The sequence below is a fragment of the Dendropsophus ebraccatus genome, chromosome 6 (assembly GCF_027789765.1).
Source record: "Dendropsophus ebraccatus isolate aDenEbr1 chromosome 6, aDenEbr1.pat, whole genome shotgun sequence".
In the NCBI taxonomy this organism is placed as follows: domain Eukaryota; kingdom Metazoa; phylum Chordata; class Amphibia; order Anura; family Hylidae; genus Dendropsophus; species Dendropsophus ebraccatus.
This window is the reverse complement of record NC_091459.1, coordinates 54,710,116-54,782,204: the sequence shown is the minus strand read 5'-3', so window position 1 is coordinate 54,782,204 and position 72,089 is coordinate 54,710,116. Positions and strand designations below refer to the sequence as shown.

Genomic DNA, 72,089 nt, shown 5'->3' with positions numbered 1-72,089 from the left:
GGGGGAGTAGTAGACTAGTATTGGGGGGGAGTAGTAGACTAGTATTGGGGGGAGTAGTAGAGCAGTATTGGGGGGAGTAGTAGACTAGTATTGGGGGGGGAGTAGTAGACTAGTATTGGGGGGAGTAGTAGACTAGTATTGGGGGGGAGTAGTAGACTAGTATTGGGGGGAGTAGTAGAGCAGTATTGGGGGGAGTAGTAGAGCAGTATTGGGGGGAGTAGTAGACTAGTATTGGGGGGGAGTAGTAGACTAGTATTGGGGGGAGTAGTAGAGCAGTATTGGGGGGAGTAGTAGAGCAGTATTGGGGGGAGGAGTAGAGCAGTATTGGGAGGAGTAGTAGAGCAGTATTGGGAGGAGTAGTAGACTAGTATTGGGAGGAGTAGTAGACTAGTATTGGGAGGAGTAGTAGACTAGTATTGGGAGGAGTAGTAGACTAGTATTGGGAGGAGTAGTAGAGCAGTATTGGGAGGAGTAGTAGAGCAGTATTGGGAGGAGTAGTAGCCTAGTATTGGGAGGAGTAGTAGAGCAGTATTGGGAGGAGTAGTAGACTTGTATTGGGAGGAGTAGTAGACTAGTATTGGGAGGAGTAGTAGCCTAGTATTGGGAGGAGTAGTAGAGCAGTATTGGGAGGAGTAGTAGACTAGTATTGGGAGGAGTAATAGACTAGTATTGGGAGGAGTAGTAGAGCAGTATTGGGAGGAGTAGTAGAGCAGTATTGGGAGGAGTAGTAGACTAGTATTGGGAGGAGTAGTAGAGCAGTATTGGGAGGAGTAGTAGAGCAGTATTGGGGGAGTAGTAGACTAGTATTGGGAGGAGTAGTAGACTAGTATTGGGAGGAGTAGTAGAGCAGTATTGGGAGGAGTAGTAGACTAGTATTGGGAGGAGTAGTAGACTAGTATTGGGAGGAGTAGTAGAGCAGTATTGGGAGGAGTAGTAGAGCAGTATTGGGAGGAGTAGTAGCCTAGTATTGGGAGGAGTAGTAGAGCAGTATTGGGAGGAGTAGTAGACTTGTATTGGGAGGAGTAGTAGACTAGTATTGGGAGGAGTAGTAGCCTAGTATTGGGAGGAGTAGTAGAGCAGTATTGGGAGGAGTAGTAGACTAGTATTGGGGGAGCAGTAGACTAGTATTGGGAGGAGCAGTAGACTAGTATTGGGAGGAGTAGTAGACTAGTATTGGGAGGAGTAGTAGAGCAGTATTGGGAGGAGTAGTAGAGCAGTATTGGGAGGAGTAGTAGCCTAGTATTGGGAGGAGTAGTAGAGCAGTATTGGGAGGAGTAGTAGACTTGTATTGGGAGGAGTAGTAGACTAGTATTGGGAGGAGTAGTAGCCTAGTATTGGGAGGAGTAGTAGAGCAGTATTGGGAGGAGTAGTAGACTAGTATTGGGGGAGCAGTAGACTAGTATTGGGAGGAGTAATAGACTAGTATTGGGAGGAGTAGTAGAGCAGTATTGGGAGGAGTAGTAGAGCAGTATTGGGAGGAGTAGTAGACTAGTATTGGGAGGAGTAGTAGAGCAGTATTGGGAGGAGTAGTAGAGCAGTATTGGGGGAGTAGTAGACTAGTATTGGGAGGAGTAGTAGACTAGTATTGGGAGGAGTAGTAGAGCAGTATTGGGAGGAGTAGTAGACTAGTATTGGGAGGAGTAGTAGCCTAGTATTGGGAGGAGTAGTAGAGCAGTATTGGGAGGAGTAGTAGAGCAGTATTGGGGGAGTAGTAGAGCAGTATTGGGAGGAGTAGTAGAGCAGTATTGGGGGAGTAGTAGACTAGTATTGGGAGGAGTAGTAGACTAGTATTGGGAGGAGTAGTAGAGCAGTATTGGGAGGAGTAGTAGAGCAGTATTGGGAGGAGTAGTAGACTAGTATTGGGAGGAGTAGTAGAGCAGTATTGGGAGGAGTAGTAGAGCAGTATTGGGGGAGTAGTAGACTAGTATTGGGAGGAGTAGTAGACTAGTATTGGGAGGAGTAGTAGACTAGTATTGGGGGGAGTAGTAGACTAGTATTGGGAGGAGTAGTAGACTAGTATTGGGAGGAGTAGTAGAGCAGTGTTGGGAGGAGTAGTAGACTAGTATTGGGGGGAGTAGTAGACTAGTATTGGGAGGAGTAGTAGACTAGTATTGGGAGGAGTAGTAGAGCAGTGTTGGGAGGAGTAGTAGAGTACTGTGGGGAGTAGTAGAGCAGTATTGGGGGAGTAGTAGACTAGTATCTTTCTCTCCTTTTTGTTTTTTCAGATCTCTTTATCCAGAGCATTCCGTATTACATGGACTAGATCGATGTTTTGGTTTAATAAAATGCTCATCGTGTTTTTATTTGCATAAAACATATTTTTAACTTGTGTCTTGTCTTTTTGTGTTTACTTTACAGTAGGGCTGGGCGATAAATCAAATTAATTCACCCAAAATTTGATAATTGATTTGATTTTTAATTTTTTTTTAAACTGATCTTCAAAAAAAAAAAAAAATCATTGGACAGAGGAGCGTTGTTGGCGGGTTCAGCTGCTGAAGCAGAGCCTGGGGAGGGAGAGCGCCCAGCAGTGTCCTCTGTCCCTCCTGTTGACCTGCCCCCATAGTGGGATGAGTATACGCACTCCCAGCCGCACACGCCCCCAGTCTCTGGAAGATGCGGCCTCAGGTACTGCAGGATAGGGTGACTGGGGCAGAGATGGTAGCGTCGCTGTGATTACTGGAGCTGTACAGGATCGGGGGTATGCACTGCGCCCCCGCTCCTGCTGTACACTTCCAGTAACCGCAGTGACCCTATCCTGTGGCCTGCTCCAGAGCCTGGGGCCTCCATATTTGCCTGGGAGGGGAACGTGCGTGCCCGGAGTGAGAGGAGGAGTAAACCAGGTGTGTGCTCTCCTCCCCCAGTCTGCCCCTTTTCAAGGTTTCATGGGGCCCCATGAAGTTGTTTGCTATGGGATATCATGACTCCTAGTTACGCACCAGCCCCTCATCTATACCTGTACTACTATTACACCCTTCATCTGTTCCTGTATTATTACTACTACTACTACACCCCCCATCTGTTCCTGTACTATTGCTACAACACCCCTCATCTGTTCCTGTATTACTACTACTGCACCCCTCATCTGTTCCTGTACTACTATTACACCCCTTACCACTATACCTCCACCCTACCTTGATGGAGGCACAAACAAGATCTCCTATACGATATAAGGCACAAAGGAGGCTTGTCTACTACATGGGGACACGGGGAGCACTGTTAACTTTCTCACGTCATTAAAATAGTATCTGACGCTGCAAGGAGAAAAAGCGAGAATCTTCCCCCAAAAAATTTAAAAATAGAGATTTTATTTTTTTGGTCCTACGTTTACAGGCTTAGTAGTGGAAACCATCGCCAGTACCTGGTTCTGTGAAGAATCGGGTGCCACTAGTCCCACAGAATAAGATAAGGTGTTCCTGGACTGGATGGTGGCAGGCTGGTGTTATTAGGGTGGGAAGGGCCAAAATAGATGCACATTCCCACCCTGGTACAACTAGGCTGCTGCTTTTTCTTTTTTTAACCTGGCTGGTCATGGAAATGGGAGGGGCCCCTACACTTTTCATTTTAATTTAAAAAAAAAAAGGTGTTTAGGGTCCCTCCATTTCCATAAACAGCAGCCACCTAACTACAGCATAGTAGTAGCTGAAAGAACATAGAATGGATGAATTATGGTAAATGCAAGGAACATTAGAAGACATGGATCAGATAACATCCAAAATAAAATCTATACCAATCCTTACACACGGGCCTAGTCATTACACCCGCTATAGGGTCCTGTACAGGCCCAGTCATTACACCCGCTATAGGGTCCTGTCAGGGGCGGTCTTGGCATTTCTGGGGCCCCAAGCGAAGTTATGTCTGGGGCCCCCCCCTCAACACGCGTTCCAAAACAATAGACCGCTGTGTGTTGCCCCAGTAGTATATACCCCTTGTGCGCTACCGTCAGTAATATATACTCCTTGTGTGCTGCCCCCAATAGTATATACCCCATGTTTGCTTCCCCCAGTAGTATATAGACCCCTGTGTGTTCCCCAGTTATATATAGCCCCCCCGTGTGCTCCCCCAGAAGTATATAGACCTCCTGTGTGCTGTCCCAGTTGTACATAGACCCCCTGTGTGCTGCCCCCAGTTGTATATACCCCCTGTGTGCTCCCCCACTGTATATAGGCCCCCTGTGTGCTCCCTCAGGGGTATTTAGCCCCCCTGTGTGCTCCCCCACTTGGATATAGACCTCCTGTGTGCTCCCCCACTTGGATATAGACCCCTGTGTGCTCCATCAGTAGTATATAAACCCCCTGTGTGGTTCCCCCAGTAGTATATAGACCCCCTGTGTGCCCTACCAGTAGTATATAGACCCCTGTGTGCTCCCCCAGTAGTATATAGCCCCCCCTGTGTGCTCTCCCACTTGGATATAAACCTCCTATGTGCTCTCCAAGTTGTATATAGACCCCATTCTGCTGCCCCAAGTAGTATATAGACCCCCAGTAGTATATAGACCCCTCTGTGAAACCCCAGTAGTCATAGCCCCCCTGTGTGCTCCCCCCATTTATATAGACCCCCGATGTGCGCTCCCCCAGTTAAACAGACCCCTGTGTGCTCCCCCTCCCATATAGTATATAAAACAAACACTCACCTGGGTCTGGGCGTCTCCTCTTCTCTTCACTTTTGTGGCCGCAGGAAGGGTTTTCCCTGCGATCACAAGAGGCCGCACTCCCCTTGTCCTGGCGCCGATGCTCTAGTGATGTCACTGGAGCGCCGACACCACAAGGACAAAGCTGCCACAAGAGTGACTGACAAGAAGGGAGCCAATGTCTCCCGCCCTGTCAGTGCTGCTGCAAGTAACTATGAGCGCTCATTACGAGTGATCATAGTTACAGTTCAGATGGCAGCAGCGAGCGGGGAAGCAACCGTGTCCAGCGGTCTTGAGCTCAAGAGCGGGGAGTGGGGGGCCCCCCTGGAAGTTGGGGGCCCCAAGCGATCGCTTGGGGTGCTTGGTGCCAAAGACCGCCACTGGGTCCTGTACAGGCTCAGTCATTACACCCGCTATAAGGTGCTGTACAGGCCCAGTCATTACACCCACTATAGGGTCCTGTACAGGCCCAGTCATTACACCCGCTATAAGGTGCTGTACAGGCTCAGTCATTACACCCGCTATAAGGTGCTGTACAGGCTCAGTCAGTACACCTGCTATAAGGTGCTGTACAGGCTCAGTCATTACACCCGCTATAAGGTGCCGTAAAGGCCCAGTCATTACACCTACTATAAGGTGCTATACAGGCCCAGTCATTACACCCGCTATAAGGTGCTGTACAGGCCCAGTCATTACACCTGCTATAAGGTGCTGTACAGGCCCAGTCATTACACCCGCTATAAGGTGCTGTACAGGCTCAGTCATTACACCCGCTATAAGGTGCTGTACAGGCTCAGTCATTACACCCGCTATAAGGTGCTGTACAGGCTCAGTCATTACACCTGCTATAGGATGCTGTACAGGCCCAGTCATTACACCCGCTATAAGGTGCTGTACAGGCTCAGTCATTACACCTGCTATAGGATGCTGTACAGGCCCAGTCATTACACCCGCTATAAGGTGTTGTACAGGCCCAGTCATTACACCTGTTATAAGGTGCTGTACAGGCCCAGTCATTACACCCGCTATAAGGTCCTGTACAGGCCCAGTCCTTACACCCGCTATAAGGTGCTGTACAGGCCCAGTCATTACACCCGCTATAGGGTCCTGTACAGGCCCAGTCATTACACACACTATAAGGTGTTGTACAGGCCTAGTCATTACACCCGCTATAGGGTCCTGTACAGGCCCAGTCATTACACCCGCTATAGGGTGCTGTACAGGCCCAGTCATTACACCCGCTATAAGGTGTTGTACAGGCCCAGTCATTACACCTGCTATAAGGTGCTGTACAGGCCCAGTCATTACACCCGCTATAGGGTGCTGTACAGGCCCAGTCATTACACCCGCTATAAGGTGTTGTACAGGCCCAGTCATTACACCTGTTATAAGGTGCTGTACAGGCCCAGTCATTACACCCGCTATAGGGTGCTGTACAGGCCCAGTCATTACACCCACTATAAGGTGCTGTACAGGCCCAGTCATTACACCCACTATAGGGTGCTGTACAGGCCCAGTCATTACACCCACTATAAGGTGCTGTACAGGCCCAGTCATTACACCCGCTATAGGGTGCTGTACAGGCCCAGTCATTACACCCACTATAAGGTGCTGTACAGGCCCAGTCATTACACCTGTTATAAGGTGCTGTACCAGGTACATAGATCCACGTTATAAGAGAGCAGAAGTACTGGGTACATAGATATAAGAGAGCAGATGTACCAGGTAAATAGATATAAGAGAGCAGATGTACCAGGTACATAGATTCACTTGGATTTAGCATCCTCACACTGGGTAAGCTATTTCCAAGTGAGGGAATGGACAGGGTACACAGATCCACTTTCCAAGAGAGCAGATGTACTGGGTACATAGATCCACTTGGAAATAGCTTACCCAGTGTGAGGATGCTAAATCCAAGGGAATCTACGTACTTGGAACATCTGCTGTGTTGGAAAGTGGATCTACTGTATGTACCAGGTACATTTAATCACTTGGATTTAGCATCCTCACACTGAATAAGCTATTTGCAAGTAAGGGATGGACAAGGTATATAGATCCGCTTCCCAAGAAATCAGATGTACCAGGTACGTAGATCCACTTGGAAATAGCTTATTCAGTGTGAGTATGCTAAATCCAAGTGGATCTATGTACATGATACATCTGCTCTCTTGGAAAGTGTATCTACTGGGTACATAGATCCACTTATATTTAGCATTCTCACACTGAATAAGCTATTTACAAGTGAATCTATGTACCTGGTACATAGATCCACTTTACAAGAGAGCAGAAGTACCTGATACATAGATCCACTTTACAAGAGAGCAGAAGTACCAGGTACATAGATCCACTTGGATTTAGCATTCTCACACTAAGTAAGCTATTTCCAAGTGAGGGGATGGACAGGGTACGTAGATTCACTTGGAAATAGCTTATTCAGTGTGAGAATGCTAAATCCAAGTGGATCTACGTACCAGGTACATCTGCTCTCTTGGAAAGTGGATCTATGTACCCTGTCCATCCCCCTCACTTGGAAATGGCTTGGCTTGGAAATCCAAGTGGGCTAAAGGACCTGGTCCCTCTACCCACTACAAAGTAGTTTATACTATGTGGGTATGCTAAGGTCTCACTACCCACTTGGAAATAGCTTATACTATGTGAGAATGCTAAATCCAAGTGGGCTAAAGGACCTTGTCCCTCTACCCACTTGGAAATAGCTTATACTATGTGGGTATGCAAAGGTCCCTCTACCCACTTGGAAATAGCTTATACTATGCGGGTATGCTAAGGTCCCTCTACCCACTTGGAAATAGCTTATGCTATGTGGGTATGCTAAGGTCCCTCTACCCACTTGGAAATAGCTTATACTATGTGAGAATGCTAAATCCAAGTGGGCTAAAGGACCTTGTCCCTCTACCCACTTGGAAATAGCTTATACTATGTGGTAATGCTAAGGTCCCTCTACCCACTTGGAAATAGCTTATACTATGCGGGTATGCTAAATCCAAGTGGGCTAAAGGACCTGGTCCCTCTACCCACTACAAAGTAGCTTATATTATGCGGGTATGCTAAGGTCCCTCTACCCACTTGGAAATAGCTTATACTATGCGGGTATGCAAAGGTCCCTCTACCCACTTGGAAATAGCTTATACTATGTGAGAATGCTAAATCCAAGTGGGCTAAAGGACCTTGTCCCTCTACCCACTTGGAAATAGCTTATACTATGCGGGTATGCTAAGGGCCCTTTACCCACTTGGAAATAGCTTATACTATGTGGGTATGCTAAATCCAAGTGGGCTAAAGGACCTGGTCCCTCTACCCACTACAAAGTAGCTTATATTATGTGGGTATGCTAAGGTCCCTCTACCCACTTGGAAATAGCTTATACTATGCGGGTGTGCTAAATCCAAGTGGGCTAAAGGACCTGGTCCCTCTACCCACTACAAAGTAGCTTATATTATGTGGGTATGCTAAGGTCCCTCTACCCACTTGGAAATAGCTTATACTATGCGGGTATGCTAAGGTCCCTCTACCCACTTGGAAATAGCTTATACTATGCGGGTATGCAAAGGTCCCTCTACCCACTTGGAAATAGCTTATACTATGCGGGTATGCAAAGGTCCCTCTACCCACTTGGAAATAGCTTATACTATGTGGTAATGCTAAGGTCCCTCTACCCACTTGGAAATAGCTTATACTATGCGGGTATGCAAAGGTCCCTCTACCCACTTTGAAATAGCTTGTACTATGTGAGAATACTAAATCCAAGTGGGCTAAAGGACCTTGTCCCTCTACCCACTACAAAGTAGCTTATATTATGTGGGTATGCAAAGGTCCCTCTACCCACTTAGAAATAACTTATCCTATGTGAGAATGCTAAATCCAAGTGGGCTAAAGGACCTGGTCCCTCTACCCACTTGGAAATAGCTTATACTATGTGGGTATGCTAAGGTCCCTCTACCCACTTGGAAATAGCCTATACTATGTGGGTGTGCTAAATCCAAGTGGGCTAAAGGACCTGGTCCCTCTACCCACTTGGAAATAGCTGACTCTGTGTGAAAATGCTAAATCCAAGTGGGCTAAAGGACCTGGTCCCTCTGCCCACTTGGATTTAGCATTTTCACATTAGAGTCAGCTATTTCCAAGTGGGCAGAGGGACCAGGTCCTTTAGCCCACTTGGATTTAGACTCAACCCAGCAGGAATAGAGTGTCCAGGAGGTGTAAAGGACCTTTGATGACATCATGCCCATGTGACCAGTGTGGGAGGAGCTATCTTCCTTTGCTAGGCTCTATGAGGCAGCTAGTTTCCTAGGCTGTTCATGAGGCAGTGAGGGCAGTGTATAAGATCAGCAGGAGGTAAGCCACACTGAGGGCACTGGTCAGCAGGGGGAGGGGGAGGGGAGGGGAGGGGGAGGGGGAGGGGGAGGGGGAGGGGGAGGGGGGGGGGGGGGGTGTGCATAGATATGAGATGTTCTGCAGGGGTGTGTGTGTGTGTGTGCATAGATATGAGATGTTCTGCAGGGGGGGGTGCATAGATATGAGAGAGGTTCTGCAGGGGTGTGTGGGTGCATAAATATGAGATGTTCTGCAGGGGGGGGTGCATAGATATGAGATGTTCTGCAGGATCAGGGGTGTGTGGGTGCATAGATGTGAGATGTTCTGCAGGGGGGGGGGTGTGCATAGATGTGAGATGTTCTGCAGGTCAGGGGTGTGTGGGTGCATAGATATGAGATGTTCTGCAGGTCAGGGGTGTGTGGGTGCATAGATGTGAGATGTTCTGCAGGTCAGGGGTGTGTGGGTGCATAGATATGAGATGTTCTGCAGGTCAGGGGTGTGTGGGTGCATATATGTGAGATGTTCTGCAGGTCAGGGGTGTGTGGGTGCATAGATCTGAGATGTTCTGCAGGTCAGGGGTGTGTGGGTGCATAGATGTGAGATGTTCTGCAGGTCAGGGGTGTGTGGGTGCATAGATATGAGATGTTCTGCAGGTCAGGGGTGTGTGGGTGCATAGATATGAGATGTTCTGCAGGTCAGGGGTGTGTGGGTGCATAGATGTGAGATGTTCTGCAGGTCAGGGGTGTGTGGGTGCATAGATATGAGATGTTCTGCAGGGGTGTGTGTGTGCATAGATATGAGATGTTCTGCAGGTGTGTGTGTGTGTGTGCATAGATATGAGATGTTCTGCAGGGGGGGGGGTGTGCATAGATATGAGATGTTCTGCAGGTCAGGGGTGTGTGGGTGCATAGATGTGAGATGTTCTGCAGGTCAGGGGTGTGTGGGTGCATAGATGTGAGATGTTCTGCAGGTCAGGGGTGTGTGGGTGCATAGATATGAGATGTTCTGCAGGTCAGGGGTGTGTGGGTGCATAGATATGAGATGTTCTGCAGGTCAGGGGTGTGTGGGTGCATAGATATGAGATGTTCTGCAGGTCAGGGGTGTGTGGGTGCATAGATGTGAGATGTTCTGCAGGTCAGGGGTGTGTGGGTGCATAGATATGAGATGTTCTGCAGGTCAGGGGTGTGTGGGTGCATAGATGTGAGATGTTCTGCAGGTCAGGGGTGTGTAGGTGCATAGATATGAGATGTTCTGCAGGTCAGGGGTGTGTGGGTGCATAGATATGAGATGTTCTGCAGGGTCAGGGGTGTGTGGGTGCACTGTTATGTGATGCTCTGCAGGGTCAGGGGTGTGTTGGTGCACTGTTATGCGATGGGGAGAGCGGCCTCTTGTGACCGCAGGTAACTCTGCCACAAGAGTGCAGTGAAGAGAAGATGCATGGCCCAGGTGAGTATAAGTGGGTTTTTTTTGTCTGTTTTGGAGAATTACTGTTATATGGGAAGGGTTAGGGAGCACACAGGGGTCTATATATAACTGGAAGAGCACACAGGGGTCTATATATAACTGGAAGAGCACACAGGGGTCTATATATAACTGGAGGAGCACACAGGGGTCTATATATAACTGGAGGAGCACACAGGGGTCTATATATAACTGGAGGAGCACACAGGGGTCTATATATAACTGGAGGAGCACACAGGAGGTCTATGTATAACTGGGGGCAGCACACAGGGGGTCTATGTGTAACTGGGGGCAGCACACAGGGGATTTATATATATAACTGGGGGAGCACACGGGGTCTATATACTTCTGGGAGAGCACACAGGGGTTCTGTATACTTCTGGAGAGCACACAGGGGGTCTATATACTTCTGGGGGAGCACACAGGAGATCTATATATTTATGGGGGAGCACTCAGGGGGTCTATATATTTCTGGGGGCAGCACACAGCAGTCTATACTATATTGGGGCTGCACAGAGGGGCTTTACTACAATACTGGGGCACAGGGACACCTTAAAACTATGGGGGCACAGAGGAGTGTAACTACTATATAGGGGTACAGAGGGGGCTAACTACTGTATGTGTTGGAGCCTAAAATGTTTCTCTGACAGATTCTGGAGAGAAGATTCACAGCCAGAAGACGACTTCTAGGTGGCCCAGGCTGGATGGAGGGAAAAAGAAAATGTGACAGATCGGAGAAGACGGCCCATGTGAGTCACTGGATGTAACTGCTCAGTTATAGGGTTGTAGTGATAGGGGTCATGGTGTGGCGGTATTATGGAATGGTATCATTGCGGATATCTTTCTGTTCTGTTCAGTGCAATTTTTTATGTAATATGTAATCACTGTATGGTGGAAATAGTGTTATAAGGTAACTACTGTATGTATTGGGGCTCTTAATACAGTGTGGGGGTACATTCAGGGCATTATACTGTGCGGGGAGCACCAATTCTAATGTGGGGGGGGGGGGCGCCATTTGCCTTCTCTGCCTAGGGCACCAAAACTCCTTGTCCCGGCCCTGATCACTTCTATAGTGTGCAGAGCCTGTGTACCATTGGGGTCTAAATGGGTCAGTTTATTGTTTGTGGTAGTGTACTGACACAGCCCCGTGGTCACTACAGTACACTAGCGCAAACTTTTAAACTAGAACTCAACTACAACAGCTGCAGGCACTACAACTCCCAGCATATCCTGAGGGAAGCAGACTGTCAGTCTGCAGACTGCTGGGAGTTGTAGTTGGGTCCTAGGTGCATTATACACTGGAGGCGTTGTGGGAGATCAGAATACATAGATCTGTGGGGCTCAGTGCAGGTAAGTGACCCCAGAACAGCACTGATAGGGGATAGAACAAAAACATCTACCCCTATCCCCTATTAGTGATGTTCTGGGGTCACTTCCCTGCACTGAGCCCCCCAGATCTATGCATCCAGTGTATGATGCACCTAGGACCCAACTACAACAGCTGCAGGTACTACTACTTCCAGCATTTACTGAGGGCTGCAGACTGTCAGTACATGCTGGGAGTTGTAGTTCCTACAGCTGTTGTAGTTGGCTTCTAGGTGCATCATACATTGGATGCTTTGTTGCATATAAGAATACATAGATCTGTGGGGGCTCAGTGTAGGGAAGTGACCCCAGAACAGCACTAATAAGGGATAGAAAAAAACCATCTACTCCTATCCCCTATTAGTGCTGTTCTGGGGTCACTTCCCTACACTGAGCCCCCACAGATCTATGTATTCTGATCTCCAATACCCACACTTCTGTCTTCATGCAATATTTTTAAGTGTCTAGTATAGGACATGTGCCTTATTAAATATCCTGCACTTAGTCTATATTGCTACTACAGCTCACTAATACAATACCTCCAAAGAAAAAAATGCTGAAATTCCATAGCCCAAAAATTAATCTTTATTGAAAAGAAATATTAAAAACAATACATATAAAAAAGAGACAAAAAACCAACATTAAAGAACAGTGGCTATCCCGGAGGAGATGATAGGTTTATGAACAAATAATATTACACATGCCCGGTCCCTGACCAATTACACTTGCACAATGCAAATAAATAGGTAATAGTGCAAATAACAATTCATTAAAAAGGTGATAGTAAATATTCAATACATATAATTCATGATCATATTGCACTTAACCCATAACTATTATTAACCCCAAAGGTCCTAGAGACGTAGCACAGATACCTATAGGTGAAACGTATTATGTATCCTCCGGGACGCCACCACCCCGACGCGCGTTTCGTAGTCTTCGTCCGGGGGTGATGACGTCCCTTCTGATCGACGTATATAAAGGCTGTACCCACCAATCGCTCCTGAGATGTAATAAATATCACCTGTGGTCAATCGGCGCATGATCCGTTCCACTCGCCTCCTCCACAGACGCTCCACGGTCCAGCCGGAATTGACGACATGGCGCCGGTCACATGACCAGACGTATCTGATCACGTCATACACTAAACAAACAGAGATGGTGGGAGCTACTACAAATATATGAAGGGGATGCTGCCAATGTCCTTAAACCAGAACATATACTAAGCAAGACAGAAAGACAGAAAAAGGCGCACCCACAAAATAATAATATATAAATCTTAATATCTTTATTATGTATACAAAACACAACAAATGGACATACACTTAAAAACACTTAAAAACCCAATCCGGGAAAACCATCACAGGGAATCTACGTAGTAATATACGTGTCCCTCTAGCCGCAGCCCCAAAAGCCAATAACTGTCAGGCCCTATATCCTATTATACACGGATAAGTTGAAACGTTCTGACCTATCACAATACAAATAACCTAAAGTGCACGTGCTCACAAAAATATAAACAACTGATCAATGAAACATACAACAATGATGAAGACAATATAGATTAAGAAGAATTCGTGTAGGGTTACAGACCGGAGCCCCATTTCAGAGCCCTTGGTGATACATTACCAGCTTTTATGATGTTGATTCTGACTTTTCGCTAATATATTATATTATGAGGTTATGCACTTGGTCACTTTCTTTAGGGGGGAGATATACACGAATTCTTCTTAATCTATATTGTCTTCATCATTGTTGTATGTTTCATTGATCAGTTGTTTATATTTTTGTGAGCACGTGCACTTTAGGTTATTTGTATTGTGATAGGTCAGAACGTTTCAACTTATCCGTGTATAATAGGATATAGGGCCTGACAGTTATTGGCTTTTGGGGCTGCGGCTAGAGGGACACGTATATTACTACGTAGATTCCCTGTGATGGTTTTCCCGGATTGGGTTTTTAAGTGTTTTTAAGTGTATGTCCATTTGTTGTGTTTTGTATACATAATAAAGATATTAAGATTTATATATTATTATTTTGTGGGTGCACCTTTTTCTGTCTTTCTGTCTTGCTTAGTATAGTATCTGATCACGTGACTCGGGATCTAGTTGGCTTCTAGGTGCATCATACATTGGATGCTTTGTTGCATATAAGAATACATAGATCTGTGGGGGCTCAGTGTAGGGAAGTGACCCCAGAACAGCACTAATAAGGGATAGAAAAAAACCATCTACTCCTATCCCCTATTAGTGCTGTTCTGGGGTCACTTCCCTACACTGAGCCCCCACAGATCTATGTATTCTGATCTCCACAAAGCATCCAGTGTATGATGCACCTAGGACCCAACTACAACAGCTGCAGGCACTACAACTCCCAGCATTTACTGACAGTCTGCAGTCCTCATGATATGCTGGGAGTTGTAGTACAGTAGTACAATCCTCTGATAACTGCAGCTGTAGACAGATGTATTGCTGGACCTTCAGGGCTGATGGTTGTCACCCACAGATTGCTGCCACCAGGAGACTCTGCACTAGGGATGTCACGATACCAGAATTTTGAGTTCGATACCAATACCAACTTTTTTATTTCGATACTCAATACCATTTCGATACTTGATTCAATATAATGCTGTTTTCTGATACCCATAACTTTTAAAATCTTTCAGCCGGTAGGGCTGTCTGAGAGTCTTTTTTTAGTGCGCAGTGATTTGCAGCTTTGATTGGTACCGTGTTTGCATATATGACTTTTTTGGTGCAAACACTGTATACTGTGTGAGATTGGGAAGGTAGTATGGCTGACACACAGTATAGTATGTTGGGGGTAGTAGTTGTATGGCTGACACACAGTATAGTATGTTGGGGGTAGTAGTTGTATGGCTGACACACAGTATAGTATGTTGGGGGTAGTAGTTGTATGGCTGACACACAGTATAGTATGTTGGGGGTAGTAGTTGTATGGCTGACACACAGTATAGTATGTTGGGGGTAGTAGTTGTATGGCTGACACACAGTATAGTAGGTTGGGGGTAGTAGTAGTATGGCAGATGCACAGTATAGTATGTTGGGGGTAGTAGTAGTATGGCAGATGCACAGTATAGTATGTTGGGGGTAGTAGTATGGCAGGTGCACAGTATAGTATGATGGGGGTAGTAGTAGTATGGCAGTTGCACAGTATAGTAGGTTGGGGGTAGTAGTAGTATGGCAGATGCACAGTATAGTAGGTTGGGGGTAGTAGTAGTATGGCAGATGCACAGTATAGTAGGTTGGAGGTAGTAGTAGTATGGCAAATGCACAGTATAGTATGATGGGGGTAGTAGTAGTATGGCAGATGCACAGTATAGTAGGTTGGGGGTAGTAGTATGGCTGACACATAAAACAAGTAAAGTATATTGGGGGTAGTAGTAGTATGGCTGACACATAACATTAGTATAGTATATTGGGGATAGTAGTTGTATGGTTGACACATAGCTATACAACTACTATCCCCAACATACTATACTAGTGCTGACCTAGCACTAGTATAGTACATTGGGGATAGTAATAGTTGTAGTGGAGCAGAACCCTCACCTCCTGCTCCATGCTGCCCGGTCCCGGCATCACTCCCCCCTCCCTCCTCGTTGTGACTCCCAGCCCCCACACCACACAGGCCGCAGCCTCCTCACTACGGGACAATCTCTAAAGCAATCGGCTGAGGCGCACGGAGCGGCTCGGATGCTGCTGACACAGCGGCATCTACACAGTTAAATAGCCGGTGTAACTGTGTAGATGCCGCTGTGAAGTGTCAGCACTCCGTACGCCGCAACCGATGGCTTTGGAGATTGTCCCGTAGTGAGGAGGCTGCGGCCTGTGTGCGGGGGCTGGGAGTCACAACGGAGCACAGCCCAGTATAAATACCGCTCCATTAGTGACAGCGGCATGCCGTACCCGGACGGCCCGCGCAGGTTGCAGACCAGGGGTCGGCCAGTGGGAAGTGTGGGGTTAACCCCGGCCGTGACACATGTGCTGTGGCACGCTGACTCACTAACCTGCTTGACCGGGCAGCATGGAGATGGAGCAGAAGTTGGTGAGCCGCGTGGGGGAGAGAGATGACACCGGGACCAGGCAGCATGGAGAAGGAGTTGGTGAGCCGCGCGGGGGGTGGGGAGCACACAGAGAACACGGCCGGCGCTCAGATAGCCGCCGGCCGTGTTCTCTGCACTATACTCTATGTTAAGCTGCGCTATTGCACATCTTAACATAAAGTATCGATACCAGGAAATCCTGGTACCGAACCGTTTTTTTTGCCCCGAATATCGATATTAGTATCGATATTTCGGTGCATCGTGCATCACTACTCTGCACACAGTGGTTTATTAAACCCACTCAGAGACTACAGCTTCCAGCATAACCTGAGAGCTTTATAAATGGAGTTTTAGTTCAACTGAAAATGTTGTTCACAAGGGATTTCTCACAGATACAGATGAATCCAGGAAAGAAGCGGGGTCAGCATGTCGTGTCTCACTGGTTCTATATTGGTGGGCCGCAAGGATCATTTCCTCTGGTGGGCCCCAGGTACCCCAGTCCAAAACTGGACAGAAGCAGTGCCCAAACTAAGACGTGTATATACTGTATGTATATCATGAGAAGAAGTTCACACTCTGGAGGTCCAGTTGTGCAGGCGATCCGTGAGGCTTAGGATCTGATTAGCTGATTCAGGATTCTCACATCAAAGATGATAGGAGTTGTAGTAGATATAATAGTAAGACTTTAATCAATGGATGACGCGTTTTATCAGGTAAGATCATCAGATCTATTGAGGATTCCTTTAGAAACGCCTCATCCATTGATTTAAGTCTTACTCCTACGTCTACTACAACTCCCATAATCTTTGATGAGTCAGATGAGGGGTATATAAGCCTACCTTTCACTTATACTGCTGCTGCTCCGGAGGGGGTGCAGTCTGGTGAGGGAGGCATTATCCCACTTGTGTCTGTGTCTGCTGCTTATATCTTTATTTTTTGAGTCGGTACAATAGTTGAGAAGAAGTTTGCACTATGGAGGTGCAGTTGTGCTGGAGATCCGTGAGGCTTAGTCGCTGATCAGCTGATTCAGGATTCTCACATCAAAGATGATGGGAGTTGTAGTAGGCGTAGGAGTAAGACTTAAATCAATGGATGAGGCGTTTCTAAAGGAATCCTCAATAGATCTGATGATCTTACCTGATAAAACGCGTCATCCATTGATTAAAGTCTTACTATTATATCTACTACAACTCCTATCATCTTTGATGTGAGAATCCTGAATCAGCTGATCAGCGACTAAGCCTCACGGATCTCCAGCACAACTGCACCTCCATAGTGCAAACTTCTTCTCAACTATTGTACCGACTCAAAAAATAAAGATATAAGCAGCAGACACAGACACAAGTGGGATAATGCCTCCCTCACCAGACTGCAACCCCTCCGGAGCAGCAGCAGTATAAGTGAAAGGTAGGCTTATATACCCCTCATCTGACTGCACCCCCTCCAGAGCAGCAGTAGTATCAGTGATAGGTAGGCTTATATACCCCTCATCTGATTGCACCCCCTCCGGAGCAGCAGTATCAGTGAAAGGTAGGCTTATATACCCCTCATCTGACTGCACCCCCTCCGGAGCAGCAGCAGTATCAGTGAAAGGTAGGCTTATATACCCCTCATCTGACTGCACCCTCTCCGGAGCAGCAGCAGTATCAGTGAAAGGTAGGCTTATATACCCCCATCTGACTGCACCCCCTCCAGAGAAGCAGCAATATCAGTGAAAGGTAGGCTTATATACCCCTCATCTGACTGCACCCCCTCCAGAGCAGCAGCAGTATCAGTGAAAGGTAGGCTTATATACCCCTCATCTGACTGCACCCCCTCCGGAGCAGCAGCAGTATCAGTGAAAGGTAGGCTTATATACCCCTCATCTGACTGCACCCCCTCCGGAGCAGCAGCAGTATCAGTGAAAGGTAGGCTTATATACCCCTCATCTGACTGCACCCCCTCCGGAGCAGCAGCAGTATCAGTGAAAGGTAGGCTTATATACCCCTCATCTGATTGCACCCCCTCCGGAGCAGCAGTATCAGTGAAAGGTAGGCTTATATACCCCTCATCTGACTGCACCCCCTCCGGAGCAGCAGCAGTATCAGTGAAAGGTAGGCTTATATACCCCTCATCTGACTGCACCCTCTCCGGAGGGTGATGGGTCTTGGGTCATGGGTCTCCTCTGCTGGAGATTCTAATAGAAGAGCAGACTAGATGGTCATTTTTTTCCTTCATTTTCTGAGGCTGTGTTCACACATGACATTTTTTATGTGTTTTTACAGCAATATTGTTAGAATTTCATTGAAGTTTCTACATAAATAGTGCAGTTTTACCACAACTGCATAAATCAGTAACAACTGGCAGTGCACTAGCATTGCTGGTCACATACACAGCTCTATGCAAAGTCGCTGTACTAACGTGAAAGGTTTGGCGCTGATTATGTCTTTGTATGTTGGGTGGGCCCCAAGAATCAATTTCCCTGGTGGGCCAAGGTACCCCAGTCCGACACTGCCTACAACTATTGAGGGCCCCTGGCGCTCTTTAGCCTGCTCTGGCTGTTTTATGCAGTCTGCATACCTCCCATTGCTGTTAATAGGTGTGGTGCAAACAGTGTAGCACCAGGAGCTATGATGTTTCCATAACTCCTAAGCTAGCAGTGTTAATGCAACTTTCACCATCTAAATATTTGCAGATCAAGTAAATCCCTTCATGGGAACAGTATGACCTAAGGGGGTAGTAGCCTCAGGGAAATTTTTAAGAATAGTATGAGGGGCACGACAAAGAGTCAAAGAATTCAAGTTGTTGAATTTGCTTCCAAATTTTCTAGATCTCAATCTGATAGAGAATCTGTAAAATGTGCTAGAAAAAGAAGTCCTATTCATTAAGGGCCCTTCTCACAACTTACACGATTTAAAAGATCTCTTGCTAACATCTTGGATTCAGATATCACAGGACATCCTAGGAGACCTTGTGCAATGTATGTCTTCTATTTCCGGGAATGGGGTTCAGGGTGGTACTTGCTTTACTGTAAGAGCAGTGAGACTATGGAACTCTCTGCCACATGATGTTGTCATGGCTGATTCACTAAATAAGTCCAAGGGAGGCCTGGATGCTTTTCTTTAAAAATATAATATTACACATTATGGGCATTAGATTACATGTGATAGGAGGCTAATCCAGGGATTATTCTGATTGCCATATCGGAAGGAATTTTTCTCCCTGTGATGGGCAATTGGCATCTGCTTAGGTTGAATTTGATGGACTCTTGTCTTTTTTCAACCTTATTAACTATGTAACTATGTAGTGCTGGGCAGGTACCTCAGGTGCCAGCAGCACAGTGGAAAATGAACCCACTATGGGCACTAATATCTAATGTCGCTCTGCATAATCCAATGCGTTGTGCAAAACAACAGCAGCTATCTGGCAAAAACTCAAATGCAAAGTGCAAATAGTTGAGGTAGACCAGGTGCTTTTAGTAAAAAGGTGCTTTGCAGTAGAGAGACTGTAGAGGAAAGGAATTGCCAGAGGGGCCTTGTCCAAGGTAGAAGTATACTCTGCCAGAACAGTAGAGGTGTGTAGAAGAAGAGATAGAGAATACTTGTACTCACGGATGACTTCTAGTCTTGACCGCCTTATGCCTCCTTGTTGCAAGCTACCCATCCTAGGTCGGTAATACAAGCCCCAGGCCTTGTTATCTGGGTTGAGCAGGCTCCCGAGACTTCCCAGTTGTCCTGCACTGCACAGTGGAATACGCAGACATACCGTACCTTTCTTCCACTGGGGGCAGTTCCTATGACTCCTGAGGTAACTGCCCTGCACTTTTAGAAAGGTTCCTGGCATGGACAAGATGTTCCCTGTTTGGCTTCTCTCCCCTTGTATGGGTCTAGCACTGCATAGCTCATAAGGAAAGAAACTGTGGCTTACTTGCTTGTGTCCCTGTCAGAGGACCTGGCCAAAGCCAGGCCCTGGCTTAACTCCTGCAGAGACTTGTCTCTGTGTTCTCTGTCACACTGAAACTAAACTAGAACTGACTGACTCCTCCTACCGGGAACTAAGTCCTAATTACAGGGGGCCATCTAACCCTGCCTGTGATTGGTGGGGCTGTGGGAAAGTGAGAATCAAGAAGAAAAGAGGTAAGATACAAAGGAATAGGTCAGCACTCTCGTGAACTTATGGGTGTGTCCCTCTGGCAGTATGCCACTCTCGGACCTCATGAGAACTTCCCTCGGACTCGGGGGATTTTAATGTCAGGAAAAAGGAACAGACTCAATTCTCCAGATCACTTTAAAAACATAAATGCTTTATTTGTTGTGCTTGTTAAAGAACACATAACAAACCATTGTAACATCCCATATAAGATTAGTGACACAAAATTATATGACATACATCAATAAAAAACATACATGTAAAATACACATACTGGGTAAGTTATTAGTGTATTTACCAAGATAGACCAACAGGAGGGAAAATGCTTAATAAGCTTAGATTATCTAAACATACAGTAGGTATAGTATTTCTCCAATGTATAAACTATCTCCTTTAAATCAAAACATAAATGCTGAGGCCTATGTAAGGGCTCTGAGATTTCAATATTACTTTTTTAAATGTCTATCAGCACAATGTTGCCCCTCATGTCAGAAGGTTCTACTATTATGGTGCAATCCTATATTTTCCTTATATTTTGTTTTGTCCTGTTAGTGGCCAATACTCATACTGTTTACTCCAAAATTGTATTACTTTTCAAACCAGTAAAAAATAATATGTGGATAGCCTCACACACATCATGCTCCTTGATAGGCCATTTGAGCGTCCTGGGTCCTGATGTGCCTTTTCCTTCATTGGAGGAGAAAGGGGCTATATCCATTCAAGTGAACCATTTTTACGTCAAGGTATTCTATATAGAAATTCCTATTTGTACGTGTTTTCATTATCAATAAGCACATGTCAATATGACACCTCTGCATAGTTTGTAACAATATTATAAAGATGTAGAAAACAAAAAAGAGCCTACACTTACCTGTTTATGCTCATGCTCCTCTGATGTCCTTCTGCAGGTCTTCGGTGTCTCCTGCTGATCACAGCCGCCTCCAGCCTGCTCAACCAATCACTGACTGATTGAGATGGGACAGCGCCATAGCCAGTGATTTGCTGAGCAGGCCGCCATTCTTGTCTCTGTCAGGAGGTGGAGGCAGCTGCGACCAGTGGTGGACACCGGGGAAGCGCAGACAGGTGTTGATGAACAAACTTGCTAAATTGCACTAAAACAGCTAAACGCCTACAATTGTTTAGCTGTTTTGATGTGGTTTAAGGTTCGGACAAACCCAATCTTTTCTTCAAAGTTCAACAAACCTGCCACACCGAACTTTTTGCTCATCTCTGAATATAACTGATAATATCAAATAAATGAAAGTTCTGAAAAATGTTAAAGATACTTTAGTTGTAGTTTTGTGGGCTAACCACATAACCTGTGCTTATAACATACAGAGATATTTCCTGTGCTTCTAGAGGAAACACGTGTTACATGAAGCTATGCCTATTCTGAAAACATCAATGGTTTGGTATGAAAAACAGGAAAGTGTAATGTGGCAGATGTGTGGTATATGAAGATGGCCCTATTTCATTTTGGACATTTTCCACTCTTTGCTTAGGACGAATGTATGGTGAAATTATATGTCAATGAGAAGTGATGTACTTGTTATTTATTTAAAAAATAACAGCTTCAGTGAATGGAAGTTAATGGGAACCAATCAGCCCAATTGGGCTGATATGGTTCCCTGGAGAGCTGTATTGTATAGGGATGGTCCGAACTTGCCGAGGTTCAGGTTCGTATGATTCGTCTGCCCGCATCAGATTCCCACTGTCTGCCCGCTCCGTGCAGCGGGTGGATACAGCGGGAGGACCGCCTGGAAAACTGGGATACAGCCTATGGCTATGGCTGTATCCCAGTTTTCCAGGCGGTCCTCCCGCTGTATCCACCCTCTCCACGGAGCGTGCAGACAGCGGGAATCATGCAGAGAGTTCGGGTTCGTACAATCCCTACTCCTGTGCTGCCCTTGGCATGCACCGGCTGCTGGAGCTTTATACCAGAGAAAATGAATTTTTAATCCCTGGGCGCGTGGCAGGCAGATGCGGGCCGGTAGTCATCTAGGCAGCTCCCCGTCTGTGTGTAGTCACCGCTCTCTACCTGTCAATGTTGAATATCGTTGTGTGAACATGCCAAGAGCTCTTCACCTTAAAGCAGCCCTCACAGAGTTATAGAATTTCTACACTGTCCAATTCCTTGAGTATCAACCAAAGAAAAAAATTGCAGAACTAATAAGTGAATAAAAACATCGCTTTATTTAAATCAATAATAAATTACATAATTATCACCATGAGATACACAGAAGTACAAAACTGGAGAGGGGAATAGATGTCAGTGGGGTATATGTGACTAAGGACAAATAATAAGTAACAATATAAAGGGGAACACCCCGTGTAAGGCACAGCTATATATATAGATTAGATGACCTCCTGTATGTGCAGGGTCAACACACAGGGCGGAAGCAAAAAGTGTATATAGTGGAACAAAGTAAACCCACTAGTTTGCCCAGCAAATGATAATGAGCCCAAATTTAAACAGAGGGAATGAGAAATAAAATAGCCTAACACAGAAAGAAAGGGGGTGAGCACCAGCTACCACACTGACATCTTACCACTCTCCAGCACAGACAGCCCGACGTACGTTTCGCTCACTTCCTCAACAGCTCCTGAGGTCATCTAATCTATATATATAGCTGTGCCTTACACGGGGTGTTCCCCTTTATATTGTTACTTATTGTTTGTCCTTAGTCACATATACCCCACTGACATCTATTCCCCTCTCCAGTTTTGTACTTCTGTGTATCTCATGGTGATAATTATGTAATTTATTATTGATTTAAAGAAAGAGATGTTTTTATTCACTTATTAGTTCTGCAATTTTTTTCTTTGGTTGATATTTAATCTTTATTACAATCAGTCGTCGTCAGGCATACATAAACTGTGACGCAGCACAGTTCAATAAATAAGACACTACATACTCAGCACCATGGTACAACATACAGCACAGGCTCCCTACGCTATACATCATACCACCCGCTACACTAGCATTCCCGCATACCTTAACAATCCTAAAATAACAAACAATAAAGCAATACAGACAAGTGATGGGGTAAGGGGGGTGGGAAAGAGGGGGGTAGGGAGGGGAAATCACAGGCCCGAGGCTTTATTGAAAGACAACACAACACAAGGGGAGAGGGGGGAAGGAGAGGGGTATCAATCCTCTTCTTCCTGGTCCGATCTGTCCATGATGGAATAGTCTCTGAGCAGGCTGTGGACCAGCCTGCGGCAGTCCAGAAAGGACATCCTCTCCTTCTTCAGAATGAGGCGGTTCCTGGCAAGCCATATTAATATTTGAATTGCAAACATTATTTTGTGGCAGTTTTTTTTTTTGGTTTCTGCCCAATTCCTTGAGTAGCCTCCAATAACAATATTGTTCAGCTTGTGGAGATTTCCAAAGAAAGGTGCAAGAATCTGCAAACAGAAGACTAATCATACAGATCTGAGATCAGAACGACTGCAGATAATGTTCAGGGCAGGCACTGATCCCACAGAAGAAAACAGTCAAGTCCAAAATAGCAACAACAAACAGGCGCCTACACACTGTATAAACACCTTGTTGCTCAGGCAAGGTGTGGCAGCTCTAAGCAGCCACAATGCTGATCACTGATCAGCTGACATACTTGTTCCAAATGCTTGCAGGTCTTGGCAGTGATGAGAGGGACTTCAGCTAGGGTAGCAGCAAATGTTCTCTTTGAAGTGTTTTCACAAGAGATTTAAGTGTGCTTCAGGGACAACAAACACATTCTGATATTATTTGCTTTAAAATCATCACATATAAAAAAAAAGACATAAAAAAGCATTCATAAAAAATATAATTGAAACAATATGTCACTCTAGTGATGCATTCGTTTTGACCCTTAGAGATAAAATATCAATTTATTGTGAGCGAGTGCTAGTTCTCCTGGGTTTTCCACAGTCTGCATGTAGTATCTCAGTACGTTATATTATGTGTGGTGTGTGGAAGTTGTTAGATTGTACTTTTCTACTGTTGTCAGATAATGGGAATCAGTAAAAATGGAGTGAAACCTTGTCACTAGAACCTCCAGAACACCTTGGTTTGTCCAAACCCAAAAACGTGGCATTTGATTGCTAGTGGCTGAAGAAGTTGGATGCAGCCCTAGGGAGTCCTGGAAAACATGGATACAGCCTATGGCCTATGACTCTATACTTTCTAGGACTCCTTAGGGCTGCATCCAACTTCTTCAGCCACCAGTAATGAAATGACGAACAATCAAGTTTGGAGCGACCCAAAATCACTCAAGGTTCGCTCATCTCTACTAGTCACTCATCTGCACTAACAGATTTATCAAACTGGTGTAAAGTAGAATTGTCTTAGTTGCCCCTAGCAGCCAATCAGATTCCACCTTTCATTTTTCAAAGAATCTGTGAGGAATGAAAAGTGGAATCTGATTGGTTGCTAGGGGCAACAATGACAATTCTACTTTACACCAGTTTGATAAATCTCCCCTCTGTCTTTTACTGCCACCCCTGGTAAACATTGATGTTTTTAAAGGGAAACTAACAACAAGTTAGAATAATCTAACCTGCTATGTTTCCATAAGACAGGAGACGCTAAAATGTAGCGTCCCCAATGGTATCAGTCAAGTAACTCACAGCTAGGGATCACAAGCCACATCCTGAGCCACAGGTTTGGGACTACTGCAAAGTGCCCCAAAGGTTAGAGACGTTAACTACATTGACCCTACCTTACTCCTTGTCTATTCTGAAGCTTTCTACCTATTTATATAGTTAATTCAGGCAAATTATCATACAGCTGATATTAAAGGTAGACAATTAGCAGCTTGGAAGATTCTAACCTGATGATATGTTCCTATAGCACATGGGATGCTGAGAATGAAGGTAGGTTTCTTACCCCATCTTCTTCTCCATCTTTGTGCTGTTAGGGGTTTTATAGCTATTCTAATTAGGTGTTTGGAGCAGTAGTCCCACCCCCAGTACACCAAAATACCTAATTAGCATAGAAATTAACCTTCTTATAGCATAGAAGGGTGCCACGGATGAAGGGAAGAAACCTACTTTCATCTCAGCACCCTTAACGCTATAGGGACATATCAGCAGGTTAGATGCTTATCTTTAAAGAGGACCTGTCACCCCCCGTGCCGGGGTGACAGGCTCCTGACCCCCTGCTAGATCCCCCTATACTCACCTAATCGCGCTGGGTCCCGCTTCCTGATGCGGTCGGGTCACAGAGATTTCAGCTCCCGAAGCCCGGCGCGCGCGCACACAGCAGAGTCAGACGCTCATAGAGAATGAATGGGGAGTCCGATGCTCCGTCATTCTCTATGGGCATCAGACTCATCTCTCAGCGTGTGCGCCGGGCTTCGGGAGCTGAAATCTCTGTTACCCGACCGCATCAGGGAGCGGGACCCGGTGAGATTAGGTAAGTATAGAGCGCTCTAACGGGGGGTCAGGAGCCTTTAAAAAACACATTATGGAGAAAAATCACTATTGACCAGCTGTACTCTATTGAGTATGTATACCTCAGCTTTCAGGAGTCATATGGGTATCACACAAGGAGAGTACACTGTCATTCACACCTGCATTCTCACATGTATGTTGTGAGGCTAGGTTCATGCATTGCATGAAAAGTGTGGCCCCAAAATCTGTTCCAAAATCCATAATATCCTACACAATAACATACACAATACGACTGTTAGCAACTTACCTGACTTTGCATCAGCAGCGGTCTCCTGTGCTCAGGGTGCGCGGACAAGACGCCGCTGATGGTAATCTGTACACTGACCTATTTCTCTGCTCAGGTTGCCTCTGTTGTGTTCTCTGGCAATTGCAGGGTTAACCTTGGTTTGGCTTGCATTCTGTGACAGGCAGGTTTGCTCCCAGTGTGTGTGTGTATGTGTTTCAGGTGTCTCTGGTTGGAGATTAGGGGCTGGGCCAATCCTGTCCTGAACCAGATTCCTGGTTCCTCATATAAGACAGTCTGTGTCTGTAGGAGTTGCTGGGTATTTTGGTGTGTATCCACTCAGTGTCTCAGCTCCCTGGTTTGTATTGTCTCCTGTTTCTGACCTTTTGGCTTGTTCCTGGACCTTCCTTGTTTGCTGCTTGCCCTGATCTTCTGCCTGTGTTCTGACCTTGCTTTTGCCTTGTGACTCTGTACCTCTGCTACCTGACAGTGTATGACCCGGATTGCTGACCTTTCTTTATTGTGTTTTGTTTGTCTTGTTTTGTCTTGTGTTTCACCTACTCAGTGTAGGGAACGTCTCCTAGTTACCCGCTGTCATCTAGGGCAGATTGTGGTAAGTAGGCAGGGGCACTGGATTGGGTCAGTTCAGGGCTCACTTGTCTGTGTCTCTGCTCTTGTACCTGACTAGTCATTACAATGACATGCCAACATACACAATAACATACATAATAACACACAATAACATACACAATAACCATAATAACCTACACAATAACATACATAATAATATACACAATAACACATAATAACATACACAATAACATACACAATAATACATAATAACATGCACAATAACACATAATATCACACAATAAAATACACATTATCAATTAACCAAATCTGTTTCTATTTGAAGATCCGTAACATTCCTACAATCTCTTTCAGATTTTTCATTCTTTTTTTTTTTCTTTCTTTTCTATTTTTAGATTTTTCATTCTGTAATTGGATGGATGGACTTTAAGTGGTACTCCCACAATCAAATAAAAAAGTAAAAAAGCACCCAGGTGTGCTCACTGATCCCCACCAATCATCTACATAGTAACATAGTTAATAAGGTTGAAAGAAGACAAGAGTCCGTCAGGTTCAACTTAAAGAAACCCTAATGTTTTGATCCAGGGAAGGGCAAAAGAACCTAAGAGGCAGATGACCATTACCATCTCAGGAAGAAAATTACTTACCGACTCCAATGGCAATCAGAATAATCCCTGGATCAACGTATCACCAGAGATCTAATGCCCATAATGTGTAATATTATATTTTTAAAGAAAAACATCCAGACCTCCCATCCAGAGTTTCATAGTCTTACTGCTCATACAGTAAAGAATTCGCATCTGTGCTGGTGGTGAAACCTTCTTCTAGACGTAGAGGATGTCCCCTTGTCATGGTTACAGACCTAAGAGTAAAAAGATCACTAGAAACATCTCTGTACTGTCCATTTACATTCCATCCATTGTGATCAGATTGCTCCTAAGACGTCTTTTTTCTAGAGTAAATAACCCCAAGCTTGATAATCTGTCCTGTACTGTAACCCACCCATTCCCTTAAAGGGGTGGGCCACTTTATAGTAAAATTGCTCAGTGTACAGTATTAGTAGGTGTACTCACTGTATATACTGACAGCAGCCCCCTGTGTACCTCATACAGCTAAAATCAGGCTCCCCTCCTCCAGGCTGGGATGCCCTGCTCTGTGGTGTTCTGGTCCATAAGATTGCTTACATGGAGGAGCATGTGACCAAGCCCCGCCCCCAAGTGTCCACCACTGAGCCTGTATATGTCTATGGAGGACACAGTGGACAGGGCATGGTCACATGCTCCTCCATGTCAGCCATGGACAGAAACAAAACAGAGCAGGGCAGCCCAGCCTGGTAAAGGGGAGTCTGGTTTTTAGCTCTACGAGGTACAGAGGGAGCTGCTGTCAGTATATACAGTGAGTACACTTACTAATACTTTGTACTGGCCTATTTTACTATAAAGTGGCCAACCCCTTTAATGACCTCTGTCGCCCTCCTCTGCACCTGCTCCAGATCAGCTGTGTCCTTCTTATATACTAGAGCCCAAAACTGTACACAGTATTCCATGTGTGGTCTGATCAGTGATTTATAAAGAGGAAAAACTATGTTCTCATCTTTAGCATCCATGCCTCTTTTGATGCATCCCATTATTTTATTAACCTTGGCAGCTGCTGTCTGGCACTAATCACTAAAGTTGAGTTTACTGTCCACCAATACCCCCAGGTCCTTTTGGCAGTTTTACCCAGTGTTTTCTTATTTAGCACATAACTGTACATATTATTTCCACAGCCCAAATGCATAATCTTACATTTATCCACATTAAACTTCATTTGCCATTTCTTCGCCCAAGCCTCCAGCTTCTCCAAATCCCTATGTAATATGATATTATCCTCCTCTGTGCTGATTACTTTACCCAGTTTAGTATCATCTGCAAAAATGGAGATTCTACTCTGTAGCCCCTCTACAAGATCATTAATAAACATATTAAAAAGAAGTGGACCCAACACTGACCCCTGCGGTACCCCACTAGTAACTGTTACCCAATCAGAGTACAGTATGTTCCATCAATGACCACCTTCTGTTTTCTATTACACAACCAGTTACTTACCCATTTGCATACGTTTTCCCCAAGTGCCAGTATCCTCATTTTGTAGACCAACCTTTCAAGCGGCACAGTATCAAATGCCTTTGAAGTCCAGATACACAACATCCACAGCCTCCCCCAGGTCCAGTCTATAACTGACCTCTTAGAAGCCGATCAGATTAGTCTGACAGGATCGATCCCTCATAAATCCATGCTGGTGCTGCGTCATAAGATTATTTTCATTAAGATACTCCAGTATAGCATCTCTTACAAATTCCCCAAATACTTTACCCACTATAGATGTTAGACTTACGGGCCTGTAGTTTCCAGGATCACTCTTCAACCCCTTCTTGAATATTGGTACCACATTAGCTATGCGCCAGTCCTGTGGAACAATCCCTGTCATTATAGAATCTTTAAATATTAGAAATAAGGGTCTGTCTAACACAGTACTTAATTCATGCAAAACTCTACTATGGACACCTTCTGAGCCCATTGATTTATGGATTTTAATGTTTTTAAGGTGCCGCTCAACTTCTTGGTGTGTTAGGCAGGTGAGATTTATGGGAGGATTTACATTATCCCTAGTCTGTTATCTGTTAGCATTCTCCTTCTCCCACCTTCCACACCTTCCTACGCTGCTCCTATTCCTAGCTGGAAACTTTTGCTAAAGACACAGATCTTTATCACGGTGGCGTGCCGGGAAACTATTTTTCCTGGAATGGAGTTCACCTTAGAGCTTTCCTGTCCACATCTCATATGGATCCGTCTCATGCGCAGTACTGGAGAGAAGAGTTGCTGTTGCTTCCGCACCCCTAATAGCTCTAACATCAGAGGTTGGCCAGGTTACAGAACACATGGGACAGCTTACTCTGATCACAGAAGAGATAGACATCATGTGTCCTCCGTCTATAAGGAAAGGGGGGGGGGGGACAAAGGAGCTGAGATGGAGCATGGAACATGCAAGGTGGTTTTTTAGGGGGATGCGTCACTGTGTGTTGCAGACAAGTGGCCCAAAACATGTAACAGAAACCTATTACAAACCTGCATTCCTTATGGGTTGTGATTGAAATAGATTAACCTTTTCCTCACCGGGGTACCCCTTTAAACCCTGTTCACTAAAAGTGTACTGTACTTTGTTGCTAAATCTCATTGTAGACTTCACATCCGAAATCCCACAACATGTATGCTTCGTGAGTCGTTACTTAGTAAGAGCTGTGATCATTGATTAGAAGACTGAAGATTAGCAGTGATCAGCAATTCTCTGTCCCTGAGATATTACCATGCAATACATGTCGCCCTTTATTGATAATCAGTGGAGAAGTATCACATTTCATACGTCTTTCTCCTCCCCTAACCACGCTTCCTTGTCCGGACTTCATACATTCTTCAGGTGCTACCAGGTGACAGAATGTGAGGAGGAAGAAAGATTCGTGGGTGAGGCATCTGCCGCAGGAAATTACAGTAACCAGTCACATAGGTAGATGAAGCGTGAGAAGAGGAGAAAAAAGGAAGGACGTCACTTAGGAATACACATGCTCCAGAGTATGGTCTGAAGACTAGGACAAGCTACTTCACGTGGGACAGAGTAAAGGAACTCAAACTACTGAGAGTCTTCCACACCAGAGCCATGTATAAGACATAGGGCACAGTAACAGAATGCTGCTGCTGCTTCTGCTCCTTTCACTCCTACCACAGGACAATGACTCAGGTAAGCACTAAGGCTGGGTCCAATCTGCAAGAACTGCATGAGGATCTTGTAAGGTAGTGATTCAAGTTCAGCCCTTACGTAGTTTACTAACAGGACTTTTTAATACTGTGTGAACACAGCCTAGAGATTTCAATATGCAATACTGAATTTAGAAGTTTAGCCTACTCTCACTTTGGTGTAAAGGGGAAACAGCATGTCTGTAAGAACTGTGTAAGGGCCCTAATACACAGGATGATTACCATGTGAATTATTGTTATATCATTCGAATTTAAACGCTAATCATTTTGTGTAAATGCAGACAACAATCAAACGACCAACGAGAAATCGATTATTGGTTGTTTGGTGCTGACACCAAAATCATTGTGAAATCATTTGCTGTAATTTCCCATTCCTTCACTGTAGTTCTGCATTCTTTCATTAATTATTCCTAATTGTTCCTCCATTTGCTGAGATCAGATGGAGTAAACCATTGTAACTAATGACTATAGCTCTGCGTAATATGGTGAACGATTACAGGTTAATGATAATCTTGTTTGTGATTGTTTTTTGTTCATTGGTAAAAATCACTGTGTCTAATGAGACCCTAAGGTTCACACTGATTGTTAAAGTGAAAAAACTGCAGTTTTTTTAAATAAGGAAAATGGCCGTATAAATGATCATGATCATTATTTATGGCCATCCTTATCAATGGTTATTATTATAAAAAAAAGTCCTGTTTTTTTTTTTCACTTTAAAAGATGGCGTAAATAGAGATGAGTGAATATACAGTAAGGACAAAGCAAAGTTCTTCGTCCCTATCTGTATTCCACTCATCGGGCTGCGGCGCTTTGAAGTGTGCTCCGCTCTGTGCCGCTCCTTCCCAGGTGCTGGAGAAAAGATGTATCCCATCCTGGGAAACTGGGAGAAAATTCCTAGGACGGGATCCATCTTTTCACTGCACCTGGGAAGGAGCGGCATGGAGCAGAGCACACTTCAAAGCGCCGCAGCCCAATGAGCGGAATAAAGATACTGACCAAGTGCTTCGCTTCGTCCTTACTGTATATTCGCTCATCTCTAGGTGTAAACATAGCCTTAGGGTTAGCATTAGAGATAAGCGAGCCGAACCATCTGCATTTGACTCCTGCTGTATTCTTGGTCCGTGGGGAAAGTGCAGACAGCCCGGGTTCCACCTGGAAAACAGAGATACAGTCTATGACCTGTATCTATGTTTTCCAAGCAGGATTCGGGCTTTCTCTACCGATAGTAGAGAAATACGATAGTTCGGGTCCGTACAAACCTGAACCTTGGCCTGGCTCACTTATCTCTAGTTAGCATATACCGTAAGAGAAGGACCTATTTACACTGAATCTGAGCCTTATCAAGAATACCTCTTCATCTGAATTGTATCAATGATTTTATGTCTATAACCAAATTTATACAGCATAAAGTTTTATTGATTAGTGATTGTGACCTTCCAAATTATCCTATAGGTAATTCTATCTGGTCATGTGTCACTGTTTGCTGCAATGTATCCATGGTAATACTGACTCTTCTACTATGAATACACGACACAGTACCAGGGCCAGCACCAAAAATGTAATTCTCTGTGTCACTGTGTAGTTTACAAATCCTGCTTGTTGTTAAGGGAAGCCTGACATTGTTCTACTGTTCCGTGTGTGGTTTGTTGTCCTGACAGCATCTTTGTATAGAGGGAGCTGCCAACATGTTTTTCAGGGTCTGATGAGTTATTCTGAGATGAGGGAGGACATTTTTCTTTACTTATCTTTAAAAAAAAAACTATTGGGGAATTTCACTTAAAACAACAAAAACAAACAAACAAAAACCCATTGACATATAGTAACAGGGCCAAGACTAGTGCCTTAGCCTAATGGTAAAATTAATCCTACCCCCCCAGCATCACTAATATAAGATATAAAGAGATATGCCCCCTGATCCTGATAATGTTCTACTTTTAGGTACCCCTATATACATTGCTTATACCAATCAATGCTGTGCTATTGCATTGTATTGGTCAGTTTGATTGGTGATCTGCTGCTAAAGGTTATCTCAGGCAAATCTAGGCCTCATTCACACATTTATTTGTTTTTAATGACAGTTATGTCAGCAATCCACCAAAAATCCATCCTTATTGCATCTGTAGTGCATCCGTAATCCGTGAAGGTTTTTTGTGGATGTTTACAGAGATTTCTTCTATAAAATTTACAGATCCACAAAAATTACAGATGCTCCCATAGTATTCTACTTTCATAGACGGACTGCAGATGCATAAATCTACAGACAGTGTGAATAACCCAATAGAAATCAGTGCGCCCTAAATTTGTCCATAACTGCAGATCCACAATTATGGATTAATTTACGAAAATGGTGAGTAAGGCATTAGGCCTTATCCACACATCAGTTTTTTTCTGTCCATAAATTAGGATCCTGATTTATGGACAATAAAAAAATAAAATGTGGTCATCCACACATCCATTTTGAAAACTGATCCGTTTTTGGCCGCTGATCTGTTTTGCAAAAAAAGTAGGATCTGCACTTATATGACATAGGGATGCATAATCAGCAAAGGCAGCATTGCCTTTGCTAGGGCTCTGGCAGGCATAGCAACCAATCGGCATCTGTCGATTGTGGGACTGCTCATCAGACCCCTGACAGGTAAGGCACCTGTCAGTACATGCTGTGATATAGTCATAGGCTATGCCCACAACATCTTTTTCTGGATGTTTGAGACCAAATATAGGCCGTTATTTGGTCTCAAGTTGCCAAAAAAAGACCTTGGCCCTAGACTGTAAAAAAATTATGCCTTTCAATCTTCTTAGAGCGCTTAGACGTTCAGTTTGGTGTCATACTGGAAATTAACTTTAAAGGGTAGGTTTGTAATCAACCACTCCATACTAATCCATACTTGTTTTCAGTAATTTTTATATCACAAATATTACAAAATATGTGTCAGAAAGTTATATGGATTTGTAATTTAATCTCCTGTCTTCCAGTATTTATAAGCTGCTGTATGTCCTGCAGGAAGTGGTGTATTCTTTCTAGTTTTACACAGTGCTCTCTGCTGCCACCTCTGTCCAGGTAAGGAACTGTCCAGAGCAGGAGAGGTTTTCTATGGGGATTTGCTTATGCTCTAGACAGTTCCTGACATGGACAGAGGTGGCAGTAGAGAACACTGTGTCACCTGGAAAGAATACACTCCTTTCTGCAGGACATACAGCAGCTGATAAGTACTGGTAGACTGGAGATTTTTAAATACAGTGGTGCCTTGGATTATGAGCATAATTTGTTCCGGGTCCATGCTTGTGATCTAAATCCAGTTTTAAACCAAAGCAAATTTTCCCATAAGAAACCACTAACATGCAGACAACTGGTTCCACACCCCAAAAATAATGATTTTTTTTAATTCTGAATAACATGTAGAACAGATGAAACAAACAATGAGAAACAGTTGAATATGTGATATTATAAGTTACTGTACAGCATAGCAATCAGCATGTGGAGTATAATGTATAGTAAGTGCATAAACCTGAAGAAAACAGCAGCAGTTTGTAGATACAGGAAGGAGCTGCAGATCCCCACAATGCAGTAGCATAATACAACAGACTAGAATATAGAAGCAGGGTTGCTGTCAGATGTCTGTGTGGTTACATGACAGCAACGGGAAAGAGGTGTGTGTTCAGCACGGACCAATCAGGAAATGAGAATCACAGAGCTGTGCAAGAGGACAGTGACAGAAACTTTATATACAGCAGTGTGAATGGCAGTGTGTAAGTGCAGGCACATTATAGCAGGAATGGAAAGGATGGGAAACACAAGGACTGACAGAGACTGCAGGTAGCATGAAGGAATGAGCAGGACATATGTGGGCACATACATGCAGCACTCTCTGTCCGGGATGAAAAGGGGTTACAGCTATGAAGAGAATACCTCCACAGTCCTGTCCCCTGATGTAAGCCCCAGCCTGGAATGAATCTGCTATGATTTGGAAGGTGAGGGAAACTTCCTGGGGCAGAGTCAGAGTGCTGTAGACCCCGCTATGCAGAACATGCTCCTCCCCCACTCCCCCTTCCACCCAGTACAGGGAGCTCTTAAACCAAAGCAATGCTCCTAAACCAAGGTACAATTTTGAAAAACTGTGAGCTCTTCTTGCAAAACACTCTTAACCCAAGTTACTCTTAAACCAAGGTGCCACTGTAGAAATAAATTACAAATCTTAATACTTTTTGAAACCAGTTGATTTGAAAGAAAAAAATAGACTAAATATGCATTTAAATTAACTGTTGATCCTAAATTTAGAGTTGCTGGAATATGATTAAAAAAATTATGTCATAGCAACCTCACAGCAACAGCATGTGACCAAACTTGTAATAACCTTTGTGTTCTAAACATGTTGCTGCAGTATGTAAGACAAGTAACTATGTCCCCTGATTTTCATATACTTAGTGTCTTGGCTAGCACATATAAAGTCTTCAAGGGTTATATGCAGGATGACAAGATCTAGTATGTATTACACGGCCCAATATTTAGGTGCAAGCACAAGCCTGTCAGATCAGCACTCGCTTGCTCCTCATTCCCAATGGAGTAGTGCGGGGGCCACAGGGAGCAGAAGGAAGGGCTACCCGGAGGATCCTTAGATAGTCTGGGTGGCCCATAGAACATAGCGGCGATCCTATTACACAGGGAGACAGCCAGCAGACCATCACTATCATTGTGGTTTTGATAGGTTGTGCTTTAAGACAAATGATCAGCCAACACTATGCAAACGATTATTGGACAATAATCATTGGTTTAACAGGGCCCTAAGACCTCATGCGCATGCTCAATGAAACTGCATGGTGGAATTGCAGACCTCCCGGCATCATGTATCATTTTGATTTCAGGCGCATCGAAAGTATTTAAATCTTAGCAGGACTGTACTGACACAGCCGGTCGGCTGTATCAGTACAGTCCCGCTAAGATTTAAATACTTTCAGAACTCCCTGCATCCAAAAGATATGTGATGTCAGGATGTCTGTCATTTTACCACTTGCTTCACGGGCCATACGTTTCGTGATTCACAAAACATGTGCATGAGGCCTTAGGGAGGCATAGGTGTCCAGCATAGACTGAAGGTGTGATAGCCTTGAGTGAGAGAGACCGATGAGAGGTTGGATGCTGTGAGACCTGGTGTGGAGTCTATCTACCCATGTATAACAGTGTGGGGATTGGTGGGCTAAGAAAAACTGTGACAAACCAAGTGTGTAACTGGAGACCAGTGGAAGTATTTGAGATTTAAATGGACACAGTCAGTAAAAAAAAACAAAAAAAAAAACCTGGCCCTGTAACATATAACAGAAAGAAAGTCCAACAGCATTCGAGGTAAAGTGTCAGGACCAGAAGGTACATACACGACAAGACAGTGGGCCCTAGGTCTGTACCCACCCACTGTCCATGCCCACTTGCCTCGATCGGCCCTAGGCGGCCGTGGACAACCACGTAGACGTTCCCTACGCTGATTACGTGCACACAGAATGAAAAGGACGAACAAACATACAAGAATAGTCAACAAGCCGGGTCAAAACCAAACAGGCAGCACAGTACAAAATCAGCAGGCAAAGGGATTGTCAAATAGTCAAGCAGAAGGTCAGATAACAAGTCGAATCAAACAGAGGGATTAGGAAAGGTGTTCGCAGGAATAGATGGGGTAGCTGGGACCAGGAGTTAACCTAAATAGCCAGCGCTGGCACTCTGCCTCAGCTCTGTTTTATGCTGACCAAGAGCCCGGTCCAGATTCTCATTTGACCGGTGCTCTGATCACCCAGACTCCAGAGAGGCAGAGGAAACTGTCAGTCAAAGAACACAGCTCAGCTGCAACAATCAAGACCAGTAGTGAGCAGTGTAACCCTTGTACTGCCAGAGACTGAAAGAAATGCGGGTGTGTCAAACAAAAGGCAGGTCCTGTTCACACCAGGCTCAGTGCAAATTCCTGACATAGAGCACATAAATCATCAAACCTTTATTCTTTGCCAAAGTACATGCTTGATAAAGACCCAGTTGGGCCGAAACGTCACTTGTACTTGGACATGGAATTAAGGTTTGAAGACTTTTTTGCTCTACCTTGGATGCTGTTGGACTTTCTTTGTATTATATGCCAAGCTGCTTTCACTGGGATTGTTGGCATTTTAGTGTGCATACTCCTTTCTACACTTAAGGCCCTACTCCACAGAATGATTATCGGCCGTATTAGGCCGATATTTGCCGTTACAGCCGATAATCATCCCGTGGAATAGAAGGCAACTATAAGCCGACATCATTCATGTTGGCTGATCGTTGAATTGTTTGTCTTTCAAACATGTTGAAAGACAAACGTCTCATACAGCAATTATCTGCTGCCGTTGCTCCGTGGAACAGGAACCGCTGCTGAATGCTAAGGGCTGCTCGGACAATCTAGCGATCACTCGGGCAGCCCCCCCGCACCTGGCTGCGCCCCCCCCCGCCCCCCCCCCCCCCCGGACTCACAGGCTCGCTGCTGCCATGTGGAATAGTGGCAGCAGCGAGCGGGGAAGAAGGAGCAAACGAGCCCTTTGTTTTCACCTTTGATACATAAAGTATACATAGCGTGGATTCCACATAGCCTTTACTGTAACTGATGCCTTTAGTAGTAAAACCCTTGAGGGAGCAATAAACTTTAGAAGCAGAATTTTTATGTAATGATTACACAACTAATAACCACGTGTATAAGTTCTAAGTGCTAAGTGATCTGTCCAGCCCCGTAAGATACAGTCATTTTACTACAGTGATAAGAAAGGACTATAGGCCCAGATTATCTAACAGTGCACTAAGCACAGAAGCCAATATTCCCTTCCTGCCAGCTGTGATACTATTAGAAACAAATAACAATGAATGCAATATCTGTAACATAAGGGTAGATTTATTAAACATGGTGTACAGTGAAACTGGCTCTGTTGCCCCTAGCAACCAATCAGATTCCACTTTTCATTCCTCACAGACTCTTTGGAAAGTGAAAGGTGGAATCTGATTGGTTGCTAGGGGCAACTGAGCCAGTTCCACTTTACACCATGTTTGATAAATCTCCCCCCATGTTTGATAAATCTCCCCCATAGTGTATAAATGACAGTGTATAAATAATAACCTATCACACCAAAAACAAACCGAAGGAGGGAAGGTGGTAAAACGTCTCTTGTCCATGGTCACACGCATGGTGGGGGGGGGGAGCAAAAAGGGGCAATACATGTAAATCCCAGAGCGCCTACCCAGCAAGTGACCCTGGCTATGGCTGTATCCATGTTTTCTAGAACTCCATAGAGTGGCATCCAACTTCTCCAAATGCTGGGAGTTGAATGCCGTCACTTTTCTGCGCTCAACATTAGTTACTGTTCTTGGGGACAACATAACAAGCAGGCTATTCCTACCTCTCTGGCTCCCTGGCTCTGTCATCCTCCTACGACATCTCCTGCCTCCACTTTCGATATGGATACGTTTCAGCAGTGACAGCCCACTTGGCCACTCACTGACTGAGACGTGAATATTAATATTAGACCCTACACATATACAGAATAGATAAATATCATGTATAAAATTATTTTATCATGAGTACAGCCTGTGCTACTACATCAACATAATGTTATGGTGTAAATACAGACTCCAGGATGAAGTGAAGCCAATATAAAGATCAAAAATCCTTCACAAGTTCATTTTTAATATTCCCTTTTCTGATAGAAAAAAACTTTTTGTATGCATACGTGTTAGTAGAGAGGTAGAGCTGGGCGATATGGCCAAAAAATAAAATCTCGATTTTTTAAAAATTTTGGACGATTCTCGATTTAAATCTCGATTTTTTTTTCCTTTTTGCTAAATAAACAGAATAGTTTTGTCCTTGCAGCATCAGATACTATTTTAATGACATTTGAGACAACTGTATTGCTTCTCACTGTAACAGTGCTCCCCTGTAGTAGACAAGCTCCCTGTGTGCCATTCTGGGCCCCCATATAGTATAGGAGATCTTCTTTGTGTGTTTAGTAGTGGAGGTATAGTGGATAAGGGGTGTAGTAGTAGTAGTAGTACAGGTAAAGATGAGGGGTGTAGTAGTACAGGTACAGATGAGGGATGTAGTAGTAGTAGTACAGGTATAGATGAGGAGTGTAGTAGTAGTAGTACAGGTACAGATGAGGGGTGTAGTAGTAGTACAGGTATAGATGAGGGGTGTAGTAGTAGTACAGGTAAAGATGAGGGGTGTAGTAGTACAGGTACAGATGAGGGCTGTAGTAGTACAGGTATAGATGAGGGGTGTGGTAGTACAGGTATAGATGAGGGGTGTAGTAGTAGTAGTAGTACAGGTAAAGATGATGGGTGTAGTAGTACAGGTATAGATGAGGGGTGTGGTGGTAGTAGTACAGGTATAGATGAGGGGTGTAGTAGTACAGGTACAGATGAGGGGTGTAGTAGTAGTACAGGTATAGATGAGGGGTGTAGTAGTACAGGTACAGATGAGGGGTGTAGTAGTAGTACAGGTATAGATGAGGGGTGTAGTAGTAGTACAGGTATAGATGAGGGGTGTGGTAGTAGTACAGGTATAGATGAGGGGTGTGGTAGTACAGGTATAGATGAGGGGTGTAGTAGTAGTACAGGTATAGATGAGGGGTGTAGTAGTAGTACAGGTACAGATGAGGGGTGTAGTAGTACAGGTATAGATGGGCAGCTAGGGGGGGATGGAGGGGGACTGGGGGTGACGGAGGGCGAATGGGGGTGACGGAGGGCGAATGGGGGTGACGGAGGGCGAATGGGGGTGACGGAGGGCGACTGGGGGTGACGGAGGGCGACTGGGGGTGATGGAGGGGGACTGGGGGTTACTGAAGGAGGAGTGGGGGTGATGGAGGGCGACTGGGGGTGACTGAAGGAGGAGTGGGGGTGATGGAGGGCGACTGGGGGTGACTGAAGGAGGAGTGGGGGTGATGGAGGGCGACTGGGGGTGACTGAAGGAGGAGTGGGGGTGATGGAGGGCGACTGGGGGTGACTGAAGGAGGAGTGGGGGTGATGGAGGGCGACTGGGGGTGACTGAAGGAGGAGTGGGGGTGATGGAGGGCGACTGGGGGTGACTGAAGGAGGAGTGGGGGTGATGGAGGGCGACTGGGGGTGACTGAAGGAGGAGTGGGGGTGATGGAGGGCGACTGGGGGTGATGGAGGGGGACTGGGGGTGACTGAAGGAGGAGTGGGGGTGATGGAGGGCGACTGAAGGAGGAGTGGGGGTGATGGAGGGGGACTGGGGGTGACTGAAGGAGGAGTGGGGGTGATGGAGGGCGACTGAAGGAGGAGTGGGGGTGATGGAGGGCGACTGGGGGTGACTGAAGGGGGACTGGGGGTGATGGAGGGCGACTGGGGGTGATGGAGGGTGACTGGGGGAGATGGAGGGCGACTGGGGGAGATGGAGGGCGACTGGGGGAGATGGAGGGGGGCTGGGGCAGCTGGGAATGATTGGGAAAGGAGTACACATAGCCCTCCTCCCCTCACCCCGGCCACACATGCAGGTCCCGGTCTCTGCAGGAGGCTGCAGGGACTGTAGTGGTGATAGCGTCGCTGCCATTACTGGAGCTGTACAGTGGGATCAGGGGTGAAGATCCTGCTGTACAGCTCCAGTAATGGCAGCGACGCTATCACCACTACAGTCCCTGCAGAGACCGGGACCTGCATGTGTGGCCGGTAGGGGAACGGAACGCTATGTGTACAGCTGGGGAAGGTCGGTCGCGGCTCTGGGGGACTGCCGACCGACCTGCACCTCGCCCCACTTCCCGCCCGCCCGGCACCTCCACGCAGCGCCGCCCCCTCACTTCCCGCCGGCCGTAACCTGCACCTCATGCCCGACCGGCACCTCCACGCAGTGCTGCCCGCCCTCCATCTCCCGCCCGGCACCTGCACCTCCCGTCCGCCCGCCCGACTGACTCTCCGCGCTTCTCTGCCCGCAATGATTTTTTGTGAAAATCGAATTTACGATTTTCACAAAAAATCAAATCGATTCTAACCTTCTGGGCGAATTAATCGAATTAATTCGATTAATCGCCCAGCCCTATAGAGAGGTGTTACCAGTATGTTGCCCCAGTGCCAAAATGTTTACTACATTATTTTTTACATTTTGAGGCTATGTTCACACACCATCAAAATGACGGCTGTTTTTATTGACGGCCTTCATTTAACGGCAAATAATGGCCACTGTTTTATAACTCTAATAACACTCGTTGTTCCAAAATAATGGTCGTTATTTGCTGCTTAATGACCATCCAATAAAAACCGCCATCATTTTGATGTTTACAAAATCGAGTTTTTGGCCCACATATTGCATATTACAGATTGTACATGTGACTAAATAAATAACATTAGCTGTGTTACAGTTGTATATAAACAGACAATAGGGGAGATGTTGTAATGTTAAACTGGCTCAGTTGCCCCTAGCAACCAATCAGATTCCACCTTTCATTCCTCACAGACTCTTTGGAAAATGAAATGTGGAATCTGATTGGTTGCTAGGGGCAACTGAGCAAGTTTCACTATACACCATCTTTGATAAATCTCCAAAATCCCCAAAATGTGTAGAACCAGTAACACAAAATGTAAATGTGTGAATGCACATGTGTGAGCAAGTAAGGCATCAAGTATATCCACAACCATGGTTTCTTTTCTTTTTGTGTGTGTTCGACATCTTCATTTCCTTAGACTGAGGGTGTTATTACACAGGGCGATGGGAGCTCGATAACTGTAAACGAGTGCTGATCTGCTAGATCGGCCCTCGTTTACTGGGCCTTTTACACGGCCCAATAATTGTTTAACAAGGGCTGCATGGACATGGTCCAGGGCTCCTCTTGCGGTCTGCTTCTCCACGGGTCCCACGCACTGCAGCTTCAGAGCAGCCTGTCTTAGCTGACAGGCCGCTCATCCAATCACTGGCTGCGGCGGTCCCGGACAGTGATTAGCTGAGCGGCCTGTCAGCTCAGACAGGCCGCTCTGAAGCTGAAGCACATGGGACCTGGGGAAAAGCAGAGCGCAGGAGGAGCCCTGGACCATGGAAAGGTAATGTATGCATTTTCCATATCGTCTTCTGCCGGCCGGTGCCGGCTGATCGCTGTGTTTATTACACTGAACGATAATGGGCTGGATAGGGCCGATTCAGCCGATTATCGTTTTGTGTAATAGGGCCCTTACTGTACATGGATAAGAATGTTCCTAAAGTAGAAGGTTTTCTAGGCACTATTCCAATTCCAGGTTCAAAAACTTGTGCCCGATCCAAATCCACTGGTAGATAGGTATAATAGGTTTAATGTCGGAAAACCGAATGCTATAAGCTGTAACAAGAGTAACCGGTTTCCTACCATAATGTTGTTGTTATCTGGATCTATCAGTAGCTTTGAACTATCCAGATCTCTAGTTTTTAAATATGGCTGAACTATTAAACGGAAGCATATGTAAATTATCCCTCTGGATCATATGTTGCCTCCTGCTTATTAATGTACAGATTTAATGTAGAGTAGAGGTTTTCTATGGGGATTTGCTACTGCTCAAGACAGTTCCTGACATGGACAGGGGTGGCAGTAGAGAGCACTGTGTCAGACTGGTAAGAATACACCACTTCCTGCAGGACATACCACAGCTGATAAGTACTAGAATGTTTATGGTTTTTAAATAGAAGTAATTTACAAATATGTAGAACTTTCTGACAGTTGATTTAAAAAAATATATTTTCTCCTCCGAAGTTTCCCTTTTATTATTGAGTAACGTCCTTCCCAAAATATGGAGCAAAGAAAAGTATTCTTTGGTATGAAAACATATGAATGCTTTTAAGACATAGCAAATTTTCCTAAAGTAGAGAATTTGGCTCCCACACTGGTGCCTTTAGTTCACACTGTCTCTTTATGGCCATTTGACGTCCATCTTTTTTAAAATGGCCTTCGTTTTGAGTCCAAATATAAAGGTTAAGTACTTACTTAGTATCATGATCACTAGGAGCTTAGTCATCATCTGTCTAGAATTATCAGCCATGGAAGCATGAGAATTCCCGGGAACAACACCGTGTCCCTAGACATGGGTACAATCAACACACAGGGAGATGTGCGTCCAATAGGCCATACTAATTTACATTCACATTTACAGTTTGAGTACAGCTCAATGTTAAATGAAATAACAAAGTTTTGGGCAAGCTGTGTAACCTATGTAACTTATGTAAATAGATCTGTATGTTAATGCAGAAGTGAAGTTCTGTGTCACGATACAAAACGGATTCCACAGAATAGACGTCGAATAGCCCCACATTTGTTCTAGTATTACAAGGGGTGATCTGGTTACAGAAAATTATGTATCTTTAAGGCTATGGTCCCACAATGTCTTTTTGTTTAAAATAACGGCCGATCTTTTACAATGATGCCCGTTAAGTCTATGTTCACACTAAGTAAAAAAAATAGAGAAAAGCCATCCGCTTTTTCTTTTTTCATTTTGCTTTATCATCATTTCAATTGACTGGGGTTATCCAGTGCTACAAAAACATGGCCACTTTTCCCCCTCTCTTGTCTCCAGACTGGGTGGGGTTTCAAACTCAGTTCTATTGAAGTAATTGGAGCCTAATTGCAAACAACACCTGAACTGGAGACAAGAGAGGGGGAAAGTGGCCATGTTTTTGTAGCGCTTAATAACCCCTTTAATGAATTGCATTGAAGTCAGTGGAATAACGGACGTCATTTGCACACATTGTATTAAATGACGGACAACTTTTGAGCCAGACGTCAAATAATGATCATGGACGTCTTTTGCAAACAACGGATGTTATCTTTTAGTTGTTTGCCCACAGTTATTCTTTTTTTACCGTCCTTTCATCGTCTTTAGGATTAAATTCAATGGACTTTTCAATTAAAGACACCCAAAGGGCAATCAGTCCACCTGACTTAGATTAATTTACCCACAGCCGTTACTGCACTGACCGGCGGCCAAACCGCAAAATAACAGACGTCATTTTACACAACTATAAACGGACAAGGAAAAACCTTGTGGGAACATAGCCTAATGATCATTATAATTTTTCTTTACGACCGTCATTATCAAACAATTGCCATTATTTTACCTAAAAAAAAGTCATACCTGTAAGCCATGTACTCTTTTCCCATTATGCAGATGTCAATACAGTGTATCTGTCTGGAAGTCATTTACAGGGAGCTCCTTCCTGTCTTCTTCTCACTACCTATGGTTCGTTATTAACCTTGTGAACATACCATAAGGGAGAGTCACATGATTTGGTGTATTTTTTTTTACATACTCACCAGACAACCCTTTTAGGTACCATGAGCAGTGTACTATGCATGTAATATCTCATCAGAATAATATTAATGGTCATCTTATCTGCTTCCCTCCTCTAGCTGCAAATTACTCCTGTGACTTAGGAGTTAAATTCTCATCTAAGAACTTAAAAAATATCCTTACCTGGTCACCACCAAGCAAGAAGGAAGGCATTCGTTACAGTGTAATGTACATAGAGTAAGTTTTACCTTATTTTTCATAACCAGGGTGGGATCTTGTCTCCTGCTTACTCCACGTTTGGGTTACCTATAGAATGTAGAGTTGAAAGGCTTTTATGACACAGCACACTCTATTAGCAGTTACTGCATGTACTTCCAATACAGACATTGATTAGCAATAAAATAGATGACCAGGCATAATACATTGTAGTGCTGATCCACATGGCAATGTATTGTGCCTATTATAGGCTTGGCAGAGTCAAATCAGCTTCCGTAGCTGTGACACTGGAGGACTCTGAAGCTGTGCAATCTGTTTATTTATTATTATTATTGTAGGCTTCCAGTTGTCCTAGTTACCATCAGCTTCGCAGAGCAGCGATGGGGAACATTCTCCCTCTGTTCTTCCCTATAGATGCTGCAATCGCACTGACCGCACCATCTATAGGGTTAACTGCCAGGACCTGAGCCCGCCGCAGATAGAATGAATGCAACTTCTGCGGACTTAACTGTACAATCAATGTACAGTCATGTCCCCAGTCCTGAAGGGTTAAACATATTTTATTTGATAATCTTGTATACTATCATACAAGCAGTTGTAAAAAAATACATAAAAATTACATATCATAATAAAAGCACTACATTTATATTACAAAGCTATAGCTGGTTTGGTTTTCTCACGTTACATACATAGAAGCAGGTTAAGGCAATTAGATTTTTATTCGGATATTAAGTGAAAACTTACGGCCTACGGGCCCAAGAACCCAAAGAGAATAAACAGAAAACCACTCCAGCGCCAACAAAGGAACCTATGAAGTATAATACAGCATAGTAAAATATTATGGAGAGGGAAGGAAGAATGTTTCCATTTAGCCAATTGTTTTTAATACTTAGTGACACTGTCACCCCGTTTTTGCATTATGACTTCTCTACACAGATGTAAAGGGTAAATTTTGCAGTTTTCATACCTTATTTTATGTCATACTTCATAGTGCTTGTTACAGTAAAAAGTGATCTTTTGTCATCTGTGCATTGTGCTACCTGGGAGGGGCTTCATGGCCAAGAGCCACTTATTCCCGCCCACAGGGCTACCGTAGGCCCCGTCCCCTCAGCAGCCATTGGTATGGGCCAACCTAGAGGTGGTGGGGCCTAGACCTTTAGGTTGGCCTGTTCCAATGAGGCCTATGGCATGATGTGGGCGGGGCTAAGTGGCGCTTCGGTCGTGAAGCCCTGCCCAGGTAGCACAGTCCGCGATGATAAAAGATCACTTTTTACTGTAACAAGCACGATGACGTGTGATATAAAATAAGGTATGAAAACTGCTAAATTTACCCTTTACACCTGGGTAGGGAAGTCATAATGCAAAAAGGGGTAACAGTGTCACTTTAAAGGGAGAGAAAAAGTGTGAAACTCCATAGCCAGTGGCGTAGCTATAGGGGTCGCAGCGGTCGCCATGGCGCCCGCACAGCCCCCCTTGCCACTTGTCTCTGAGCATCCCGAGAAGCTGCGGCCGCGCAGCTTCTCGGGATGCACTGATCGCTTTGATGTTCCGCCCGCACAGTGAGCGAGCGGAACATTAAAGCGATCAGAATACAGGAGCAGGACCTATCAGCGTCCTGCTCCTGCATTCCCTCCCACAGGCTGCCGGCACTTCATACCAGCAGCCTATGGGACGCCGGGACGTGACCTCTCCGGCAGGCGTGATGATGTGACATCATCACGCCTGCCGGAAGTCCCGTCCCTGCGGCTCGCAAGATGGAGCCCGAAGAGGAGGAAGAGCTGCTGCCTGCAGCCACACAGCGCGAATTAGGTGAGTATGATGTTTGTATTTTTAGGGGCGCCTCTGGGGGCATTATTAGTTCATGGGGGGCACCTCTGGGGGCATTATTAGTATATGGGGGCACCTCTGGGGGCATTAATAGTACATAGGGGCACCTCTGGGGGCATTATTAGTATATGGGGGCACCTCTGGGGGCATTATTAGTATATGGGGGCTCCTCTGGGGGCATTATTAGTTCACGGGGGCACCTCTGGGGGCATTATTAGTTCATGGGGGCACCTCTAGGGGCATTATTAGTATATGGGGGCACCTCTGGGGGCATTATTAGTATATGGGGGCACCTCTGGGGGTATTATTAGTATATGGGGGCACCTCTGGGGGCATCATTAGCTCATGGGGGCACCTCTGGGGGCATTATTAGTATATGGGGGCACCTCTGGGGGAACCATTAGCTCATAGGGGCACCTCTGGGGGCATTATTAGTACATAGGGGCACCTCTGGGGCATTATTAGTTCACAGGGTCACCTCTGGGGGCATTATTAGTTCATGGGGGCACCTCTGGGGGCATTATTAGTATATGGGGGCCCCTCTGGGGCTTTATTAGCTCATGGGGGCACCTCTGGGTGCATTATTAGCTCATGGGGGCACAGCAGGGAATCCTACATACAGGGGGCACAGCAGGGGATCCTACATACAGGGGGCATCCCACACAGCGCAGTTACTTTGGGAGCCTACAGGAGGGAGAAAGGGAAGGAAGTTGCTAGAAATGTGCGGAGCCTAAATTGTTTGTCTCGCAGGTTCTGAAAAGATGAAACATATCTGGGAGGAATCATCATGGAGGTCTGGGCCGGATGGAGAGGAAAAGGGAAAGTGACGAATCAGATCAAAGAAGACGTCACCTGTGAGTCCCTGTATGACAGTTTTCTTATTTTGTAGAACATCATTTAGTAGGGGCGCCCCGAGGTGACAGCTACTTCATTATCTGTACTCAGAGATATCACTGTGTTATCTGTGCTGTTACATAGGACTGCAGGTGACATCTACATTATCTGTACTCAGAGATATCACTGTGTTATCTGTGGTGTTACATAGGACTGCAGGGGACATATACTACATGATCTGTATTCAGAGATATCACTGTGTTATCTGTGCTGTTACATAGGACTGCAGGTGACTACTACATTATCTGTACTCAGAGGGATATCACTGTGTTATCTGTGCTGTTACATAGGACTGCAGGGGACATATACTACATGATCTGTACTTAGAGATATCACTGTGTTATCTGTGCTGTTACATAGGACTGCAGGTGACTACTACATTATCTGTACTCAGAGGGATATCACTGTGTTATCTGTGGTGTTACATAGGACTGCAGGTGATATCAAGTGACTTCTCCAGGTTGCAGAAGTTCAAACTTCAGCGTGCCCTGCTGACAGTTTATTATGGGAGTGGTAGTTTTGCATCATGTGGCTCTTCAGGTTGCAGCACTACAACCCCCATCGTTTCCAACTGGCAGTTCATGATGAGAGTTGTAGTTTTTCAGCTGGAGAGTCAAAGATTGGAATACAATGATTAGACAATGACACAGTACAGTCCATTAATTATAGGGGGCAGTAGTGCCAGGCCCGCTTCTGCCATGAAGCCGAATGAGCCTTCCGCCTCAGGCGGCAGATTTTGCAGTCCTGCAGGGGGCAGCATTATGTCCCCCCTGCTGTCATTTTTGTTAAGTATCACTTAACAAAATTGACAGCGGCCGCTCACCTGTTCCGTCGCCCGCGCTCTCCGCTGTCTCCACATCCCGTCAGGTCCCGTGTCACCCTGCAGCTGTCATCGAGCTCCAGGCTGTGGTGAGTGCCCGGGGTCGGTGGGGAATGCGCTGGGGTGATCGGGTCGTGCGCACTCACTCACCACAGCCTGGAGGTTCGTAACAGCTGCAGGGTGACGTCGCGGGACCTGACGGGATGTGGAGACAGCGGAGAGCGCGGGCCGGGTGCAGCGTGGGACAGGTGAGCGGCTGGTTGGGGGGGGGGGGGGCGCGATACCGGCCATCACTCAGGGGGCGCGGCCGTCTGAAGTTTGCCTCAGGCGGCAGAGAACCCAGAATCGGCCCTGAGTAGTGCAGTACATGAGGTGGAGGCAGTGGCAGTGCATTAGAACATGGTGGCACATTAGAGTAATTGGATATAACGTTAGATATGACTTTGCCTGATCGGGTGAGATAAGGGGCCCCAAGCTAAAATTTTGCACCAGGGCCCATCAGCCTTTAGTTACGCCTCTGTCCATAGCTATCCATATGGCAAGTAAAATGACCTGTTGTAGGTATGATGGTGTTTCTTTGCTTGTTAAGTTTTCTCTTATTTTGTTCCGTAGATATGGGAAAGACACCTGGAGAGAGAAAGCAGAATGCACAAATATCACTCAGAACTGGTGCGACTTAACCAATGAAACAAGTGACTATTCAGAACAATATTATGGGAAGGTGGTTATGAATAAACAAGACTGTAATCTATCTGAAAGATTTGATCCATGGAAAGACAGTGAGTATGCCCATCTTATCTAAATAAAATGTTGTGGATCAGGCACAGACATATGGGTGCACAGCTACAAGAACAATATGTGGGCACTTTGGTTTCCAAATAATTTAAAGTGATACTGCCCCCCTGTTTTGCTATGTGCAGTTTTCTGTGTGTCTTGTTATCAGAGCAGCCATATCCAGTTTTTTTTATCAGCCCTTTATCAACTTTCTTCAAGAAACAACACAACTTTGGTTTCCAGTTCAGGTGCGGTTTGCAATTAAGCTCCATTCACTTCAATGGAACTAAGCTGCAAAACTAAACCCAAACTGGACAAGAGTTGTGCTGTCTCTGGAAGAAAGTGGCTATGTTTTTCTAACACTGTATAACCCCTTTAAGAAACTAAGAGATCTACAGATGAGGCAAGGGCTGAACATGAACAAGGAAAGCTTTATTAATATGAAAAGGGGCATCTGAAAGAAAATAATCCACATTGATGTAATATGCAAATGAGTTGTAAGCGCCCATTGAGCAGGCCCGATTGGGGCTAATGCCTTTACTGTCTTATATCTGCACCTCCTCCTTGATTGACAGCCTTATTTCTGTCTTAATTCATTTAAAAGAAGTAACGTAAGGCTGAGACAGGGGAGAGGGGTTGTGAAATAACACCACATTCAGGCCGTCCAGTGGACACTTGTGGTAGAGAATACAGCGTGCTGTGTGGTGTTACAGGTAGAGAATACAGTGTGCTGTGTGGTGTTACAGGTAGAGAATACAGTGTGCTGTGTGGTGTTACAGGTAGAGAGTACAGTGTGCTGTGTGGTGTTACAGGTAGAGAATGCAGTGCTGTGTGGTGTTACAGGTAGAGAATACAGCGTGCTGTGTGGTGTTACAGGTAGAGAGTACAGTGTGCTGTGTGGTGTTACAGGTAGAGAATGCAGTGCTGTGTGGTGTTACAGGTAGAGAATACATTGTGCTGTGTGGTGTTACAGGTAGAGAATACAGTGTGTTGTGTGGTGTTACAGGTAGAGAACACAGCATGCTGTGTGACGTTACAGGTAGAGAATACAGTGTGCTGTGTAGTATTACAGGTAGAGAATACAGTGTGCTGTGTGGTGTTTCAGGTAGAGAATACAGTGTGGTGTGCTGTGTGGTGTTACAGGTAGAGCATGCAGTGTGCTGTGTGGTTTTACAGGTAGAGAATACAGTGTGCTGTGTGGTGTTACAGGTAGAGAATACAGTGTGCTGTGTGGTGTTACAGGTAAAGAATACAGTGTGCTGTGTGGTGTTACAGGTAGAGAATACATTGTGCTGTGTGGTGTTATAGGTAGAGAATACAGTGTGTTGTGTGGTGTTACAGGTAGAGAAAACAGCATGCTGTGTGACGTTGCAGGTAGAGAATACAGTGTGCTGTGTGGTGTTACAGGTAGAGAATACAGCGTGTTGTGTGGTGTTACATGTAGAGAAAACAGCGCTGTGAGGTGTTACAGGCAGAGAATACAGCGTGCTGTGTGGTGTTACATGTAGAGAATACAGCGCTGTGAGGTGTTACAGGTAGCGAATACAGTGTGCTGTGTGGTGTTACAGGTAGAGAATACAGTGTGCTGTGTGGTGTTACAGGTAGAGAATACAGTGTGCTGGGTGGTGTTACAGGTAGAGAATACAGCGTGCTGTCTGGTGTTACTGGTAGAGAATACAGTGTGCTATGTGGTGTTACAGGTAGAGAATACAGCGTGCTGTGTGGTGTTACAGGTAGAGAATACAGTGTGCTGTGTGGTGTTACAGGTAGAGAATACAGTGTGCTGGGTGGTGTTACAGGTAGAGAATACAGCGTGCTGTCTGGTGTTACTGGTAGAGAATACAGTGTGCTATGTGGTGTTAAAGGTAGAGAATACAGCGTGCTGTGTGGTGTTACAGGTAGAGAATACAGCGTGCTGTGTGGTGTTACAGGTAGAGAATAAAGTGTGCTGTGTTTTGTTACAGGTAGAGAATACAGCGTGCTGTGTGGTGTTACAGGTAGAGGATACAGTGTGCTGTGTGGTGTTACAGGTAGAGGATACAGTGTGCTGTGTGGTGTTACAGGTAGAGAATACAGCGTGCTGTGTGGTGTTACAGGTAGAGAATACAGCGTGCTGTGTGGTGTTAAAGGTAGAGAAAACAGCGTGCTGTGTGGTGTTACAGGTAGAGAATACAGTGCTGTGTGGTGTTACAGGTAGAGAATACAGTGTGCTGTGTGGTGTTACAGGTAGAGAATACAGCGTGCTGTGTGGTGTTACAGGTAGATAATACAGTGTGCTGTGTGGTGTTACAGGTAGAGAATACAGTGTGCTGTGTGGTGTTACAGGTAGAGAATACAGTGTGCTGTGTGGTGTTACAGGTAGAGAATACAGTGTGCTGTGTTTTGTTACAGGCCGCAATTCATTGTCAGTTATTTGCAGCGCCGCACGGATCCTGGCCACAGTGTATACAATGTGTATACGCTCCGTCAGGGATCCCATTGAAAATAAGGCATTGTTCCACCCCGCAAAAAGTACGGCCGTCGTTGCCGATGGCAACAACGGACGTACTTTTACATAGTGTGAACATAGCCTAAATCAGCATTTTCTAGGTATGTTGCTTTTAAAGGTTGCAGTTAAACAGACAGAAATGAAGCGTGGATTTGTTGCTGAATGTGTCACAGTGTCAGCCACTGTCCAGCTGCCTGTGGAGGTACAGTATGAGCCATGGGCAGCTGGACAGTGGCTAATATTTTGACACATTCAGCAACAAATTCACTCTCCATTTTTGTCTGTTATACTGCAATTTTATACCAGGGTAACCCAGGATTGTAGGAGATTAGGAGAGATATTATTTGGGCACTGGTCTATAGGGAGTGGTGGTTATCAACCACTAATTGTAAGTGCCATTTTTCTGCCTGTTATCAGTTCACACTGGGGAACGGTATCGCTCCCGATTAGTGTTTTTCCTTTTTTTTCTACAGAAACTATCCAAAAAGTGTCATATAAAAAAATGAAAACACCTCTATTGATGACACAGCTGAACAGATATTGACTGAAGAATCTGTGTACATTGGCAATATGATCTGTTTTCTCAGGTTTCACTTGCTCTTTAATGCCAAAGATAATAAAGCAAGAAAAAAATTACGCTTGGTTCCTGTAATAATGGAAGCCACGATGCCTGTCTAAACAGCATCTTACTACATCTCATTTACTACGTTTTTTTTGTTTTTTTCTTTTAGCAATACTTGATCCTCCTAATATCAACCTTTTCTTAACCAACACATCAATAATTATAAATCTGACGCATGTTGTGAAAAATCTTGGTAGTATTTATTCTGAATATTTAAAGTATGAAATAGATGTTTCTGGAAATATAAATCCAACTGAGGTAAGTCATTGTTCAAATTCACTGTATAAAATGAATAAATCTAGCAGTTTCATCTACATTCTATATCCTTTTACAGTTTAAGGCCATGTTCACACAACGTAAGTTTCGTACTAATCACGGCCATTGTTGCAACAGCAGTGATTGGTATGGAACTTACGTTGTGCTGCAGGCCGAGGAAATCTCAGCCGTAGTGTATACACATGGTATACACTCCGGCCGGGATCCCTAGCGGCGCCTTAGAAAACTGACATGTTCTGATGCAGGCCCGCACTGATGCACCCGCATCAGAACTCGGCGGTGCAAAAGATTGTCTGGCCAGTACCAGGATTATCTTTTCTGAGACCGTCCGGTCTCATACCAAATGTGAACATGTGAACGTCTACATCCTTTTTGGGCTGTTTGAGGCAAAATAATGGCTGTTATTTGTACAACCACAGACGTCATTATGAAATAATGGTCAAAAAGGCCTTGTGGGAACATATCCTAAGGCTACATTCACATATAACATTTCAGTCAGTCGTTTGGTCAGACTTTTTTAGGCAAAACCAGGAGTGGGTTGAAAATGCAGATGGGCTACAACCACACAACATCTTTTTTTGGATGGCAGTAATTTTTCATCCAAATAATGTCTGTTATTTAACCCCTTTACGTCAGCAATCTGTACATATACGTTCCTGACTTGAGGGGGTTTTATGATGAGAGCGGGATCGCTACAGAAATAGCGATCCCGCTCTCATCTGACTGCAGCACCGGAGGTAATGAGAATCAGCTGCGATCCCGCAGCTGACCCCCATTAACCCCTTAGTGACCGCCGAAACGGCGGTCACTAATGGGCCGGTGCCAACACTGCATTTCATCTCCTCCCATCGTGAATCCACGGTGGGGGGAGATGAAATAAGTAAAATCAGACCCCAGATCAGCCCCCCTAGTGCCCCGATCACTAACCTCCCCTCCCCGCGGCGGCCATCAAATCCAAGATGGCCGCCGCCATCACTGTGAACAGACTAATGTCTGTTCACAGTGATTTAAAGTAAAAATGAATGAAAGCCCCATGCTCTCCGCCACCGGAGGTAGCGGAGAGCATGGGGCAGTCATCGGGAACCCCCCTGTGGAGTCCCGGTACAAGCGATCAGCGGTATATACTATATACCGCTGATCGCTTGTGCCATGTGCCGCCGGCACTTTTTATCCCCTGTCACCATGAATGATTGGTGACGGGATAAAACGTGATGTGCCCCCACCCCCCCAGTCGCCCCCCGTCCCCCAGTCACCCCCCCCCCCCCCTGCCCCATATACTCACCTGATACTGGAGCTCCTTCCTCCTCGACGTCCTGGCTGGTTATGAAGTGCACATGCGCTCCACAACCAGCCAGCTCTGAAAATTTAAAGTGACAGAGACCAATGTATAAAGTACAAAAAGTGACAAACATACAAAAAAATAAAACACACACTTTTTATTATAGTAATAATTGCAGTTTACTCCCAAATTACCCCTAACCCCCGCAGGTTGCCCGTAACCACCCCAGGTTGTCCGTAATCACGTCAGATTGCACGTAACCCCCCAGATTACGCATAACCATTGCCCGTGACCCCTCCAGATTGTCCGTAATCACCCCAGATTGCCTGTAACCACCCCAAATTACATGTACCCACCCCAGATTACCTATAAGCACTTCAGTCTATCCGTAACAATTCTAGATTGTCTGTAACCCCTCCAGGTTGCCCGTAACCACCGCAGGTTGCGCATAACCACCTCAGGTTGCCCGTAATCATGCCAGATTACATGTTACCCCCCAGATTGCACGCAACCACCGCAGGTTGCATCTGACCACTGCACGTCGCCTCTGACCACCACACGTTGCCTCTGACCACCGCACTTCAGCCTCTGACCACCGCACTTCAGCCTCTGACCACCGCACTTCAGCCTCTGACCACCGCACGTTGCCTCTGACCACCGGACGTTGCCTCTGACCACCGCACCTTGCCTCTGACCACCGCACCTTGCCTCTGACCACCGCACCTTGCCTCTGACCACCGCACCTTGCCTCTGACCACCGCACCTTGCCTCTGACCACCCCAAATTGCCAGTGCCCCCCTCCAGATTGCCCGTAACCACGCCAGATTACAGGTACCCACCTCAGATTAACTATTAGCACTTCAGTTTATCCGTAACCACAGCAGGTTGCCTGTAACCACCCCAGATTGTCTGTAACCACCCCAGATTGTCTGTAACCACCCCAGATTGTCCGTAACCACCCCAGATTGTCCGTAACCACCCCAGATTGTCCGTAACCACCCCAGATAGTCCGTAACCACCCCAGATTGTCCGTAACCACCCCAGATTGTCTGTAACCACCCCACGTTGCCCGTAACCACAGCAGGTTGCCTGTAACCACCCTAGATTGTCTGTAACCACAGCAGGTTGTCCGTATCCACCCCACGTTGCCTGTAACCACCCCAGGTTGCCTGTAACCACCCCAGGTTGCCTGTAACCACCCCAGATTGTCTGAAACCACCCCAGATTGTCCATAACCACCCCAGATTGTCCGTAACCACTCCACGTTGCCTCTAACCACAGCAGGTTGCCTGTAACCACCCCAGATTGTCTGTAACCACAGCAGGTTGTCTGTATCCACCCCACGTTGCCCCTAACCACCCCAGGTTGCCTGTAACCACCCCAGGTTGCCTGTAACCACCCCAGGTTGCCTGTAACCACCCCAGGTTGCCTGCAACCACCCCAGGTTGCCGTAACCACAGCAGGTTGCCCGTGACCACCCCATGTTGACCGTATCCACCCCAGATTACCCGAAACCACCCCAGAATACTCGTAACCACCCCAGATTACCCTTAAACACCTCAGACTGCCCGTAACCACCTCCAGATTACCCGGAACCACCCCAGACTGTCAGTAACCACCTCACATTACCTGTAATCTAATTTTTTTTATTTTATTTTAGTAACTGCGCTATTCTAATAACTATTACTAGCTGCGCTTTTGCTCCAGCAAATCGGCGCTCCTTCCCTTCTGAGCCCTGCTGTGTGCCCATACAGTCGTTTATGCCCACATATGGGGTACCGTTGTACTCAGGAGAACCTGCGTTACAGATTTTGGGGTACATTTTTTCTCCTGTTTCTTGTGAAATTTAGAAATTTCAAACTAAAGGAACATATTATTGGAAAAATTCGAGTTTTTCATTTTTACTGTCTACTTTTGAATACTTTCCTCTAATACCTGTGGGGTCAAAATGCTCACCACACCCCAAAATGAATTCTTTGAGGGGTGCACTTTCCAAAATGGGGTGACTTATGGCGAGATTTTACTCCGCTGGCACTACAGGGGCTCTGCAAACACACCTAGCGCTCAGAAACTTCTTCAGCAAAATCTGCATTGAAAAAGCTAATTGGCGCTCCTTTCCTTCTGAGCCCTGCTGTGTGCCCATGCAGTGGTTTATGCCCACATATGAGGTACCTTTTTACTCAGGAGAACCTGCGTTACAAATTTTGGGGTACTTTTGTTCTCTTGTTCCTTGTGAAATTGAGAAATTTCAAACTAAACGAACATATTATTGGAAAAATTTGAGTTTTTCATTTTTACTGTCTAATTTTGAATACTTTTCTCTAACACCTGTGGGGTCAAAATGCTCATCCTACCCCAAGATGAATTCTTTGAGGGGTGTCCTTTCCAAAAAGGGGTGACTTATGGTTTTTTTTCTCTCTGCTGACACTACAGGGGCTCTGCAAATGCACCTGGCGCTCGGAAACTTCTTCAGCAAAATCTGCAATGGAAAAGCTAATTGGCGCTCCCTTCCTTCTGAGCCCCGCTGTGTGCCCATACAGTGGTTTACGCCCACATATGGGATACCGTAGTACTCAAGAGAACCTGCGTTACAAATTTTGGGGTGCTTTTTCTCTCATTTTCCTTTTGAAAATGAGAAACTTTAATCTAAACGTATATATTATTGGAAAATTTAAATTTTTTTATGGCCTAGTGGTGAATACTTTTCTTCAGCCCCTGTAAGGTTAAAATGCTCATTATACCCCTAGATTAATTCTGTGTAGTTTCCAAAATGGGGTCACTTTTGGGGGTTTCCAGTATACAAACCTCCTAAATCAACTTAAAAAAAGAACTGGTCCCTAAAAAAATCAGTTTTGGAAACTTTCACGAAAATGTGGTAATTTGCTGATAAATTTCTAAGCTCCGTAACACCCTAAAAAAGTAAAATATGTTTATGAAATGAAGCCAGAATAAAGAGGACATATCGGTAATGTAACTAATTTATGTGATACAACTTTCTTTTTTTAGAAGCAGAGAATTTCAAAGTTCATAAAATGCTAATTTTTTTAATTTTTCATGATATTTTGATGTTTTTCACAAAAAACACACAAAGTAGTGACCAAATTTTGCCACTAATATAAAGTGCCATATGTGACGAAAAAACTGTCTCAGAATCGCTAGCATACGTTAAAGCATCACTGAGCTATAAGCGCATAAAGTGAGACAGGTCAGATTTTGAAAAATGATCCTGGTCTTTTAGGTGCAAATAGGCTTGGTCTTAAAGGGGTTAAAAAACAAAAGCATATAATGGCTGTTGTTATGAAATAACGTTATGTGAGTGCAAAATTACAGCCATTCAAAAGTGGCTGTCAAATGGCCAAAGAAGACGTAGTGTGGTCGTGGGCAAAATTTATTAATTTTTACAGATGAAGGCTATGTTATATAGATGGCTGCTAATAATGATCATGATTAACAAGACAGCTGCCTTCCTTTGATATGTTCCCAAAGTGGGAACATAGCCATAGCATGTTTTCCATGTGCTTTTTCTGTAGAAACAAAAACATTGTGGCAATTTACTGTAATGGCCCTATTCCACGGCTCGTCATTGAGGAGCAAACGAGCGCTGTCAGCGCTTGTTTGCTCCTCGTTCCCCGCTCGCTGCTGCCGATAATCAACGCCGCTGCTGCGAACGTGTGAGTGCGGGAGGGGCGGCGGGAACTGCGGGGGGGGCTGCCCGGGTGATCGCTGATCGTCCGGGCAGCCCATAGGATATAGCAGCGTCTGCTGCCGACGCTCCTATTCAACGGAGTGACGGCAGCAGATCGCTGCTATATCAGTCGCTTCTTTTTCAACATGTTGAAAAACAAGCGACTGCAATGATTAGCCGACGTGAACGAGAATACGGCCGATAATCGTTCCGTGGAATAGGGCCTTAAGCCTCAAGCAGTGTTTAACCACACAGCACCCTAGCAGTTAAATACCTCCTTCTCCGACTTAGAAAAACAATATATATAAAGCTTGTTTGCCCCCTTTCAGTTGTTGTGTTCATTCCAGCCTATTTGGGCCCTTAGTGACCAGGTAATTTTTTTTGTTTTTGGTTTTCATGTACATAGTCTTATGAAGGATTCTTTTTTCTTTTCAATGGTACTATTTTGTGCATATAACTTATTGTTTAACTTTTATTTACTCTTATTAAGAAAATTTTTGCATATTAAGTTTACACTGTGGTAAAAATAACATAATACTTGTTCTCTACGATTACAATGATACCAAGTTTGTATATATATTTTTTTAATTTAGTATTACTTCTTTAGCACAAGAGAAAAAAAACCCTAAGAAAAAAAAAGAAAGACTGAGTTTTTGCAGGAAAATGTATAGTTTTAATTTTAATTATATATTACTTTCTGATCACATTTTTTGGGAAGGAGAGATGGATTGACAAAATTTTGCAATTCTGGCATTGTTTTTTAAATATTTTTTACAGCATTCACCATAATGTACAAATAATGTTATAATTTTACAGCTATGAATGTTGCAAACATCTATCATTTTGATTTTATGTTTGTTTTTATGTAACAATTCAGTTTCCAAGCACAGGGAATAAATGTAGGTTTATTATTTGGGGAATTGGGTGAGGGAATTTTTTATTATATTTTATTGAACACTTTATTTTTTCACTAGTTATACTAGTGCACTTTCATCGCTGATACAATACACTGCACTACCACTGTAGTGCAAAGTATTGAGCTTTTCAGCATTATGCTGGCAGGCAATCTATACACCCATACCTATGGCATGGCTTTATAGAAGCATATCCATGGCGAGGTCTGATTTGACTGTGGCTTGTAATGTGTTAAACTACACATGGCAGAGTTGTCTCCACTCTGGGTAGTTACAGCAGGAGTCTAACTGTCAGTATGCTGAAGCATAACCTTATTCTGAACCTAGTGTACAAAGGCCTATGGGTCAGAATGAGGCCCCTGAATTGTCAAAGTATTAAATGGAAACAAATATATAATTAAAAGTGTCATTTTTAATTTTCATCTAGAAACCGTACTTTGAGATAAAAAATGTAACTCCACAAACAACATACTGTGTATCTGCAAGGGTGGTATGCTTCAAGTCTAGTGTCTTTTCAAACCAAACATGTATAACAACAAAAACAGGTAAGGTGCTGAAATAATACAAAATGTTTAATCTCCTCCCCTGGAGGGGTTGTCGTCTTAAAACATCCTCTGTTCAAGTGCCTTATTACAACATGTGGTGTACATTTTAGAGATTGAGATCTCCATTAGCGATGAGCAAACTTTTCAAAAGTTTGGTTCAGCAGGTAGTTTCGCCAAGCTTTAAAGTAAAGTTTGTTTTAGTCCTAACCAAACTTTTAACAAACCACACTAAAAGAGCTAAAGGATTGCAGACATTTGTCTATACTTATCTATCCATGCTCCTCCAGTGTCTTTTTTCTCCGGTGTCCCCTGCAACCCCTAAAATCATGTTCAGCCAATCACTGACTGAGACAGGGCAGCGCCTTGTCCAGTGATTTGCTAAGCGGACTGCTTAGCCAATCAGTGTCCTATCTCAGCTCTCAGCCAATGATTGCCTGAACAGGACTTGGCGGCTGCAAAGGACACCCAGGGAGGGACACCAGGGAGCACAGACAGGTGAGAAAAACTTTTCTGTTTTTTTAGAGGTGCAGCCGCCATCTTTCCGGACTTTTTGCAAAAAGTTTGTTTCAGTGTAAAGTTCGAACAAATCTCAGTTCAGGAGTTTTGTTGGCTCATCTCTAGTCTCCATCTTGGGACTCTTCTCAATTAACCAGGGGCGTAGCTAGGATTCATGGGGCCCCATAGCAAGAAATTGTACAGGCCCCCCTCGGATGCACATACTCACCTGACCAAGCGCATCTACGTGACATTTGTTCACCCAGATCTCCGGCGCAAGAATGACGGGCACCAGGGAGCTGGGAGAACGGACGCTGGTGAACTGTCCTGGGTCAGGCATGTGCATGGGTGGTGAGGCCTCTTGCAGCTGGAGGTGCAATGCAGCCTCCAGCCACAAGAGAGACTGACAGCACAGGAAGCTCTGTCAGTGGTGGCAGATATGGGCAGTGTTGGACTAGAGTATACAGGGCCCACCAGAGGAATTACTGCTGATGGACCACCTTCCTTCTGTAAAACGCATGAAACAAGGTGGTTTGGTGCACTGGGGCTGGTGCTATTGCCCTCAGTGTACTAGCCCCTTCTAATGAATAGTGAGGCAATGGTCTGCAATGACGTCACTCCAGTGCTCAGCTATACAGGGTGTCAGATGAACCTCATAAAAGTGGGGCGAGCGGGGCAGATCGGTCTGCTGATCAGTACCCCCACCGTGTACCAAGCCACCTCATATGGCCATAAAAGAAAGTCAAGATTTCCTGAAAATTGGGACACTGAGACTAAAGGTAAAAAAATGACCTTTATCCTCAGCATCCCGGCTCCATGGGAACATAAGAGCAAGTTAGAAGACTAGAGTTTCTCCTTAATATCTCAGTAAAACAGTAAGAGGACGGACAAGGTAAAGTGTTTTCCTGCAGCCTCCTGATAGCACTGATGCACATGTCAGTGATAGAAGTGTAAGAACATGGGAGTCACTAACATCAAAGGCTGCTGAAATACATAAACCACCGCACCATGCTCCCTAAGGAAATGTACTGACACATTCATACCTCATACATGTATACACAACACGTATACTGCACACAAATATACACATGACTACTACACACACACATATACACAACACATATACTGCACACAGATATACACATGACTACTACACACACACATATACACAACTTTTATACTGCACACACATATACACATGACTACTACACGCACACATATACACAACATGTATACTGCACACACATATACACATGACTACTACAAACACATATACACAACATGTATACTGCACACACATATACACATGCCATTTCCACTGCACACATTTATACATAAGCTGGATAGCACACACTCATGTATGCATAACTGGATACTGCACACACATATACACAACATGAATACTACACACTTATATACACATGATAACAAGATACTACACACATATACACATGCCACGCATATGGCACACATATATACTAACATACTGCACACACACACACACACACGCTGCATACACAATAAACACCTATTATACAACATCACATACAAACTGAACAGGCATCACATGCACACACACACACTTAGGGCCCTATTCCACCCGACGATTATCGTTCGCATAATCGTTAACGATTAACAATCTCAAACGACCGCTATTGCGAAAGGCCTGAAAACGGTCACTCATTTCCATGGAACGATAATCGTTACTTATGATCGTATTTGCGATCGTTTTCTCTTCGCTATTTCTTCGCTATTGCGTTCGTATCTATTGTGAACGACCGAACAACGTCTTATTAAATGTGAACAATTTGCGAACGTTTTGCAAACGAGCAACGATACAAATAGGTCTAGGTCTTATAAAGCGATTAACGATTTCTCGTTCGGTCAAATCATTAACTGCATTTTAACCGAATGATTATCGATTAGATTCGAACGATTTAACGATAATCTGAACGATAATCGTCCGGTGGAATAGGGCCCTTACCTACACAAATGCTGTGCTAGTTTAGACATAGCTTCAGTCCAGGAGAGCAGCAGCCAAGCTATACACATATGCAGAGTACAGCTGGAGGGGTGAGCAGGGGACAGGGCTGGAAGTTTCCTGCTTCTCTCCCTGCTCAGCAGGGTCGGGCACACATCACAAGACCAGAGGCCCCGACTGCTGGAGACAAGCAGAGAGCCGCACAGGCAGGAGAGGAGGGGGAGGAGTCTGTGTGAAGTCACATGTGCCGGAAGGAAAGGGGAAGCAGTGCAGAGGAATTACAGCCGCTCCGCTCTGCAGGGGACCCTGGCAGGTGGGCGGGACCTCTCTCTTAGCAGAGGTAATTACATTAGGAGGTGAGGCCCATCAGAGGATCCTCCCTGGCTCATCCCGACACAGGATGTGGGTGCTGTGAGACTTAGCTACCATGGTGGCAGGCCCGGGCCCCCAGGGGACAGGGGCCCCATAGCAACTGCATTCCCTGCCTCCATGGTAGCTACGTCACTGCAATTAACCAGAAAGGAGAACTTTTTTATAAGAGACCCCAATGGTCTGTTCAGGCATTACATGTACAGCCATTTATTTAATTCCCCTGAAGAACCTTCCCTGGCAGATACAGAGGATCCATTCAATATTAGATTGTCTTTATTTGACATCCCCTTAAAAAAGGACTAGAGATCCCCCAGAGCAGCCCCTTTGGATTTCTTTCTTGGAACAGCAGCTGAACCTATGTCCTTAATGCACTTTAGGCCTATACAGTTGTTTCTTTCTGTCATTCAGTGCTGTAGTTAAAAAAAGTTTTATTTATATATATATATATATATATATATATATATATATATATATATATATATATATATATATTGCATCTGTATTTTTTTAATTATAATTGATGGAGTAATTTGATGTATATGTATCATTCGAACATACACCTGAATGGCATACTTTATAACATTACTGTTATTTCAACTTACTTTTTACATAACCTAATATATGCCAAAAATTACTGATCACACTAGCTCTCAATCCTGAGACCCACTGCAATCCCAGGATACAGTCAGGGGTGAGTGTATGGCAGTCACTCTCCAGCTGTCAATCCAATTTGACTTGTTTGCTCCATTAGAGTCTGTGGAGTGAACAAGCCAGATCTCCCTGCTGACCACGTGTGTAGCACACTGCTGTGCACTCCCCCCAGCTGTGCCCCAGGATCGCTAGTGAGACCTAGTGCAATCAGTAATTTTTTACATTTCTGGGTACATGTCAAAAGTTACTTGAGATGACAGCACTCTGACCAACAAGACTCTGAGGCTTGATTTACACTAGCCTAAATAATGTTGTATCCAAATTACTGCTGCAAGTACCAGATCATCCACAGGTCTGATAACCTGAACTTAGGCAAGTGTGAATCCAGTCTCAGAGTAGGTTACATTAAATGTGGAGCTTATTGTCAAATGAATAAAGCCTCAGGCTCGGTTCACACGTTGTAAGAGTGCGGCTGTATGTGCGGCTGTAATTGTGCGGCGGTATTTTTGATGGTTCGTGTGTATGCTGGGAAGTATAGGATATGCGGCTGCACAGTGCACACTATCTCTGAATCTACGGCCCTATCGTAAACGGACCCGTAAAAAATGAACAAGACCATTGTTTGCGGCTGGACATGCGGCCGTGGATTGACAGGCGGTCCGTACGGAGTACTTCAAAAATAGCCGGCAATGATGCCGAATGCCGATGCCTCTAATAGTTAATATATTAAATTAATCAAAGACATTTTATTTGTAATCAAGACACTTTCGTTGATCAATAATTTATTTCTAACGAATCCATCATTTTGCAATTAAATATACTGTTAAAAAAAATAGATATATAAATAAATGTATATTTATCTATATATTTATTTTTTGACAGTATATTGAATTGCACAATGATGGATTCGTTAGAATTAAATTATTGACCAACGAAACTGAATTTATTTCCAAGAAAATGTGTTTTATTCATTAAATATTAATTAGTACAGGAAGCTCTATAAGCCGTGAATTCATATGCCGGCAATAGAGCATTCTGTACTAATCATCACTTTACTTTAATGAAAACATCAAATGTTTCTTCTAATTATGTTATGACAATAATATTATTAGAAGAAACATTTAGAATTATATGTGCGCTCAGCTGATTGGCTGTTCGGCTGAGCGCACATATAATAAGCCGGTCCGCAGCACAGTGACTTCATTGTGCTGCGGACCAGCGAAGAGGACACATCGGGGTGAGTATAGAGCTCTCCCCACCCCCTCCCTGGCACTGCACCCCTCCCAGCAAGGAAGGGGGGGTCAGTTAACCCCTTCCTTGCTGGGATGGGTGCAGTCTGACATCAGTCTGGCCCCCCGGGGGTTAAGGGGGATGCAATACATCCTCCCTTAACCCCTTGGGGGTCAGACTGTAAGCAGCGATCTGTAAAGATGCTGCATACTGTAAGGAGCACAACACCGCTCACAATGATGGGTGTTGTGCTCCTGTTTGTGTTTTTTTTTGTGTGTTTCTCCCTTTTTGTTTTTCAGATATCGGTATCCTGGGGATTACGTCGGATTCCATGGACTACGTCGATGACCAGCGGTTGTTCTTTGAATTTTTTAAATAAAATGGTCAATGAGGGGTGTGGGGGTGTTTTTATTTGAATAAAAAAATTTTTAAACTTGTGTCTTGTCTTTATTTCTTTACTTTTTAGACTTAGTAGTGGAAGCCGTCTAATAGACGGAATCCATTACTAAGTTGGGGCCTAGTGTTAGCCGGTATAAAATGGCTAACACTAACCCCCTATTATTACCCCAGTACCCAATGCCACCAGGGGTACTGGGAAGAGCCGGGTGCCAGTGGTCCCGGAGCGTCAAAATTGGCGCTCCTGGACCGGGCGGCAGCAGGCTGGTAAGATTTAGGCTGGGGAGGGCCTAAACCAATGGCTCTTCCCACCCTGGTGTTACCAGGCTGCTGTCGTTTGGTTTTTAACCCGGCTGGTTATAAAAATAGGGGGGACCCTATGCGTTTTTTTTTAATTAATTATTTATTTATTTAAAAAAAAAAAACGCATAGGGTCCCCCCTATTTTTATAACCAGCCGGGTTAAAAACCAAACGACAGCAGCCTGGTAACACCAGGGTGGGAAGAGCCATTGGTTTAGGCCCTCCCCAGCCTAAATATTACCAGCCTGCTGCCGCCCGGTCCAGGAGCGCCAATTTTGACGCTCTGGGACCACTGGCACCCGACTCTTCCCAGTACCCCTGGTGGCATTGGGTACTGGGGTAATAATAGGGGGTTAGTGTTAGCCATTTTATACCGGCTAACACTAGGCCCCAACTTAGTAATGGATTCCGTCTATTAGACGGCTTCCACTACTAAGTCTAAAAAGTAAAGAAATAAAGACAAGACACAAGTTTAAAAAATTTTTTATTCAAATAAAAACACCCCCACACCCCTCATTGACCATTTTATTTAAAAAATTCAAAGAACAACCGCTGGTCATCGACGTAGTCCATGGAATCCGACGTAATCCCCAGGATACCGATATCTGAAAAACAAAAAGGGAGAAACACACAAAAAAAACACAAACAGGAGCACAACACCCATCATTGTGAGCGGTGTTGTGCTCCTTACAGTATGCAGCATCTTTACAGATTGCTGCTTACAGTCTGACCCCCAAGGGGTTAAGGGAGGATGTATTGCATCCCCCTTAACCCCCGGGGGGCCAGACTGATGTCAGACTGCACCCATCCCAGCAAGGAAGGGGTTAACTGACCCCCCTTCCTTGCTGGGAGGGGTGCAGTGCTGGGGAGGGGGTGGGGAGAGCTCTATACTCACCCCGATGTGTCCTCTTCGCTGGTCCGCAGCACAATGAAGTCACTGTACTGCGGACCGGCTCATTATATGTGCGCTGAGCCGATCAGCCAATCAGCTGAGCGCACATATAATTCTAAATGTTTCTTCTAATAATGTTATTGTCACAACATAATTGGAAGAAACATTTGATGTTTTGAGTAAAGTAAAGTGATGATTAGTACAGAATGCTCTATTGCCGGGAATATGAATTACCGGCTTATAGAGCTTCCTGTACTAATTAATATTTAATTAAGAAAACACATTTTCGTTTAAATAAATACAGTTTCTTTGTTCAATAATTTAATTCTAACGAATCCATCATTGTGCAATTCAATATACTGTCAAAAAATAAATATATATATAAATATACATTTATTTATATATATATTTATTTTAACAGTATATTTAATTGCAAAATGATGGAATCGTTTACATTTAATTATTGAACAATAAAAGGGACTTTATTAGACAGAAAATGTGTTTTATTAATTCAATATATTAACCATGAGACACATCGGCTATAGTGCAGAGGATCGCAAACCCCGGTAATAGCGATTCATGTAAACTGTGTTCCCTGCTTTCCCAGATGCATCCAGAGGTGTTTCCATCACTTTCTTAACATTTTATTTGTTATTTTTAGTTGAACCAGATTTCCAAGTAAATGACCGTATGTTTTGAGCCGCATGTCTATTTTTTCCCACGGCAGTAGTTTCACCCGCACATTTACAGCCGCATAAAAAATACAGCCGCACAGTTACAGCGTGTGAATCCAGCCTCAAAGTGTACTGTACCTGTCACAAAATTATTTTTTTACAAAATCAACAGGGGTTGTAATCACAAGCAATTTTGCAATATACATCGTTAGGCTATGTTTACACTACGTAAAAGTACGGCCGTACTTTTACCGCTGTGGAACAATGCCTGTTGTTCTATGGGATCCCGGCCGGAGCGTACACACATTGTACACGCTCCGGCCGGGATCCCATACGCCGCAGTGAATTCCAGCCGCAGAAAGACCTGTCAGTTCACACAGTAAAGCGAGCGGCTCCGGCCGCTTGCTTCACTGTGTGATATGGCAAGCTCTGTTGCGGCCCCGCGCTGATGCACCTGCATCAGAGCTCCGCGGCGGAAAGATCATCCGGCCGGTACTTAAAGTGACACTGTCACCCCCTTTGTTCATTTTGACATCTCTACACAGGTGTAAAGGGTAAATTTAGTGTTTTTCATACCTTATTTCATATCATATGTCATGGTGCTTGTTCAAGTAAAAAGTGTCCTTTTATCATCTGCAGATTGTATTAAGTGGGCGTGGCCTCGCGGGACTAGCGCCACATAACCCCGCCCACAACGGCACAATTGGCCCCGCCCCCTCGCCGGCCATTGGAACAGGCTGGCCGAAAGGTCTAGACTCCACCCCCTTTACGTTGGACAACCAATGGGCGTCAAGGGGCGGGGCCAACCGTGCCGTTGTGGGCGGGGTTATGTGGCGCTAGTGCCGCGAGGCCACGCCCACTTAATACAATCTGCAGTTGATAAAAGTACACTTTTTACTTGAACAAGCACCATGACGTATGATATGAAATAAGATATGAAAAACACTAAATTTACCCTTTACACCTGTGTAGAGATGTCAGAATGCACTAAGGGGGTGACAGTGTCACTTTAAGTACCGACTGAGATGATCCGGCCAGAGACCGGCCGTTCCGTGACCCGGTCGGGGTCACGGAACGGCCGGTCTCTTACGTAGTGTGAACATAGCCTTATACTGTATGTATGGACAAACTGCAGTCCATGCTGATATTTGTCTTTTTTCTGTTCAAAAAAAGGAACCAAACACAGGAAAGATACCTGCATCCTGCAGGTTGAATATCAACTGAGGACAATTAACTTATTAATAGACAATAGACTTATTATATTATGAACTTTTACTAATTATAATATCAGCTCTGCAGCTTACCAGGAGACAATGCTGACCATATAATGCAAGCACCCCCAGGATTCTCTGCTGCTGAATGTGGACAAGCAGTAACTGTATACATGCGCAGTGAAGGGAGACACCTAGTGGCCATACTTATAACATTGATTTAAACAGAGAAAACTAAAATAAAAAGACTATATAGAGTATAGTAGAGTATATCACAACCCCTGTTGATGTCTTTAAAAAAAAGTTTGTGGCTTTAAGCATTTAATCTGAAAATCTATCTGGTATAAATACCTTTGCATAGTTGGATAGTTTTACTTCTTTTTGTGGGTTGACATCAGGTAACTTGCAGTTTGTATGTTTTTTTGCTACAGATCAGACTTCTGAAGAGAGAATAAAGATAATTCTATACATTTTAGCAGTCATACTGCTTCTCTTTACAGTTTTTGCTACGGGATACGGTGTCCTTAAATATATTTATGTTGGCAACCACCAGAAACCACAAATTCTGGTAAGTGTTGTAAGACTATAGCTACTATATCGATAACTGTACTATATACTATAAATATAGTTATATTATAGTCTATGTTCAATATTCAGGGTTTTGTTTTTTTGTTTTTGCAAAAACAACCCGATAGCAGTAATCATCCACGTTTGTGCTCTGTTGTAAAATAAAAAATCATAATATATTAAAGATATGATTATGAGAATTATTATTTTTTTATGGTTCCAGAAAGTTATATAGATTTTTAACTTACTTCTGATAAAAATCTCCAGTCCTTCAGTACTTGTCAGCTGCTGTATGTCTTGCAGGAAGTGGTGTATTCTTTCCAGTCTATCAAACTGCTCTCTGCTGCCACCTCTATCCACTTCAGGAACTGTCCAGAGCAAGAGAGGTTTTCTATGGGGATTTGCTACTGTGCTGGACAGAGGTGGCAGCAGGGAGCACTGTGTCAGACTGGAAAGAATACACTGCTTCCTGCAGTACATACAGCAGTTGATAAGTACTGGAAGATTTTTAGATAGAAGCTAATCACAAATCTTTATAACTTTCCGACACCAGGTGATTTGAAAGAATTTTTTTTGCCGTAGTTTCCCTTTTAATATTAGAGTTGCTGGAATGCTCTGATAGTAGAAGTCCAGAACAAGTGCCTCCTTCATCTCCCAGTTATATCCATAGTGCAGTGACCCAGGGGGCCAGATATTATGAGGCTGGGTGAGGTGTTGCAGGACCAAACGAGGCACTTGTCACTGTGGCCAGGAGTGGTATGCACCCTCCCCTGGATACACTGACACACGGCTTCTTGGTTTGCAGGACAGGTGTGTTGCAGTAAGAAATACATAGAGCGGATAACTTAAAACCAGGTAAAGTCTTTACTGAAAATCTTAAGAGTTCATGGTCCGGTTGATTCCATTGTTCGCCAAAGAAGTGACATGTCACTTCTTTGGGTGGACGGCAGAATCCGCCTGACCATAGAATGGAGTCTATGGGATGGGCGGATAGTCAAGCAGAAGCACGCATGGAATTGGTGGCAAGTAGAGATGAGCGAACCTCGAGCATGCTCGAGTCCATCCGAACCCGATTGTTCTGCATTGGATTAGCGGTGGCTGCTGAAGTTGGATAAAGCCCTAAGGCAATGTAGAAAACATGGATATAATCTTTGGCTGTATCTATGTTTTCTAGACAACCTTAGAGCTTTATCCAACTTCAGCAGCCCCCGCTTATCAAATGCCGAACGATCGGATTCGGATGGACTCGAGCATGCTCGAGGTTCGCTCATCTCTAGTGGCAAGTTATCCGCGTGATTTCTTCAGTGTGCAAGGGCCCTTACAGAAAAGCAGTGGACACTCGCTCTGGGACACTACAATAGGCTCAAACATATGCAAAAGAGCTGTCTAGGGCGCATAACCTCTTTAACGTTACTATTCGGTAAACTTAATGAAATATATTAGGAAGAAAAAGGCCTTTGTAAAAAAAAAATATGTAAATTGTCCATTGCTTCTGTTCTGTTTCAGAATATAACATCCAGCAATAATAACAATTTTGTCTTAGTCGATGCACATAATATAACAATAAACGTCATCACAATCGAGTCCAGGAAGTCAAATGAGCAAAGTACCACGATGCCTCAAAAGGAAAACAAACCACAGGTCGAAAAAGACCAATACTTCACAGATGATGGGTGTGATGCCAGTCATGGCTCTGGAGTTACAGATAATGGGTGCCATGCCAGTCACGGCTCTGGAGTTACAGATGATGGGTGCCATGCCAGTCATGGCTCTGGAGTTACAGATGATGGGTATAATGCCAGTCATGGCTCTGGAGTTACAGATGATGGGTATGATGCCAGTCATGGATCTGGAGTTACACATGATGATGACCATGGCTATGTCAGTCTTCTGGAAGAGATGCCAGCTACTAAGCCACCACTCTCACCATACGACATGCCACAAACTCTTCTAGAAATACCTGGTAGACCATCAATGGCATCACCAGTTATTATAAACAAGGAGGGAGATTTATATGGGCGTATCAAATGCAATTCAGATAGTGTACCCATCCAAAAGAAGAATATAGTAGAAGCTTGTCAACAGGCAGAAGACACATTTACATACCTCCCAAAAAATGATCAACATTTACCCCAACTGGACGTATTAAATCATGAACCATATGAAGATTTTTCTATAGGACAAGAAGCAGATAAGTATGATGGGAAGGATGGCGCAGAGTTTAGTGAATGTGATACTCTCTTTGTAGATTGGAGTCCTACCAGCCATCAGCTCTATATACCAAACTTCCTGAACAAAAGAGTAGATGAAGCCGGCACTGAAGAGTGTCGGGAAGAGGAGGGACTTTTATCTAATCTATACAAACCCATTCAAATAGAAAAAGAAACTTCTGAAGAACTGGCTTTCCTAGAGCAAAGGTGGGAGCTCCATGTAAAAATGCAGGAATAAAGAAACTTTAACCCCTTAAGAACAGAGCTGATTTTTGTTTTTGCACTTTGTTTTTACCTGCTTGTATTTAAAAGGCCATAGCACTTTCAATTTTTCATCTACATACAGGGTCTTATTTTTTGCAACATCAATTGTACTTTGTAAAGACACACTTAAAGAAGCAGTTCACTTTTTTTTTTGGGGGCCCCCCCGGTAGCCTGTGGCATGTATACTTACAGAAGATGATCGATGTCCCGCGGCTTAGCTCCGATCCCGTCCCGTGGTGCCGTACAAATCCGGCGCGCGCTCACTTCCGCCGGCGCTGTGACTCCTCTTCTCGGCCTTGTAATTTGAACGCCGGAAGTCACACGCTTCCATAGAGAATGCATGGAAGCGAGTGACTTCCGGCGTATAATGACAGGACAGAGAAGAGGACTGACAGCAGCCGGCGGAAGTGAGCGCGCGCCGGATTTGAACGGCACCGTGGGATGGGACCGGAGCTACGCCGCGGGACACCGATCATCTTCTGTAAGTATACATGCCACAGGCTACCGGGGGGACCCAAAAAAAAAAAAAAGTGAACTGCTTCTTTAACTCTTCAGTAAAATATGTTGCAAAGCCAAAATAAATTATAAGCGCTGTGAAATAACCCCTTTAACCCCTTAAGGACAGAGCTGATTTTTAGTTTTGCACTTTGTTTTCACCTGCTTGTATTTAAAAGGCCATAGCACTTTCAATTTTACACCTACATACAGGGTCTTATTTTTTGCAACACCAAATGTACTCTGTAAAGACACACTTAACTCTTCAGTAAAATATGTTGCAAAGCCAAAATAAATTATAAGCGCTCAGGAGGGGAGGGGAGGGGAGGAGTCGTGTTTACGCCGGTGTCATACAGCGTCTGAACATGGCCTAAACCTGTATTTTTTGCAGATCAGCAAAGAAGGGGAAGGAGATAGTAAATAAGTGGGAATGGTGTAAAATGATTCATCTGTATTCCTTATGGATTTGCGGACATTACAGATGTTTATTCATTAAAAATTATGGACATGCAAAACTTACTGACTGACATCTGTGCCACAATTACAGTCCGTACTAGAGCTTGGAAGAAATCTTTGTGGATTTTGGATCCATAACTACGGCTAGTGTGAACAGGCCAAACTGAAATAAATGGTATTTAAAACAAAACAAGAGAACATTTCAATTTGGCCTTACATAGGAGAAACTGTTAGGCTGTGTTCACATGTACCACAAAATCAGCAAAGGATTGAAAGTGTAGCAACATGCTACATAACTAATCATCTGCCTGGCCCTTAAACAAGATAATACGTTACCTGTTCCCGGCTGCTTCTCCGGTTTCCGGGTCCCAGACATCCTGCAGCAACCACTGGGAGCCAGCTTGAGAAGCAGACAAGAGTGTAAGCAGGTAACTAGAGATGAGCAAACCGGGTTCGGGTTCGAGACGATCCGAACCCGAACGTTCGGTATTTGATTAGATGGGGCTGCTGAACTTGGATAAAGCTTTAAGGTTGTCTGGAAAACATGGATACAGCCAATGACTATATCCATGATTTCCACATAGCCTTAGGGCTTTATCCAACTTCAGCAGCCACCGTTAATTAAATGCCGAAAGTTCGGGTTCGGATCGACACGAACATGCTCGAGGTTCGCTCATCTCTACAGGTAACGTATTATCTTGTTTAAAGGCCCGGCAGATGATTAGTTAAGTGGAATGTGGCTACATTAAATCTGCTGAGAGAATACAGAGCGCCTATCGCAGGACTCATAGTGTGAAATCCGCTGCAAATGCCGAACATGTGGACAAAGCCTTAGGCTATATTCACACAGTGTAATGAATTTGGGAAACTACAGCCATGGTGGTCATTGAAAACAAAGGAGGTAGGTTTCCAAATGTATTGTGTTCTATTGATTTCAATGGGCATCTTTGTACACACAGTGCATTAACTATAGCAGTTGTTTACTGCGGCTGTACAAAATAAGGAACCTGTCTATTTTCTACGGCCGCAGCTTGCAAACCAAGGCCGTAGAAAATAGACTGATCACGCTCTGTGTGGCCGTCCTGCCGACCGTAGTGTGAATTAAATTTAATGGTAAGTTGATTTTCATTCACTCTCATACGGCCAGCAGACTTCTATGGGTGTAAAAGACTGTTCCTATGCGTAATATATCGGCCATTGTATAACGTTGTGTGAACATAGCCTTAAATTTGAAAAAGACGTAAAATATGCAGTAACCACCTGCAGTAATCTGACATCTAATACTTTGCATCCCTGTGTGCTTCTTATTACAGCCTGACTTGCGGTTTCTCCATTATTTTGTATCTTGTTGAATAAATAATTATAGAGGACTTCATGTAATGTGTGATGTGTAAGATCAGACACTCCGTCTAATTATAGCTGCTGAGGACTTTGTACCCTGATAAGTGTAACCACATAGAGTATATGATAAAGGACAAGGCTGTAAATGTATTCACCTGTTTCCTTGGCAAGTCATCATACATTACTTACAGACCAAATGGTTTTAGGCTTTTTAAAAACCTTCAATTTATATAATATTACCATTTTGATTTTGTGTTTTTTGTATGATTTTTCGTATACCAACATCTTGCAACATGGGGGATTAAGAAAAAGTGTAGGCACTAGAATAAAGAATATGTTGATCAGATAACAAATGTTTTCTGAAAAGTAAGTGTTTTGTTACATAAAAGGGGGGTTGTGTAGTCATTGCCTAAGTTGGCAATATGCACCAGGAACTTTTGTATTGTGGCCAAATGAAAGTATTTTTGACAATGTTGTGCCAGTTTAAATACCACTTGTGATAGATATGTTTACAATAGGAGCCCATGAGCAATGGCTGACACTGAGGACCCTTATTTACTAATGTAGTTCTTTCATCAAATTGTGTTTTTTTTTACTAGTTTTTTCCTGTCAGTTTCTTGTTTCCCCTCATTTACTAGTAGGGCCTATTCACACTACGGATTCTGCGCAGAGATCCCTTCGGGAACCTCTGTCCACGGACTCCACACCAAATCCATCCATCTTTAAATAGGAGGGCTCGCGCGCCTCTGCTCAAAGAATTGACATGTCACGTGGGATCTCAAGCAGGTGTGAAACGGAGGCTCTTGTCTCCAACAACACAGTCTATACATGATATACCACCACGCTGAACACAATATCACATTCCAATTAGCTTCTTTTTACTGAATGAAATTTTTCTACGATAGAGCAGTTTCACATACGAGTAATTTCACAGAAGTATGATTTCACAA

The 72,089-nt window shown here is 44.5% G+C and overlaps 1 protein-coding gene across 2 annotated transcripts; it reads left to right on the top strand.

Annotated features, from left to right (window-relative positions):
* Positions 1-29,680: 29,680 nt before the first annotated feature.
* LOC138794833 (interleukin-20 receptor subunit alpha-like) lies at positions 29,681-68,843 on the top strand. 2 transcript variants are annotated; one of them, XM_069973733.1, is made up of 7 exons: positions 29,681-29,997; positions 43,383-43,500; positions 47,633-47,799; positions 51,014-51,162; positions 57,486-57,603; positions 66,238-66,374; positions 67,880-68,843. In XM_069973733.1, the coding sequence occupies exons 1-7, from the start codon at positions 29,946-29,948 to the stop codon at positions 68,819-68,821; spliced, it is 1,683 nt and encodes a 560-aa protein (XP_069829834.1). In that variant the 5' UTR covers positions 29,681-29,945; the 3' UTR covers positions 68,822-68,843. The 2 variants fall into 2 exon arrangements, with proteins under 2 accessions (XP_069829834.1, XP_069829836.1); XM_069973735.1 differs by lacking the exons at positions 29,681-29,997; positions 43,383-43,500 and adding an exon at positions 46,072-46,160.
* The last annotated feature ends 3,246 nt before the right edge of the window (positions 68,844-72,089 follow it).

Bases quoted from the DNA above. Each gene is read 5' to 3' on its own strand.
- LOC138794833 (XM_069973733.1), top strand. From the start codon at position 29,946: ATGCTGCTGCTGCTTCTGCTCCTTTCACTCCTACCACAGGACAATGAC. The intron at 47,800-51,013 runs GTGAGTATGCCC...TTTTTCTTTTAG, and splicing joins ATTTGATCCATGGAAAGACA to CAATACTTGATCCTCCTAAT. The intron at 66,375-67,879 runs GTAAGTGTTGTA...GTTCTGTTTCAG, and splicing joins ACCAGAAACCACAAATTCTG to AATATAACATCCAGCAATAA.